Consider the following 72,089-nt stretch of genomic DNA (forward strand, 5'->3'; position numbering starts at 1 on the left):
TAAAGGTGTAAGGACTTATTGACATTGTGCTTCCTCTCTGTTGACACCATTAGCCTGAGAACTGAGGACAATGGATAGCTGTATATAAGTTCAAATTCTGCATCTACTTCTTAGTTTACCTTTCCATCCTTCAGTTATGTTTTTTTTTTTTTTGAAATCTGTAAAGTAGGAATAAAAATAAAGTTACTATTCCTTGTAGGGTTTTGAAGGATTTTCTTGAGATAATGTAAAGTACCAGGCATATAATTAGCCTGAATATAACTCAACCATGTTTTTTTATTTTAATATACATGTGACTACCCATCTCTAGTGCACAGAATCACCAGAATACAAATGATTTTGAAGATTCATGTAATATTCACACATTGCAAAATCTTGTTTTTGGAGCTCTCATTGTAGCCTGCATGATTCTAACGATGCCACATAGTCCTTTAAACATTTCCAGATATTAAGGAATTTTACACTGTTGTGTCACTTTTTAAATGTCTGCATTTTTCTGTCTCTCTCTCTCAATCCCTCTGAATTTGTTTATCCAGTGGATAAAATTAAGAAGTGGATGCTGTAGGAATATTTATGTGTTTAAAGGTTGTGGTTGCCCCATTATAGTTACTCATCAGCAGCTTCAGCATGCAGTCAGAGACTGTAGAAAAAAGAATCATTCTTTTCTCTGATTTCAGGATGCATCTCCAGAGTGTTTCTGGGGTAATGGATCTAAAATCAAAATTTTAAATGCTAGTTTTTAAGTGTGAACTTTTCTTCAGCACTTTTATTCTCTCCTCATAACCTTTTATTTCACTGAGTTCCAGAGAGCAGACAGCTTAGGTTGCTTGATTTGGCAGATCAATGAGGAAGGATAACTAAAGAAAGTTTAAAGGTATATTTTATACCAAAATACCTCACTTCTCTTCCATTGCAGGTGTAGTTGAAAGCACTAATGCCATACCCTAGTTTTCTAACCTCTATTCTTATTATACTTGCTTTCTATACTTAAGATGGCAATTAACTTAAATACCTGAGTTCATGTAGTTTGTCTAGTAGATAAACAGTATCAGTGCTACCTGGATGTATTTTTGCATCACTTATTTGCATGATAGTGTTCAAAAATTTTTGTGAATTTCAATCACAGAAAAGACACAATAGGGCAATTCTCAAAGGAAAATATAGAAATGACCCAGTACAAGAACAGTAAAATATCTTTCCACCTGCTAATTTGGTAAAGATCAGAATGTGTGTATTATGGTTTGAATGTCTATGACCCTCCAAAATTCATATATTGGAACTTAAACCCCAAGGTGATGATATTAAATGGTGTGGTCTTTGGGAAGTGATTAGGCCGTGAGGGCTTTGCCCTCATAAATGGAATTAATGTGGGTATAAAAGAGAAATCAGAGAGCTGCCTGGCTTTTCCGTCTCTTCTGCCATGTGAGGGCATAGTGTTTGTCTCTTTCCCTTTCTGCCATGTGAGGACACAGCAAGAAGTCGCCATCTTGAAAACAGAGAGCAGCCATCACCAGACACCAAATCTGCCGGTGCCTTGATCTTGGACTGCTCAACCTCTATAACTGTAAGAAATAAATTTCATTATTTATAAATTACCCAGTCTGGGTATGTTTTTAATAGCAGCAGGGATGGACAAAGACAGTGTGTAACACTCAGTATCAGCAAACTCCAAGGAAATGGGCACCCTGATACTCTATTGTGTAGTGTAAATTCACACAAATTTTGGAGAGCAATTTGGCAATATATATCAAAATCTTAAAAAAGTTCTAGGCACAAGAACTCTGTTTTAGAAATTAAGTCTATTGGAGTAGTCTGCAGGAAGTTGTATCCATAAATTTATCACAGTTCTGTTTATACTGGAAGATAACCCTCAAGAAATGTTATATATCTAATAATAGAGGATTACAATTACATGATGAAATGTTGTATATACATCAAAATTATATTATATATATTATATATTATAGAAAAATAAAAATGTTTATGAAATGTGAAGGAAAAAATATCATAGGTTATAAAACAGTTTTTCACTTCAATCCCATTTCGGTTAAATTTATGTATTTATGTTATATTCTGTAAATATTTATATTGAAATTTCCACAGTAACTGTATATAATGGAAGTTGCAGTAATGCCAACAGGTTTTCCTGACTTATCTATATATTTTTCAATTTACTACAATAAATATGTTTTTTTCTAGATGGATAAACAAAGTTGCTTTTTTATTTTAGACAAAAGAGATCGGTAAGATTATTTTATTTTTCAATCAGATTCTAAGCTGTCTGGGGCAAGATTCAGCTTATGAAGTATCAGATAACAAACATAATAGATAAATCTAATCATCATAGCAGCTAATTTGTTTTTCAGCTATGTGGATTATTTTTCTAAAGCAGTCTGGATAAATTTTTTAGGGAAAGATCAACCCTTGAAAAAATTTACGTTTTTCTTTTGTTGAATAAGACCAATAGCATTGATGCTATTATAAAAGATAAATAAAAACCACAGAAAAATAAACTTGGTTGAGCCTGTTGGGAAAACATTTATGGACAAACTATATTTTCAAAGAGCTTTGACTAACATAGCTTTAAATCTTAAATCTTTCTTGTCCTTCTGGGTGTTCTTTCATAAATGAAAAAAACAGAAAGGCTTAAAAAAGAAATTCCTGCTCACCATCTCCCTAAATCACCATCTCCCTTGCTGCTTTTGGTTGACTCTCATCAGTTCCTGAGTTTTAGCTAAAAGGTGCTTCTTGAATATTTGTCAAATTTTTAATATTCCTGAAATAAGATAATAGGGATGCAAATGATTTTCTCAACAGGTGTTACCTAGAAGTCTACTTTCTAAGTAAAATGTTTGGGTTAGTTGCCTGAGAACAGGATGGTGTTTTCTATGACCTGGGCATAGGAATTTTATCAATGAGAGAATCTGGCTGATTAGCTTGAGCTTATTAATATTGGCGAGCCTTTTTAGGTTTGGGGTAGCTTATTTTATGGTTCTTTTGGAAGGAAATTGCAGAATTACATAACTTTTTGTTTATTGTGTCTCTGGCTCTTCTTGCAGCTGGGACTTCACATCATTGGAAGGTGAATAGAAAAGTATGTCTTAAGAATTGCACCATGTTTTGGAAGAATTGCAGCAAGAAAAAAAGAACTCCTTTGTTTCCACGTCATTTCTTTTAAGGAAAACCTGGAATATCTGAGGGTGCAAGCTGAGAAAGGTCTGCTTATCTATTCCCTACTCTGGCAATCAAAAAGGATCCAAGTCTACTGTTCTCTTCTCCTGGCACTCTTAACTTGCACACATTGCAACCTTTTATGGCAAAGTAATGGTCAAGCTATCCTAACAAGGACGAGCCATTATTAAATAATTCACTGTGGTTGGGAAATGGTGAGGGAGCCATCTTCTTTTGTCTTCTTTTCTCTGAAAATAAAATTTTGTCTAATTTTGTATTAAGGATATTTGGGCTTCACTTTATTACATTCTCTACTTTCTTTAATAGCTTGAAGCTCATGATAGTACATGTCTGGTCTTGCAAAACAAGATGAATTTGTTAAACTAAACTTTTAAAAAAATCAGCATAACTGACCATCTTTCATTATAAAATATTTTTTTCTCAATTCAAGCCAATGTGTGGGGTATGTGGTGTGTGTGTGTGTGTGTGTGTGTGTGTGTGTCTGCCTGTATGTGCTGCCTGAAAGCCATATGTCCTTCCTCAGGATAGAAAGAATTTTTAATTCTAGGTAATAAATCTCAAACTTTCGAGAACTAAACTGGAAATGCCACCTCTGACTTATCAATTGTTTCTGGCCTGTGCTTCTACAAAACACACAGCACATATTTTCTAACCATAATTGAAACCATTTTAAAATAGTGTTTTTGGAGGAGTGAATCTGTGTGAAACTTCTGTAAGCTATTTGTAGGACAGCCATGAAAATCCTCCATGTCCTATGCATTGGATTTTTTTTCCTCCTTACTCACAAGGATCATCTTCAGGTTAATGTCACAGAAATTGGGACAACTTAGTGTTTGGGAAATAGAGAAATAGCTCAAGGAGCTATTAGATACCAACCCATACCATGTTGTTTTCTGAGGGTGGGAGAAACTAGAAGAAAGTTTGACATTACTCTCATTCCATGAGACAACCCCAAGAACACAAATCGAAACTATCCAGGTAGGCCTTTTAGTTTAGGGAGACCACCAAAAGAACTGGAGCCCACTTCCTCTGGTGATTCAACAAGATTAACAGCCCCTCCTGAAGTTTTTGTCCGGTGGCCCAGAATCTAAATATGTGCTCATACCCAGTTCTTTGTTTTCAATTCCCGAGTCTTCTGTGTGACTCATTCTGAAAGTCCAGGTGTGGAAGGGAGAGGCACATGGAGGAAAAAACCAGGCTCAGAATTTATATTTGTCTAATGCCACATGTTCCCAAACTATTTCTGGGCTGTTTCAAAAACTGGTCTGCACAGATATTAATCTCTGTGACCATATGTCTGAAACATTTCATCGCTGGGAAACAGCTGAAAGTAGTTGGTGGGGCTCTGTGGGATCCATGTTAGGTATTGTAAGTATGGTCAGAAGAAGCCCCTGTATCTGGGGCTTATGGGAAAATAATGAGAAATGCCTGTACCTCCTCTTTCTTATTGTTGAGGTTGGCTGCATGACTACAGTTGTTAGGCCCAGGTAAGTTTATTCCCAAAGAGTAAGGGTTGGGGTGGATGGTATGTGTGGATTATCTCAGGCAGGAGATGAGGTCAAATGAAGTTTTCATGGAATCATCTTGTTAACCAGGTGTATTTTTTTTTAACCCAAGTCATCACAACAACAACAACAACTTTTTTTCATATCATGTTTTCCCAAATGTATATTATGCAAATAAAAATCTAAAACAAGAGAAATACACCGTACCTAAGACCACCTCTTATTCCATATAAGTAGGACTAGTTTTTAATTGGCTCTTCCAAATGTTTAATTTTGGGAGGGTGGTCATAAAAATGATACATACATAACTTTAACATTTTCATTTAACATAAGGCATGAAACTATTCAATTATTTTCCAATCTTTTGATGTAAGGCCAACATTTACTTTAAATGGGTGGTAGCTGATTGAAGTTCTACTTTGTGTTTCTTGCAAAAACCACACCAATAATATATCTTCTGCAATTTCCAGTTTGGGTTTCTCTAAAGCAAAGCAAGAATTGAAAGCTGTGTGCAAAGACATCAGAGTGCAGAGTCTTCTTGTATTTTGTACAATATGTATACCACCCCAACTTTAATTGTTTCTGGCATAACTAATTCAAGTTATTTTGACAGTTCAACTTTAGTCTCTTCAAAACATTCAATTGTTCATAGATAAAATGCTCATTTTCTTTTCCCACTCAAATTTCATGCCATATTTAATTAAACTTAATAATGACTACAATAGTATAAACTACTTGGAAATAAGCACAACCAATACTTGTGAGATGGATGTAGGGGGCCTCGGGTATTAGAGAGTAGTTGTTTAAATCTCTGCATTCTGAACCTATGGGCATCAGTCAGTATGTTAGAGAGGATGGGAGGAATTTTTAACTTCATGAATCCCTAAAGCAAGCATCAATTAAGATGATGTATCCTGTAGGATGCACTAAATAATGCTGCATCAAGGAATACTTCCCAAATTGTCATGGCTTGTGATAAGTCTTATGTTTTTCTCATGTTTTATGTCCATTATGGATCTTGCCCTGTTACCCAGCCTGATGCAGCAGCTGCTCTCTGGAGCATGCGTCATCGCTATGGCAGAGATGATTGCAAATGAGTGATTCTACCTGGGAGTGACACATAACTCCACTCACAATTCATTGTCCAAAATAAGTCAATGATCACACCTAACTTCAGTGGGACAAAGAAACGCTATCCTACTCTGTGCTTAGAAGGAAGAAAGATGAAAATATTTGGTGATAGCTCTATGACTACCATGGATAGCTTTTATTTTAATATTGTACATTAATGGCTCTTTCTTTCAATATACTTACAATCAGTATGCTAAGTGATTGCTTTATAGCATAACCTCAGTGAATCCCCTAAGACAACCTTGCGAAGTTGGTACTATCATGCCTATTCTACAGATGTGGAAATGAAACACACAGAAGATAAATACTTGCCAAAGATGGATCAGCACTAATCACAACTTGAGCTCAGTAGTTTGATGCCAGGGTGGACGTTCTGAGCACCTATGCTTCAGCTTTCTCTCATAAGGGAGGAGAATGACAGCCGGACCCCAGTAGACACGTGTTTGAGGTGATGATAAAGTCAGCTGCAATGCTAGGCTCAGCTTTGTCACAAACCATCCCAGGATTTTCTCTGTAAGATGAGGCTAGCATTACTTTGCTCTACTATTTGCCCCACAGATAATTTAAGAGTCATTTTCTCTCTGCCATACCAGCCTTAAATCCCAGACCTGCACTGTCCAGTACAGCAGACACAAGCCTCATGTGACCACTGAGCACTTGAAATATGGCTACTTTGAATTGAGATATGTTATAAAATATACTCAGGATTTCAAAGAATTAATATGAAAAAAGCAGTATATCTCACTAGTAATTTTTCGTATTGCTTATATGAATGACAAGTGTACATATATTGGATTAAGTAAAATGTATTATTAATATTAACTTTAGCTGTTTTTTAAAAACTTTTTGAATGTGTATAAATATTTCAAAATTACATATGTAACACATTATATTTCTTCTTTTTTTCTTGAGACAGAGTCTCGCTCTGTCGCCCAGGCTGGGTGCAGTGGCACAGTCTTGGCTAACTGCAACCTCCACCTCTCTGGTTCAAGCAATTCCCTGCCTCAGCCTCCTGAGTAGCTGGGATTACAGGCACATGCCACCACACCACTATATTTTTTTATAAAAAAATTTTTAAAAAATATTTTATATAAACAAATATAATTTTTAAAATATTTTTAGTTTCATCATGTTGGCCAGACTGGCCTCGAACTCCTGACCTCAGGCAATCTGTCCACCTCGGCCTCCCAAAGTGCTGGGATTACAGGCATGAGCCACCGTGCCCGGCCTTAATTTTTTACTTCAATAGTTTTTTGGGAAAAGGTGGTTTTTGGTTACATAAAGAAGTTATTTAGTGGTAATTCTGAGATTCTGGTGCACCCATCATCTGAGCAGTGTACACTGTACCCAGTGTGTAGTCTTTTATCCCTCGCCCTCCTCCCATCCTTCCCACTGAGTTGCTAAAATTCATTATATAATTCTTATGTCTTTTCATCCTCATAACTTAGCTTCCATTTAAAAGTGAGATCGTATGGTATTTGGTTTTCCACTCCTGAGTTACTTCACTTAGAATAATGATCTCCAATTCCATCCAGGTCACTGCAAATGTCATTATTTCAATCTTTTTTATGGCTGAGTAATATTCCACAGTGTATATATACCACATTTTCTTCATCTAGTTGTTGATTGATGGGCATGTAGGCTGGTTCTATATTTTTGCAGTTGAGAATTGTGCTGCTATATACTGCATGCACAAGTGTCTTTTTCATATAATGACTTATTTTCCTCTGGGTAGATACCCAATAGGGGGATTGCTGGATCAAATAGTAGTTCTACTTTTAGCTGTTTAAGGAATCTCCATACTGTTTTTCATAGTGGTTGTACTGGTTTACATTTCCACCAGCAGTTTAAAAGTGTTCCCTTTTCACCACATCCATGCCAGCATCTATTTTTTTTAATTTTAAAATTATGTCCATTGTTGCAGGAGTAAGGTGGTGTCTCATTGTGGTTTCAATTTGCGTTTTACTGATAATTAGTGATGTTGAGCACTTTTTCATATGCTCCATGGCCATTTGTATATCTGCTTTTGAGAACTGTCTATTCATGTGCTTTGCCCACTTTTTGATGGTATTGTTTATTTTTTCTTGCTGATTTTTTGAGTTCTCTGTAGATTCTGGATATTAGTCTTCTGTCGGATTTATAGATTGTGAAGATTCTCTCCCACTCTGTGCATTGTCTGTTAACTCTGCTGATTATTTCTTTTGCTATGCAAGAGCTTTTTAGTTTAATTAAGTCATTCTATTTGTCTTTGTTTTTACGGCATTTGCTTTTGGGTTCTTGGACATGAAGTCTTTGCCTAAGCCAGTGTCTAGAAGGGTTTTTCCAATGTTATCTTCTAGAATTTTTATGGATTCAGGTATTAGATTTAAGTCTTTGATCCATCTTGAGTTGAGTTGATTTTTGTATAAGGTGAGAGATGAAAATTAAGTTTCATTCTTCCACATGTGGCTAGCCAACTATCCCAGCACCATTTGTTGAATAGGTTGTCCTTTCCTCACTTTATGTTTTTGTTTGCATTGCCAAAGATCAGTTCACTGCAAGTATTAATATTTGGCTTTATTTCTCAGTTCTTTATTCTGTTCCATTGTTCTATGTGCCTCTTTTTACACCAGTACCATACTGTTTTGGTAACTATAGCCTTGTAGTATAGTTTGAAGTTGGGTAATGTGATGCCTCCAGGTTTGTTCATTTGCTTAGTATTGCTTTGGCTATGTGGGCTCTTTTTTGTTGCATATGAATTTCAGGATTGTTTTTTCTAGGCCTGTGAAGAATGATGATGGTAGATGGGAATTGCATTTAATTCATAGATTGCTTTTGGCAGTATAATCATTTTCACAATATTGATTCTACCTATTCATGAGCGTGAGATGTGTTTCCATTTGCTTGTGTTGTCTATGATTACTTTCAGCAGTGTTTTGTAGTTTTCCTTGTATAGATTTTTCGCCTCCTTGGTTAGGTGTATTTCTAAGTATTTGATATTTTTGCAGCTGTTATAAAAGGGATTGAGTTCTTGATTTGTTTCTCACCTTGGTGGTTGTTGGTGCACAGTAGTGCTACTGATTTGTGTACATTGATTTTGTATCCTGAAACTTTGCTGAATTCATTTATCAGATCTAGGAGCTTTATGGATGAGTCTTTAGGGCTTTCTAGGTATATGACCATATTATTGGTGAACAGTGATGGTTTGTCTTCCTCTTTACCAGATTGGATGCCCTTTATTTCTTTCTCTTGTCTGATTGCTCTGGCTAGGACTTCCCATACTGCATAAGTGGTGAAAGTGGGTCTCCTTGTCTTGTTCCATTTCTTAGGGAGAATGCTTTCAACTTTTCCCCATTTAGTATAATGTTGGCTGTGGGTTTGTCACAAATGGCTTTTGAGGTATGTCCATTCTACACCAATTTTGTGGAGGGTTTTAATCATAAAGGGATGTTGAATTTTGTCCAGTGCTTTTCTGGCATCTATTGAGATGATCATCTGATTTTTGTTTTTAATTCTGTTTATCTGATGTATCATATTTACTGACTTGTGTGTGTTAAATTATTCCTGCAGCCCTCGTAAAACACCTACCTGATCATGGTGTTTTATCTTTTTGGTATGCTCTTGGATTTGGCTAGCTAGTATTTTGTTGAGGATTTTTGCATCTATGTTCATCAGGGATATTGGTCTGTAACTTTCTTTTTTTGTTATGTCCTTTCCTGGTTTTGGTATTAAGGTGACACTTACTTCATAGAATGATTCAGGGATGATTCCCTTTTTCTCTATCTTTTGGAATAATTTCAGTAAGATTGGTGCCAATTCTTCTTTGAATGTCTGATAGAATTCAGCTGTGAATCCATCTGGTCCTGGACTTCTTTTTGTTGGCAATTTTATAATTATTATTTCAATGTCAATATTTGTTATTGGTCAGTTCACAGTTTTTATTTCTTCTTGATTTATGCTAGGAGGGTTTTATATTTCCAGGAATTTATCCACCTTCTCTTGGTTTTCTAGTTTGTGTGCATAAAGGTATTCACAGGAACCTTGAATGATCTTTTGTATTTCTATGGTATCGGTTCTAACATCTCCAGTTTCATTTTTAATTGAGCTTATTTGGATCTTCTCTCTTCTTTTATTGGTTAATCTCACTAATGGTCTATCAACTTTATCTTTTCAAAGAACCAGCTTTTTGTTCTTTTTTTTTTGTATATTTTTTGTTTCAATTTTATTTAGTTCTGCTCTGGTCTTTGTTATTTCTTTTCTTCTGCTGGGTTTGGGTTTGGTTTGTTCTTGTTTCTCTGGTTCCTTTTCAGTAGTTAGCGGTTAAATTAAACTCAGAAATCAGAGTCCACGCATACCCTGACCTCAGAGATGATGCTGTTCCACCACACCTTTGCTGGGCTTGCATTCTACTTTGGAATTCCACATCTTGAGAATTATCTCTTTAATGGCAAAAGTGCCAATAAGCCTTTCCCAATTTTCTCCGTTGTGAAAGTAATATCTCTTAGATCATAATGCATATAATATCCATGTCAATGTATTTTGGGTGTAAAGGGTGAAAGTTAGGAAGTATCCAGTTGGAATTCTGTGTAAAGTGTACTGAATCTGGGGAGGCAGAGAATGCTCTACTTACAATAGCTTTCTCCTCCCCCGAATTATTTGCCTTCCATTTAATTCCTCAGCACCTTCTCTCTTTATCCCAGGCTTTTGCTCAAATCTGCCATCTTTTCAATTAGGTAAAGAAATCTGGACAAATATTTCCAATCTGTCAGTTCCGGACCCTCTGGATGGTCAGTCAGGGAGTTGACTGCAATGATCTAGTTGCCCAGGGGCCTGCTCTGCCCTTCTTGTCTTCACAGTTGCAAATGAAGTACCCCTGTGGGCCCCTAGCATGTGACAAAAGGACCTCATCTTTACCTTGGTGACACATTGCCTTATAAGGATGTCTAGAGTCTCCGTTTGCTGACAGCCTACACAATGGGGGAAAATTGCTTTTCAGAACATGACTGGCCCCTACAAAACCAAATGGCAACTCTGGCCCTTGTTTGGGTTTTGTGTTTTGAGCTGTATGTTGGATTAGCCAGCTGCTTCTTCAACTCTGCTCCCTCTGTCCATCTTTTGGATAAATCTGTTAGTCCTTCAGACCACACAAGTGAAAAGGGTACTTGCAAATAACTCCTCTGCCCTCTGACTTCACTTTAACAGCCCTCCAAGGAGATAAGGTCGCAAGTTCACTGATGGCAGGAAAGGCTCGCTGCAGGCCTGAGCGATCCCACACATTTACTGTGCCATTCCCAATTCATAAAGAAGCCACAGTACCTTAAGAGCCCAATGACTTTTCCAGGTGTTTGGTATTTTTAGTTCTAAGCACTGTCTTCAGTGTGTCTCCAACATGTGTTTGAGAATGACCCAGTGGTCCCATATTAAGATAATTATTTTAACTGCTGTTTTGAAACACCATAGCACTGTACCAAGAAACTTCCTACCCAGCAACCTGCACAGTTGGTTAAGCAAAAATTGATCCCTAGTTAATCAAATGAATCTAATAAGTTGTAGATAAACACATGATTTCATCACCTACAGTATGAGCACCCAAAGGGAAATAAGTGACCTCACTAAAGGTGTTGATTCTTCCCATAATAAATGGTGCAGCCATATGCGTGTGCTCAGCAACCCATGATCTCACAAGGCATGCTGCTATAATAAACTGAAACAATATGAGTATGCAGGAGGGAAAATGCTACCTATAGCGAGCATGACTACCTGCAATATGTCTTAACAGACTAAAACATAAATTAACCTCTATAAATCTCATTGCTTGTTGCTTCACTGACATACATGTCCTGCCAAAATATTACATTCTTGAAAGAGCTGTATAAGTAGATTAAATGGTTTTTGTCCTTGGGAATGTGGAAACTTTTATTTGTTTTGTTAAGAGACTTTTAAATATCCTTAGGTTATGCGTCAAACAGATGTCCAGGGTAAATGCTCCTGACCCATTTAAACATTTCTTAGCTTGAACTAAGGTCCAGTTTCTGCAGCTTGCGTATAGTTCGACTCACTGGGCAGCACCTGACAAAACTGTGAGGCTGGTAATGCTAGGCTTGATGGCTCTATGGTGTGACTTTTAATGGCAGGACTGAGGAAACTAAGATAAATTAAAACCTAATTGGGTACGTTAACAGTTTTAGCAGTCCTCACATATGGATCCCATGAGGACACTTTAAAAGATGTTACAGTTTAGCTCCTGTTGCAAGGCTTAGCTGCAGAATGAGACCTGAAAAGTTGTCTTTCCAATCCATTTCACAGGGTTGAGTTTCTTTTGATATTAGACGTTGTATTTACTGAGTACAAAGTCACATTTGCTCTTCATCCCCAACTGTTTCAGTATATAATGAGGGGGCTTAGGATGTAAATGTCCCAATATGAAAGCCATAGAACATTCATCAGAGGGGGGGATTCCTATGGTGATGGCTCCATGCTAGAAAGTGCTCTTCAGGCAGAGATTTCAAGGAGTCTCAGTTGCCTTAAAGTAAGGGCCTCCATTGCTCACTTGAAGTCAGAGTGGCTCTAATCTGCAGACTCTGTTCTGTAACTTGAGCTCACATCGCAAAGAAAAGGTCTCTGTGTGCCTCACAATGAAACCAAAATTAATGTTATTTGAGTATTCAACCAACTCTAGACCCTATGGTCTTTCTGTCATTGCTAGAGTCCATTCCACTGACTTGGAGTAAGCTGAAGAAGGCAAATGATGTAGCCAAAGCTTTTTTTCAGGGTCTTCAAAACAGATTCCTTCAAACTTCAAGTAAGAGTTCAGTGTCAACAGAGCACTGATGCCTATGTGAAGGGACTGAGGAAGGATCTGAAGAGGCCCTTTGTTCTTGCAATTAAGAAAGAGCCTGGGAAATGACTTATTGGTGTGTTTGGTGACATTCCCTAAATGTAGGTTAGAATTAACTCACTGATAGAATTAACTCACAAATCTTGTTTCTTATAGAAGACTCCTTGAGGGTGGCTGATGCAGGTTTTCACTATTTTTTCTATCAATGAATTAAAAGCTCTCTGAGTTTCTCCTCTGATTTACCTGAAGAACGTGAGGACTATAGAAGTGAAATGATTTCTTAACCAGCTTGAATTCACTTAGGGCTCTGTAAGTAGCAGAGCAATAATAACATCCACTAATAGAGATTCCAAAAGTTCTTTTAGAAAGTACCAACTAAGGACAAATTTATACAATTGACTTGAGTTAGCTGGAGATATCTAATATTGTGAATAATGTTCCTATAACCATTTTGCATTACCAAGTTTTTTGGCAAAATTGAAATTCTCTAGTTGGGTAGGTGGGTATAAGGTTTTTCAGAACTGCTATATATTTGATTTTTAGAGTCAACTTTCACATTTGTCTCAAGAGATGAGAAAATATTAGATTAAGCTAATGAAAGTTTTTATTTCAAATATGAATATTTTGCATAGATTTATTGCACATCATTGCATCAAATATTAACTTAGACATTGCTGAAAAATACCCCTTCCTTCCTCCTTCCTAATACATCCTTAAACAGTATGCATTAAAACATGAAAGGAAATAGAGTATGCAAGCACATGCATGTGTGTACTTCGCACACTGTTATCTATTTTAGGCTCAAATACATGTATCTATGGTTGAGAAATTCCCATTAAATATTGGGGTGAGGTTCAGATGCTGTAGACATTTGTTTACATTTTATCAAAGGCCTTCTTTCATGTGAACCCCTCAATCTCTGAGAAATCACCTAAGGGAAGCCATTGATCTGCCTCCTCCAGGTTTCATTATTGCATGGAATGTGAGGGGATTTCTGTCTTAATTAATGTATAAGCCAGCTCTTCTGAGTTTGGGTGGATATCCTTGAGGAGAAAGATAGCTAAAATTAGCAGCCTCTACTCTCTTCTGTGTTCCTTATAAAAGAAAGAGAAACTGTCTCACCTTTAAGAATGGACCAATTATGAACTTCCAACCTTTCCATTAATGCTTTGAAGCAATGATGGTGCTGGCTGATGTGCTTAAGTAGGACCATTAAATTTGGGAAATAATGAGAGGAAATAAACAGAGAGAGTAACCTGAAACTGGATGATCCTGGCTTAGAAGATATGACTTGTTCTTAGGTTTATTTACCTTTTCTAGGATTTCGGGAAAAGAGAAGGGCTTTGCAGAGCCCCTCTTATTAATAACCCCTGTGCACCCCCAGCTACTTTTCCAGATCCTTTCCCTTTCTAAGGAGAGGCCCTGCAGGACGCCTACCAGAGCCATGCATCAGACAGTGGCTTCTGCCCAGTCACGGCTGGGTGGGTGTGGCCAGCTTATGAGAAATTTCACTTAAGAGGTTGATTTAATCTATCCGGTTTTAAAATGTGGAATGGTATGGTCTGAATGGCTCTGAATTAGAATAAGGTCTAAACTAATTTGAGAGCAAGGCCTGGATTTGAAAGGGAGAGTGCTGAAATCAAAGAATGTCAGAGCCAAGTAATGTTAGAGATTTAACAAGAACTGCATTTATTCCCTGTTATGTGCATGTAGGTATGAGTGTATGTGTGTTATGAGTGTGTATGTGTGTATATGTATGTGTGTGTTTGTGTTTGTTGGGGAGAGAAATGGGATAAAAGGGATCAGAATCTCATGTAGACTTTTCCTAAGGCATTTTCCCCCCAAAGTCTCATTTGTCCACCTCTATGAACCTTACTTGGCTGAGAACTGCTGCCAAATGAGCCATTTTCTAATGTGTTAGTAATCACTACATGAATCCTCTTGAGGAAGAGCTGGGCCCAGAGAACTTAATGACTTCCAAGGTCACACAGCAAATCCAGGGCCGAGCCTGGTTCCCCGCTCCTGTTCCAGGCTCCTCCCATGCCACCACATCATCAGGCTTGCCATATGTCGCCTTTTCTCCTTTGGATCTCAGCTCACAGGGACATCCACAGCCAGATACGAATTATCACCTGAAGGCATTAATTTTTTATTATTAACTTGATACCAAAGGAAACACATGTAAAAAAGTGCTTTTTTCCTAAGTGCATTTCTCCCCGTAATTTCAGTGAGTTCTGTGTGGGTGACAGTTTTTAATAAAATTCCTTTCCAGCTGCTCATATGAGAAAGTCTAGAAACATTGACCTTTAGTCACTGGATGACTGAGCTGTTTACTCTGGCTGTGGATGAGGTTTGGGTGTAGAGTCCTCTGTCTTCCTGCCTGTGCTGGAGTGGGATAATTTGGAGGCAGTGACTCAGGCTTCTGTGGGGACTTACTTAGTATAACAACTTTTCTGGGGCTAGGAAGACCACTTATAATATTTTCCAAAGAGGACAAGAAAACAAAAGTTTCATGGGAAATTTTAAGAATGAAAGTTTTGTGCATGCGAGCCTTGGAAAACCATGCACAAATAGTACCCATTAATTTCTGTCTTCTTTGTGTAATTGAGAATTCATGTAACAACTTACTAGCTACACATTTGGTGACCCCTTATGTTAATAGCTGCTTTTCTGTTCTTTTGGAATGAAGATCACATTCCACCTGCTCTTGGACTGGGTCGTTCCATGATGTCTCAATAGATGATCTGTTTCCCACTTCCCTGCACCACAGCACTGGCCTCCTCTTCACCTACCTACCTTTTATTTTGCCTTCTCCAATCCACTCTTACCCTGGAAGCTAGGATCGTCTTTCTGAAATAAGGATATGAGCAGCTCCCCATTGGTTTTAGAATCTAGCCTAAACTCATCATGACTCATGGGGCCTGTGGGATCCAGCCACCGTCATCACCTCTGGCCTCATCTAGCCCTGCTGTCTCCTTACCCTCTGTAAGCTTCTGTCTTTCTAGACAACTCTCTGTTTCTTGGACTTGCCACCTTCTGTTGGAATGTTGCCTGTAGCTCTCTTTCCTCTCTGAGCCTAGCCACAGCAGATTGCTTTGCTGGTCCAGTTCTTCATCCCTTCCTTTGTTCATATGTGGGCAATGGCATCAGCATGAGCAGAGTATATTTCTCTGACTCTTGGCTTTGGTCATGAACAGGTGAGTTGCTTTTGTCAATTGTATGTGGGTGGAAGTGATAGTGTCCAAGCCAAGGCCTTCAGAGGTTTTGAAGGTTTCTACCTGCACTCCTGAGCCTCTGCCATCACTCCAAGCAGAATTTCTCCTGGGAAGCTGCTGCCCCCTCACTCTGCGACCCAGAATGAACCCATGTGCAGAAGAGGAGCCCCGACCTTAGTAGGGTGACAGCATCAGTTGGATCCATAGCTTAAAGCAGAGCTGCCAAGCAGAACCCAGCCTACGTCAGCCAACTAGCTGACACCCAGCCAACCTGAGGACACATGAGCAATAATAAATGTTATCTTAGGCCACTGAGTTTTGAGGTAGTTCATTATGTAGTCAAAGTCAATGAATATGTTGGCCAATGCTGACTTTGCAGATTGCAGTTTGACCACCTCATTTTTGCTAGGAAACCTTGGATCTACCTGCACGCCCCTCTTAAGTCTGTGATGATTGCCAATTGTATGTGCCCCCATAGAGAACTTATCCAACTCTATTGTGTCTTTCCTCCAGACAAAGGCACAGATCTCACCTGTCTTATGCGACTGCATCTCTAAACAGTTTCTTCATTCACTCTGCAAATCTCTCCTGAGTATTTGCCAAATTCCAGGCATTGTCTTAGGAAGTGATGTACAAAGCTCCTGCTTGAAGGAAGCTCACATTCTTCTGGGAGGAACAGGGAAAACCACACATCGACACACACACGCACACCCCACAGTAGTAAAAAAGGAAAACAAAGTAAAGAGGAAAAGAGCTCTGGAGAAATGCTGCTTTTTTGTTTTGGACGGGGCAGGAAGGAAGACTGACTATGTGAACACTGATACAGACATGTTGCTAATTTGATGGCTGCGAATACAAGCAATTTCTTTCCCCATTGCCCCTACTTTCTCACTGAAATAAGAAAGCACAATCAACAGTGCTCTGCCTGATGAGCAATGCATCGAATGAATGAGTAAATGGGTTTCAAGCTCAGTGCAAAGCGTATCCATGCAGGTTGAGAAAATATGAATGTGGGCATAATGACAGAGAGGGGAGTGCACTGATTCTTGAGGGGGCATTAAAAATAGCCATGCACTTGTAGCTAATGAAGAAATTCATTAAAAAGCTCCTTAGGTGGTGAAAGAAGAGATAAGGAGTGAATAAAGCTAAAATAGTTGTGGGATTTGCTTTATAGATATTTTGGAACCAGCTTATTTGAATCTAAAATGTCTTGGTTGCAAGAAAGAGAAACACTGTTGGATTAAGTCAGGAATATCAGGAGGGAGATGGTTAAAATGCTATCCAGAAAACTCATGGAAACAGCCAGACCTGGAGAAAGCAGGGACAGAGGAGCCATCAGAAACCAAGGCTGATACTGTCTCCTCATTGTACTATTGCAATCAATTTCCTTTGCTCACTTGTAAAGCCCAACAGAAGAACTAAACCCAAAGTCCACAGGGCTCTTGACCTCAGGCACCCACCACTGACTAGCCTGTTGTCAAGGTCTCTTACTTCTTGAGGGACAGAGAAGTGCTCTTTGGCTCAACTCAGTCTTCGATGCTCTATTAACCATATAGGTCACTGCCATGAGCTATTGCAAAGGACTAGGGTGGTATCCTGCCATCTATAGAGTGCTCCTTCCTGAAGCTACAGGTAGGATGAGTAGAGCTCAGATCCATATGTCGTGGAAGCCACAGGCTCCAGACATCCTTAGTTGGGTAGGATCTCACAGATCTCATGAAGTTGTAGAGAATATTAATTTTATAAGTTAAAACTAGATTGTGTCCATTTTATTTCTTCAATAGAAATACAACTTAGGCTGGGCGTGGTGGCTCACGTCTGTAATTGCAACACGTCGGCAGGCCGAGGCGGGTGGATCACCTGAGGTCAGGAGTTTGAGACCAGCCTGACCAACATGGAGAAACCGTGTCTCTACTAAAAATTCAAAATTAACTGGGCGTGGTGGCTCATGCCTGTAACCCCAGCTACTCTGGAGGCAGAGGCAGGACAATCTCTTGAAGCCGGGAGGCGGAGGTAGCGGTGGGCTGAGATTGTACCATTATATTCCAGCCTGGGCAATAAGAGCAAAACTCCATCTCAAAAAAAAAAAAAAAAAAAAAAAAAAAAGAAAAGAAAAGAAAAGAAATAAGTCTTATACACTTTTTTTTTTTTTTTTGAGACGGAGTCTCGCTCTGTCGCCCAGGCTGGAGTGCAGTGGTGCGATCTTGGCTCACTGCAAGCTCTGCCTCCCGGGTTCATGCCGTTCTCCTGCCTCAGACTCCCGAGTAGCTGACCGCCACCAAGCCCCGCTAATTTTTTTGTAGTTTTAGTAGAGATGGGGTTTCACCGTGTTAGCCAGGATGGTCTCGATCTCCTGACCTCGTGATCCACCCGCCTTGGCCTCCCAAAGTGTTGGGATTACAGGCGTAAGCCACCGTGCCCGGCCCTTATACACTTTTTAAAACAAGTGGCCCATATTTTTTCCACATGCCATTTATATGCATAAGCTGATTGAATGAAAAATAAAATCTTTTTATCCATTGCTGACCTGAAATAAGTACATACCAGGTGTCACGATCTGTCCAGGTACAGAGTGAAGGCGAACTCTACCATCATTAGTTTAAAAAAAAATTTTCCAAGCTCTCAAGTGAAAATATAATGAAAATACAATGAAATTCTAATTCCAAAGACTTGTATTCAAATTTTGGCAATTAGAAATATTGGTATAATGGCAAGGCTTATATCTTCTCCAAGCCTCAGTTTCTATATTAATAAAAAAGCAAACAATGTCAGGTAGAATAGTTCTAAGAATTAAATGAATGAATACACAACAAATGCTAATGTGTTGGTAAACTCTAAAGTACAATATAAATGTTATTCTATTGCAAATAAGAACATACCTCCGCTAACCAGTGTGTTTTTGTTCAAAAGTCAACAGGAATTGTATTGTATTTGGCTGGATAAAGCTTATCATGAGATGGATGTATTCCAGACATAGGAATATGCCTTTACTTTCTCTTAACATTTTATTTTTGTGAATACATCAGAATCCACATAGAAATAATCAGCACTGTATTATAGTAAAATGTTGAACAACCAAGTGAAGATTCTACAATATTTGAAGAAATGTTTTCAGCAGCTTGAAAATGATGATGCTTATTAGGATTGCACAGATTTTTGACTCTAAGTTTTCTGTGCTCAATAGCAAATTTTTTTTCTATATATGTTGGAGAATGTGGAGTTCCCGGGAAAAGAAAAAAATTATCCACATCTACATTTGGACATTCGGTTTTGAAAGTGGAAAGGTTGTGAGCCAAGGAATGTGGGCAGCTATATTCACACATCAGATCAATGAAAAAGGAGGCCTTACACAAGCAAATCTTATGATGGAATGGCAAGAGCTTTGAAAGGAAATTACCCACTAGGGAGGAGCTTGACAAGTTCAGCCAGACTCAGCTATAGGATGTGGTGTCAAAGCACCATATCTGTTCCAAAATAGGCAAAATAAGGGCCCCTCAGAAATGTCCATGTCCTAATTTCTGGAACTTGTGAATATGTCATATTAGATGGTAAGGGGAAATTGAGTTGCAGATGGAGTTAAGGTTGCTAATCAGTTGACTTTAAGATAAGAAAATTATTTGGGATTATCTTCACAGACCCAAGGCAATCATAAGTCTTTGCAAGTAGAAGAAGAATCAGTGTCAAAGTAAGGCAGGGTGAGAAAAACTTGACCTGCTATTAACAGTTTTGTAGAAGGAAGGGGGTCGTAAGCCAATGAATGTGGGCAGCGTCTGGGAGCTGGAAAAGGCAAAAAAAAAAAAAGAAAGAAAAGAAAAGAAAAGAGTCTCTCCCAGAGACTCCAGAGAGAACACAGCCCTACTGACAGTTTTTGTTGAATGAGACCCATTTTGGGCTTCTAGCCTCCAGAGCTATAGGACTATGAATTAGTATGGTTTTAAGTTACCAGGTTTGTACTAATTTGTCACAGCAGCAATAGGAAACTAAAGCAAACACCAGACCCCAGCTTCCTCCTGCCTCAGGTAGGATAACTCAAGCATGATGTGCATGGTTTCAGGGCTCCAGTGCGTTGGAGCCTCTGCTGCCCACTGCAGTACACTGCTTCACAGCGTACCCTGTACCCTCTTTCCCTTTCTCACTTCACCTTTTTCCTACAATTTTTCCTGGGGTAACTACTTAATTCCAGATAAATGACTTGCCTCACATTTCTACCTTGGGATATTCTTCTAGGGGAACCCAAAATCATGGAAGGGGAAGAACATGAGTCTTAAATTCTGGGTTGTGATCTGCTTAAAAGGATGCAAGAGTTTGTGTTGCTTCCTCAAGACCTTTGGTGTAGTTGAGAGTTGTTTCTGCCTGCCTTCATTCCTCTTTCTTCTGATAAAGCATCTCGCCTTTGTTCAAGGCACCCCCTTGTCAAACAACAGTGTGAGCCCCTGTCTCCAGGTGAAGACACCTACCCCAGCCGGCCTGGGGCATATGCATTCTTTTGGCGTCCATAAATGTTTTTGGTCTGGGTAAGTGCAATCTGCTTCAATAACTTTCTCTTTCTCTTGGGCTGCCTCTTTGTGTGGATCTGGGCCAGAGATTTCCTGCAGCCATTTTTAGTCATCTTGCAGATTCTCAAGGGGAGAGGCTACTTGAGAATAAAGCTGGCAGGGAGGAAAGCAGAGCAAGAGAGCAAGAGTGAGAAGGAGAAGACAGACTATAGGACATCTTAGGGGCCAGGGATTCAGCACATCTGATGCAAGCTCTACCTTGGGACTTTCCATAAGACTCTAAATTTGTTTTCATTTGCATTGAAACTAGTTTGAGTTTGTTTTCCATCTCTTACACCCCCAAATATCCTAACTAATACAGACTTGATCATATTGCTGGTCTTCACTGGTCACCTGTATCTATTGGCAAAATGTGTTTCAGAAAGTGGCGGGATGGGGCTTACTTGTTGAAGTAAACAGGCTGTGCACTGAAGAATGGCCCTAGGTGGGTCCAACCCAGCAAGTGGTGTGAGGAGCTTACCTCCTGTAATGAGGAAGTGAGGGGTGGAAAGCTTGGGAGACAGCTCACTAGGTAAGGTGACATTTGGGGCTTGGCATCCAGGACCAATGGTTTAGGCTAAGTTTGAGACCAGCCTGTCTAGTCTCCTCTGAGGATGGCTGTCTTGGTAGAGCAATGTTAAAGGAGTAGAAGGCAGGTGTGAGCTCTGGTCTGCCACAGGAGACCACAGTTTGCAGAGTGATTAAGAGAAAGTGGCACATTCCCAAACTTCCAAGTTCCACTTCTGCATCCCCAGGAGTCTCACTGGGAATCCAGGCCAGCCCCAAGGCCAGGCTCAAAGCCTTCATTGTTTCCAACAGTGACTTAAATCCATTTCATTGCCAATTTCCAGAACCTGAGCTGAATTTTAGTTATCATCCTTCCATTAAACTCCTACTGTGTGTCAGCAAGGAGTTATTAAATATACTCTCAATTTGCCTGCAGTCTAGGGGTAACATATGGCAATAGGGATAGCTTGAATCACATGATATTAAGGATGGAACAATAATTCAATAAGGGGAACAATAATTCAAGTGACCACTGACTTAGCATCAGAAATAATGGAGAACAGAAGAACCTGTGAAACATCTCTAAAAAGAAAAGAAAAATTATCAAAGTAAATTTTTTTAAAAAAAATCCAGCAAATACATGCTTCAGGAATTAAGGTGAAATAAAGACATTTTTAGATTAAAGAAAACCAAAAGAATCAACCACCAGCAGACCTATACTAAAAGGCCATCTTCAGGCTGAAGAGAAATGATACCAGACAGAGGCTTACATTTTCAGGATGACAGGAAGAGCTCTAGAAATAATACATTTGTGGGTATATATAAAAGTTGTTTTCTCTTAATTTATTCAAAATATATATTACTATTTAAGGAGTCGGTTGTAAAAGTACAATCTGTGGGTGAAATCCAGCCCACTGCTTATTTTAGTAAATACAGTTTTATTGGAACCACAGCCACATTCATTCCTTTAAGTATTGTCCATGGCAATACATTCTGTCTCTCTCTGTCTCTCTCTCTTTCTTATTACAAGAGCATATTTGACTAGTGACAAACTGTATGACCCCAAGAGTCTATAATATTTATGATTTGGCCCTTTACACAAAAGGCTTGCCAATTTTTGGCTTAAAGCAGAAATTATAACGTTGAGGGTTTAACATATGTAGATATAATACATACAACAATATGAAACTCTATGTTGCAAGGTTCTTACATTCTAAGCATAGTACAATGCTAACTCTAGTAGACAGAGAGAAGTTAAAGATGCATATTTTAATCTCTAGTGCAACCACAAAATAGTAATGCAAAAACGTATGGCTATAAAGGAAATAAATAAATTAAAATGGGATCTCAGTATTAAAGAAAGGAACTCCAAAGCCATTTTCTTCAAACATTGGCCACATGTCAATCGTGCCTCTTATGTCTTCATAAATGGGATCCAGCTTCTGCCTGAACCACCTGTGAATGGCCTGATACCCCTGAGATAATTAGATATAAAAGAAAGAGTGTGCTTGGTAATAAATATAAAATGTTTTAATAGAAAATTGATACATTTAGAGAACTGATCTCTTGGTGTTCAAGCGAGGTTGTTTCTCCTTCCTTGACATTTGGCAAATCTGATAAAGACATTGAGTATCTGCTGGTGTGATTTACTATCTTCATGTTTGTTTTGAGTTCAGTCCCCAGATGACCCATAAAAAGTTGTCGCTCTCCTGGGAGAATGAAATAATAACGTACAGACTTCTGGAAGGTTTTTACTTATTTTTCAAACATGCTTTAGTTATTTGTTATCACCTAATGCATAAAATATTTTTTAAAATCCGTGTTCTAATTTTTATAAAGTTGGAAGACTTTTCTTCTTTTTTTCTGTAAGAATATTCTAGGGCAAATGCTGTTTGCACTTTTTTAGTCAATTGATATTTTTAAATATCTTGTAAATTCAGAAGCAAATGATTGAAATAATCTTAGATTCCTCTTTAATAGCTATTCTTACTAGATTTTCATAAAATAAGTCAGTAGAGCATGTGCAAGACTGCTCAATGATAGAAACTTATAAAAAGTTTTAAATTTCTTACATAAAGAGCTATTATAAGAACCATAGAGTTTTAAAAGTTTTTCCTTTGCTCAGGTGAGATGACATTCAAGTGAAAACCCTAGTAGACTTATTTCACTGGACACATTTCTTCTTTATTCTTAAGGTTCAATTTCTCCTCCATTGAAAACATTTTTAAAATAAAAGCTAGTATAACAAAGTGTCCAATTACTGTTTGGAGGTCAGCTGGCTGTAAAAATTCCTCCTGAAGCCACATCACATCTATGGGCAGGTTAGAGAAGTACTTTTACCTTTCACTGATGTGTGACTGGGGATGCCCTGGCCCTCCTAGTGACAACTCAGCACAATGACATTGTAAGATACACAGCTCATGCCTGACTGCTCCATCAGAGCTTAGTTAATCGTTCTCAGAATTCATTCTGTCATTTTATTCACAGAACTTTTTGCCTTATAAATAAAATTTCCAACTTCCTGCCTCACTAGAAATTATATGCTTTCCGAAAACACTGTATTGCTTTGTATAATTTTCCATTCTGTTTCTTGATAATGGGAAACACTCCACAAGACTGAGATGACTAATTTAGTTAAATCAGTATAGAATTTGAGATTGAGTATTAGGTAGAAGTACTTTAGCGGATGACTGATACCAGTGTTGGAATAAGTGGGTTGGGCTTTTCATTATAATTTAGTCATTTGGTAGCTGAGAGTCTGAGCTTTAGACAAAGCTGAAATGAACACCTTAAGAGGAATATCTCTTTACTTTTAAACCATGGTCTGCAACATCGCTGAACTCCCCTCAGTGCCACGCATAGTGCAGACAGGCTCAGCAGAAGAAACTCAGTGCCTGCAATCCTAGGAAAACACAGTCTCTCTGGAAAATGCTGTGCATGGGATATTCGCTTTGCTGTCACATGGAATTCAGTCATAAGATTTGAAGACGTTCAACTGTGCTTCTCTAAGATCAAACCAGACATGCTGCATGGTTGATTTTAACCAGTGTGCAAGCAGCTGTAGTTTACCTTTCTTTAAAATAACTTTGAAAGGTTTCTCAAAACTTCCAATAATATTTTATGTTAACGTGAACTAAACTGCTTCAGACTTTGCCATATATTTCTAAGCCTTAATAATATAATATGACTATTAGCAAATAAACTAGGTACTTTTTAGGCATTATCTCACATTTAATTTTTACAAGCGTATAATAGATATACTAATATTATCCTTATTTTAAACTGAGGCACAGACTAATTAAGGAATTTTTCCAACATCACAGTTTGCAACAATGGTGGGATTTAAACCCAGAAGTCTGACTCCAAAGTCTACTTTCTTACCCATTATGTAGTTAGCTTCAGTTATGAAGCTCTCCATAAGTTTATGGCCAAACAATATTCACTTGCAATAGATGAAAAATTATTATGCAACCACTAGAGAAGATCAGATGAGATTCTAGTAAAAGGAAACTTCTGTGCATCATCAACTTCTCAATGTCCATCATGATCATAACAGTATTTTTTGTTTTTTTTGAAATGGAGTCTTTCTCTGTCACCCAGGCTGGAGTGCAGTGACAAAATCTCGGCTCACTGCAACCTCTGCTTCCTGGGCTCAAGCGATTTTCCCACCTCAGCCTCCCGAGTAACTGGGATTACAGGCATGCGCCACCATGCCCGGCTAATTTAGTATTTTTAGTAGACATGGGGTTTCGCCATGTTGGTGAGGCTGGTCTCGAACTCCTGACCTCAGGTGATTCGCCTGCCTTGGCCTCCCAAAGTGCTGGATTACAGGCGTGAGTCACCATGCCTGGCCAATCGTAACAGTCTTAATTGCAATTTGTTAAATAATAATTTAAACTGAAATTATATTTCCCTGTAGAGACCCCAGGATCCACAGTTATGTCTGTTTCCCAACATCAGAGACTTTCTCTTATGGGGCTTGCAGGAATTCTAGCAATATTTACTGAGTACTTCTGATGAATCAGACATTGGGCTAAGAACTGTAAGAGACTGAAACATCAATAAGAAAAATCCCTATCCTTTAGACAATTGGGCTCTAGCAGGGAGGCAAGAGAAGCTTACTCAAGTAACCACTGAGTTTTAAGCAAAATACAAGTGGAATAGAAGAGAATGAGATCAGAGTTTCCATGGCAATCTGGGAAGACTACATTAGAGAAGGTGAGATTTGAACAAGGCTTTAAACAATGAAACCACTAGGACTTCGAAAGGCAGATAATGGCCATGCAGAGTTGGTAAAATAAGGAAAATATTGGACTGGGAGTAAAAATAGAGATTTTTTTTAAACTCCAGGCTTATTTCAAGGTCTTCCAATTACCGTCTGACTACCTTGGTCAAACCATTCATTTTTTTGTGCCTTAGTTTCTGCAGTTGTAAAATAGCGACTGCATTCTGGGGCTCTAGTAAGAATTAAATAATATACACTATTGAGAACAGTTAATAAAGAGGCTATGAAATACTGACTATTTTAATTTATTATTTAGTAGTAGTAGAAATAGTGTTTAAGGAAAGAACCAGCAAAAGCAAAGACATACAACAGGCACCTCTCTAATTAATGAATGAAAATATTTATTTATTTGATACCTATTATTTGCTGCTGGGTGCTTTGCACATATTGCCCCATTTAATGCTGACAGTGATGAAGCAGCATTTGAATGATTTATTTAGTCTCTCTCATTTTTCTCATCTATAAACAGTGGTTAATATCTCAAATTTTTGTATGGCTATAATAAGGATTATATGAGATAATATGTGGAAAGGATATGGTACATGGCAGGCATTTGAGAAATGCTTGCTTTTATCATTTAAAAGCAAGCATTTTTCCTCCATCTACCTATTTCCTGATGAACATTTCACCTAGTCCCTGGCTTATACCCTTGATCTTGCCATTACTAATAATTACATAATTGACTGTCCTTCTGGTTTACTGACTGGAGTCCAGTGTAGGGAAGACCTTACTTTGGTCTAAATACCCACTCCATCACATCCTCATGTGACCTTGGTCGTATTATTAACCTCTTTGTCTCAGCTTCTTCATCTGTGAATGAGCATCACAATAGATGCCTGTCATTGTGGCTGTCATGAGAAGTAAGCAGCATAATATAAGTGGAATGTACTTAGTTCAGTGCTTGGTACAAATTGATTACTTCATAAATGGTTAAATGGTTATCCATGTTAGTCACTGTCACTTTAGTCCAAGATACCCAGGTTTCTCATCATCATGTGATTCTGTGGTCAGGTCTACCTTCATACTGTCTCCCTTCCTACACACTTGCCCTTCCAAATCCCTTCCAAATTCCTTTCTCTACCAGAAGTCAAGGCAATCCTTTAAGAAATGGAAGTCAGAGCATGCCTTTCTCCAGATTAAAACTCAACAATATTTCCCCATGTTTTTCACCTATTCTACAAGGCTCTTCTTGACCTAGCCTACTCTTCCCACCTGACTTTATTTCCTTCTTCTAGGTTACCAGTCATCCTGGACTTCTTTCCATTCCTCAAACATGTCAAGCTCTTTCCTACCTCACAGACTTTGTACTTGCAATTTCCTCTGCCTGGAATGTTCTTCCCCACCCAGATCTTGGCATGACTGACTGTTTTTTTTTTTTTTGTTGTTGTTGTTGTTGTTGTTTTTTTTTTGAGACAAAGTCTTGCTCTATCACCTAGGCTGGAGTGCAATGGCGAGATCTCTGCTCAGTGCAACCTCTGCCTCCTGGGTTCAAGCAATTCTGCCTCAGCCTCCCTAGTAGCTGGGATTACAGGTGCCCACCACCACTCCCAGCTAATTTTTTATATTTTAGTAGAGATGGGGTTTCACCATGTTGGCCTTGAACTCCTGATCTCAAGTGATCGGCCCCCCCCTTGGCCTCCCAAAGTGCTGGGATTACAGGCATGAGCCACCATGCCTTTAAATAGATAATCTAATGCTATGCTCTTATTGTATTCCCCTCATAACAGTTACTAGTGTCTTGATATTTTATTTCTATTTGTTTTTTTTGTTTGTTTGTTTCCCATCTGAGGAGAATAAAAGTCTGGTGAAAGCAGAGACCATATTTATTTTATTCATCATTCTGAGAATTGGGTGTGACAATCAGAGCTCAGTAAATATTTGTAATGAATCTGTAAACCAAGGACAACGGTAGGATCCCTCTCACAGGGCTTTATGAGTGTTAACCAAGATAATGCATGTAAACACCTTTGTACAGTGCCTGGAACACAGTCAGGTCTCAATGGATGCCAAATCATTAGGTTCAGGTAATAAAATGGTATATGGAGCTCCATTCTTGCCCTCAAGTGCCTCAAAGGCCAGAGTGAAGAAGGAGATGGCTCACAAATAAATATGTCATTTACTACCATTACTTTCAATGGCAAAAATCGCAGTTACCTTGGCACCAACCTAATAGTAAGTGGTCTGATGGAAATATATACCAGGGGCCTCTAGTGCAGAGAGGAGAAGGTAATTAAAGCTTCTAAGAGTGGATAGAAAGCTGAATGGAGGACAGGGCTCTCCAGGTGAAGGTATTTTCAGACAGAGGGGCTTGCCTATGAAAAGGCACTTAGGAGATGGTGAGCATTTTGAGGTCTTACGGGAACTGAGGGTGTATGTGGGGAGTGATAGGGATGATGCTGGAGAGGCAGGTTGTGGCCAGACTCTGGAGGCCTAAGTTTTTCAGGAGTTTTAGCCTTGTATCCAGAATAGATTATGCACAGCAGCACGAAGAGAAACAATACGAAGTGAATCTACAAGACAAGGGTTCTCAGGCTTTTTCTTTAATAAATATATAATGAAATAGCTATTACCTGTATACAAGCTATTAATGTTTTTAGCTACCCTGAAAAACTGTTAGCATAGCTTTTAATGTGTCCCCCTTTTTTTTGAGACGGAGTCTTGCTCTGTCACCCAGGCTGGAGTGCAGTGGCATGATCTCAGCTCACTGCAACCTCTACCCCCCGAGTTCAAGCAATTCTCCTGCCTCAGCCTCCTGAGTAGCTAGGACTACAGGCGCATGCCACCACACCCAGCTAATTTTTTTTTTGTATTTTAGTAGAGACGGGGCTTCACCGTGTTGTCCAAGCTGGTCATTTACTCCTGAGCTTAGGCAGTCCGCCCGCCTGGGCCTCCCAAAGTGCTGGGATTACAGGCGTGAGCCACAGCACCTGGCCTATTGTGCCCTTTTTACAGGTGAAAATGATGAGGCTCAATCTCTTGACTCCAAATCTGGTGCATTTGCTATACTACAGTGCTTTACTGGACAACTTTTGGGGGTGGGGTTGAAAATCAAAGACTAAAAAAGTGACCCTTGCAAGGGCTGAGGTGGAAGCCATTGGCAATAACCTTGCTGCCCCATCAGAGAGGCAGCTGTTCATTTTCACATGCCCCGAAGAAAAATTCCACTGCCTGCAATCACCACTTCCACTGTGGGCTGCTGCAGCATGAGCAAAAGCATGAGCAAAGTTCATGTCTCCAGCTGCCTGCCTATGGCTGCTCCTAAAGAAAGCAACTCTGCCCTCCCAGTAGCAGGGCCACAGCACAGCCACTGCCCCACCCATCTGAGCATTCTATGGGCAGCTGGGGTATTTCCCCAACCATGCCTATCACAGATAGTGCCTGCATTTACCACTGGGGAGCCTGAAAGCAGGTCTACCTGGCCTGACTCTACTTCCCAGTCCCAGACCAGAGCACACTGTCCATGGGCCTGGGGATCACCCAGCCCAGTCTACCATGGGTGGCACCTGAGCAATTCTCCTGGGGTCTGAGATCAAGCCCATGCAACTAGCCACTACCACTGCAGCTGACCACCTAATTGCTTCACCTGTTGGTCTTGGGACCAGTTCATCCAACCCATCACAGCCACTGTCTATATCAGCACAGAGTGCTTGGGTCCCAGAAGGTTGTCCCACCACTGCCACTGCCACTGGCTATGTCACACCAGCTGCCCAAGGGATCAAGAACCTGCCCAACTGCCCAACCAACTGCTGATATTCCCAGCACACAAACAAGCCACCTGGAGGCTGAATAATTGGTGTGTCTGGACTCAGTAACACCAGTGTCAGCATATGCCACTCTGGTGCCCAAGGACAGTTCACTGATGACACCACTGGTGCTTGAGGACTGGCCTATGTGGCATCCCAGTTCCCCACAAAACTTCACCACAACCTCTACTAACAACTGCACCCTAAGCTGCCAAGAAATTATAGACACTGCTGATGCTGTTTGCAGCTGAAGAAGCCACACACAAACTACACTACTGCACATGTCCAGAATCAAAGCCAAGATGCCGTACGCAACCAACGTTATAGATACATCTCCAGCAAAGTGTTTTCTTTTACAAAAGCAACTGGAAAAAATTGGAAGAAGTGACCATTACACCAGGTGCAAAGATATCAGTGTAAGGATAGAGGATACATGAAAAAGCAAGGAAATATGACACCTCCAAATAAACACAATAATTGTCCAGCAATAGAACCTAATCAGAAGAAATTTAAAAATCCTCAAAAAAGGAATTAAAAAATATTGATAGTAAAGAAGCTCAATGTGAACTTTTTTTTAGATTAATTCAATTCAATTTTTAGAATTCAATTCAATTCAATTTTTAGAATTCAATTCAATTCAATTTTTAGAATTCAGCAGAATTCTAAAACATAAGCCAAACAAATTAAAAAAACAATTCAGGGCACAAATAAGAAATTTACCAAAGAGATAGATATCATTAAAAATAAAAAATTAAAACGATGGGACTGGAGAGCTTAGCAAATGAAAAAAACATTTAGAAGCTTCAACAGCAGTCTTGATCAAACTGAAGAAAGAATTTGAGAACTTGAAGATAGCTCCTTTGAAATAGCCCTGCCAGAGAAAAAATAAAGAAAAAATAATAAAAAGGATATGGGGGTACCATAAAGTAACCAAATATTATAATTTGCAGTCTTCTAAAAGATGAAGGGAAAACAAAAGGGTGAAAATACCAATTTAACAAAATAATAGATGAAAACCTCTGAAGTCTAATAAGAGAACATATCAAATCCAAAATTAGTAGAAGGAAAAAAATAACAAAGATCAGAGCAGGACTACACAAAATAAAGATTTGAAAGAGTACAAAGCTTCAACAAAACAAAAGAGTAGCTTTTCAAAAAAGATGAACAAAATCAATAAACCACTTGCTAGGCTAATAAAAAGAAAGAGAGAAGATCCAAGTAAACAAAATGAGAAATTAAAAAGGAAACATAACTGATACTACAGAAATACAAAAGATTATCAGAGACTATTATGAACAAGCATACATTAACAAACTAGAACTCCTAGAAGAAATGAACATATTCCTGTACACATCCAACATACCAAGATTGAATCAGGAAAATGGAATAGCTAAACAGAACAATAATGAGTAATAAGATTAAATCAGTAATAAAGCATTTTCCAACAAAAAAATAATTCAGGACCAGGTGGCTTCATGGCTGAATTCTACCGTACTTTAAAAGAACACCTAACTCTAATTCTCCTGAAACTATTCCAAAAATTGAAGAGGAGGAAATTCTTCCTAATTCATTCTGTGAGGGCAGTATTGCCCTGATATTAAAGCCAGACAATGATGCAACAAAAAAGAAAACTGATGAACATAGATACAAAAATTCTCAACAAAATACTAGCAAACTGAATCCAAGGGCACATAAAAAAATACATCACGCTCAAGTGGGATTTATCCCATGGATGCAAAGATGATTAAACGTATGCAAATCAATAAATGTGATACATCTTATCAACGTAATAAATACAAAAACCATGTGATCATCTCAATAGCTGTGGAAAATTCAACACCCCTATATTACGAAAACTCTCAAGAAACTAGGCACAGAATGAACACGCCTCATCATAGTAAAGGCCACATATGACAGACACACAGCTAAAAGAGGAAAAGCTGAAAGCCTTCCCCTTAAGAATTGGAGTAAGACAAGGATGCCTGCTTTCACCTCCCCTATTCAACATAGTACTGGAAGTCTTAGCCATGGAAATCTGGCAAAAGAAAATCATTCAGATTAAAAAAGAATAAATTAAATTATCTCTCTTTGATGATGACATAATCTTACAGCTAGAAAAACATAACGACTCCATCAAAAAACTCTTGGCTCTGATAAATAAATTCAGTACATTTGCAGGATACAACATACAAAAATCCATACATTTCTATACACCAATAATAAACTAGCTAAGAAAGGAATCAAGAAGGCAATTTCATTTACAGTAGCAACAAAGAAAACAAAATACCTAGGAATAAATTAACCAAGGTGATGAAAATCTCTAAAAGTAAAACATAACACATGGATAAAAGTAACCAAAGAGCACATCAACAAATCAAAAGTCACCGCACGCTCATGGATCAGAAGTATTCATATCATTAATGTTTCTATACTGGAACCATAATGCCCAAAGCAGTCTATAGATTCAATACAATCACTACCAAATACCAATGCTATTTTTTACAAAAATAGAAAAAAATTATAAAATTTGTATAGGATCAAAAAGCCCAAATAGCCTGAGCAATCCTGAGCAAAAAGCAGAAAGCTGGAGGCATTACACTACCTGTTTTCAAAATGTATTACAAGGCCATAGGAATCTAAACAGCATGATATTGTTATAAAAACAGACACAAGGATCAAAGTAGAGAATCCGGAAAGAAATTAACGTATTTAAAATCAACTGATTTTTGACAAAAGTGCCAAGAGCATATGTTATGGGACAGACACCCTCTTCAATAAATGGAACTGTAAAAATTGGATATCTATAAGTAGAAGAATGAAACTGGATCCCTATCTCTTATGACACATAAAAATCAACTCAAGATGAATTAAAGACTTTAACACAAGACCCCAAACTATAAAACTACAGGAAGAAAACATCGGATAAAACACTCAGGACATTCATCTAGGCAAATATTTTATGGCTAAGACCTTAAAAGCACATACAACAAAAAGAAAGATAGACAAAAGGGACTATATTAAGCTAATAAGATTCTTCACAGCAAAGGAAACAGTCAATAGAGTGGAGACAAACTGTTGAGTGGAGAAAATATTTACAAATTATTCATCTGACAAAAGACTAATATTCAGAATATACTAGAAACTTGAAAAACTCAACAGTAAAAAAACAACAACAACAAATAATTCCATTAAAAAGTGGGCAAAGGACATGAATAGATATTTCTCAGAAGAAGACACACAAATGGCCAACAAGTACATGAAAAACTGCTTAACATTACTAATCAACTGGGCAATACAAATCAAAAGCACAATGAGATATCATCTCACCCCAATTAAAATGGCTACTATTAAAAAGACAAAATATAAAAGCTTCTAGTGATTTTGTGGAGAAAAGGGAATTCTTATACACTGTTAGTGGGAACGTAAATTACTGCTGCCACTATGGAAAACTACGGAGATTTTGCAAAGAACTGAAAATAGAACTACCATATGATCCAGCAATCCTACTACTGGGTATTTATCCAAAAGACAGAGAATAAGTATACCAAAGGGATACCTGCACTGCTGTGTTTATTGTAACATTATTCACAATAGTCAAGATATGAAATCAACCTAAGTGTCCATCAATGAACAATGGGTAAAGAAAACATAGTATAGATACACAATGAAATACTATTCGGTTATTTTTAAAAAAGAATGAAATCAAGTCATTTGCAGCAACAGGAATGGAACTAGAGGTCATTATGTTAAGTGAAATAAGCTGGACATGAAAAGACAGATACCGTACATTCCACTCATTTGTGGGAGCTAAAAATGTTGATCTCATGGAGGTAGAGAGTAGAATGATGGATACCAAATGCTGGAAAGGGTGCGTGGGTGGGAGGTGGTGATGAAGAGGGGTTGGTCAATAGGTGCAAACATGCAATTATATAGAAGGAATAAGTTCCAATGTTCAATAGCAAAGCAGGGTGACTATGGTTATCAACAATGTGTTATATATTTCAAAGTAGCCAGAAGAGAGAACTTGAAATGTTCTCAACACATAGAAATGATAAATACTCAATGTGATGAGCACCCCAATAGACTGACTTGATCATTATACATTCTATGCATGCAACAAAATATCGCATGTACCCCATGTGATAACTGTAAAATATTATATATCAATAAAAAAGAAATGCATAGAAGTACATAATTTGAGAAATAGCTTTACTGTATTATCTATGGTTGTTTGCATAATTTGCATGATCTCTTCTTTTCTCCTAAGGCTGATGCTTAGCACAGGTGAAACCACGGAAGGAAACAGCATTTTCTTTGTGAGAATGATTTAACTATCAGTGGGAAAATATCATACGGTAAATTTGCTATGAATTACTTTCTTCACATTGGTGAATTGTTTGCTTGTTTTTCCTTTGGATAAAAGGATTTTTATGAAAGTGAGATAAAATGACAATTTCCAGAAAAGTATTGGATGACTTTCCATTTTCATTATGAAATAAGATAACCTGCCCCACAGTACTCCCCACTCTCATTCTTTGTCATGACCAGGCGAGATAGGTTTGACTGCAAACGCTCCTTTTTTATTTATTTATTTTTAATTTTTTTTTGAGACAAAGTCTCCCTCTTGTCCCCTAGGCTGGAGTGCAATGGCACAATCTCAGCTTGACGCAATCTCGGCTCACAGCAACCTCCGCCTCCTGGGTTCAAGCGATTCTCCTGCCTCAGCCTTCTGAGTAGCTGGGATTACAGGCATGTGCCACCATGCCCGACTAACTTTGTACTTTTAGTAGAGATGGGGTTTCTCCATGTTGGTCAGGCTGGTCTCGAACTCCCAACCTCAGGTGATCCTCCCACCTCGGCCTCCCAAAGTGTTGGGATTACAGGCGTGAGCCACCGCACCCAGCCACGCTCCTTTATTATTAGTAAAAAATAGTCCTCATACCATGGTCACATGAGAGGGAAGTATTTCTTTCAGAATTATAAAATTCCTTCAAAGTATTTTCTGTTAATTAATTTTAAGATGCACACTTGGCAATCTTGGATAGTTCACTTCCCCTCTAGGGACCTGTATGCTCAGCTGCAAAACAATGTGAGTGGGTGAGATGATTTTAAAGATGTCCTCAATCAATGCAACTCTTTGCTAAACATCCAAGTGTTTGTACAGTACAAACACTATGTGGTATGCAATGTAATCTAGAATACTTCTTTGTGAGAGTAATGGGCCATAAAATCATTGCTTTGTGCTGAATAAATGATGCCTTGACTATCACCTCAATACAAATATAGATGAATTTCATTGAATGTGCTGCAGCTTTCCCCTATCTCTGAGGGTGCAAAGAACATGTTTTTTATTTTTATATATTCCATAGCCTCTAAAAATGCTTGGTACATAAGTGCTCACATACTCACAATCAAACCCTCGCATTATGTGGCACATACTAGGTGTTTTATGGAACTTGAGATGTTTCAAATGAATAGAAATAGGGGATAGATGGATGGGTGGATAGAAATGACCTCCACTCCAGCTTCAAAGAGAAATAAAGCTTAGAGACACTGTATTCCTTGATGCACTAGAATCCTCTTTTTTGCCTCTTTTGAAGTTTGCATTTCTTGATGTGTCTTGCATGTTGACAGTGATGTGCCTTGGTTTGTTCCCTACTGCTACAGGCATCAGTGCACCAGGCTCACTGCAGCTGCAATCCCTAGTCAAACATTTCTGTTTCCTCTCTGAAGTCCCTTTTTCTGATGCTTTAATTGCTTTTTCCCCAGGCTGGTGCAACTATGAGTCACCAGATTGCGCAGGTGAGCTCACATCTTCTTCAGACATTCTGGCTGGCTTTTCTTTCCAAAGCTATAGTTGCAGCAGTGTGAGTAAGAAAGCCTGGATGGGGTGTTTCCTCACTCATGATAGTGTTGCTTCATCCTAGGAAGCTAGAAACATGAGAGCGGCATTTGAGGGTCAGACCAACTCAGCAAAGCTGTGATTCTAGCTTTCCCATGCCCTTTGTGAGGGGGAAGGCAACAATATTAATTAATAATAAATAACAAAACAACAAGGGAGAAAAGTAACAAGTCAACCTCTGAGATCGTTCTGTGTTGCAAGACGAGCAAAGATAAAAGACTTCTAATACCACAAACTGACATAAATTTGACAAATAAGATTAAAGCTAACCTAAAGCAGCTGAGCCTTATGGGTTTACAGGGAATTAAAAGGGTGTTAGTATTTACTTGTCCTTTTTCCCAGGATGGTGGATGTCCCCACATTGAAGTAGCACATTGTCTGCCACCAAACTGATGGGATGGAAATGAATCACCAGGTTTTTCTGCTAAATAGAAATGTGTCATTTCATACTCACCATGCTATGCTTTAGATATGATTTGGTTGTTCTCACCACAACTCATGTTGAAGTTTGATTTCTCATTGTGGCAGTGTTGAAAGGTGGAACCTGATGGGAGGTGTTTGGGTCATAAGGGCTCTGTCCTCATTGATGGATTGGTGCCATTCTCACAGTAGTGACTTCTCCCTCTGGGAAGACTAGGTGAGTTCCTACAGGAATAGATTAGTTTCTGAAAGAGTGTGTCGTTATAAAGGCAGCATGCTCCTCAGGTTTTCTCTCTTAGCATGTGTCCATTTCCCTTTTGACCTTCTCTGCTATATTAGAGGCAACATGGAAACCCTCACCAGAAGTCAGGGCTTTGCCCTTGAACTTTCCACCCTGCAGAACCACGAGCTAAATAAACCCATTTTCTTTATAAATCACTCAGTTCTGGTATTCTGTTATAGCAACCCAATATGGAATAAGACATATTGCTATGGAAGCAGCAGACATAAATGTTTGATGAAAATTACCCTACGGCTGGGCACGGTGGCTCTTGCCTGTAATTGCAGCACTTTGGGAGGCCGAGGCAGGTGGATCACCTGAGGTCGGGTGTTCGAGACCAGTCTGACCAATATGGAGAAACCCCGTCTCTATTAAAAATACAAAATCAGCCACACGTGGTGGCGCGTGCCTATAATCTCAGCTACTCAGGAGGCTGAGGCAGGAGAATCGATTGAACCAGGAAGGTGGAGGTTGCAGTGAGCCGAGATCGTGCCATTGCACTCCAGCTTGGGCAACAAGAGTGAAACTCCATCTCAAACAACAACAACAACAACAACAACAACAACAAAAACCCTAAAAGAGAGAAATGCAATAACCAAATAAAGGCCACTTAAGTGCTTAAGTGGGACATCGCCTCATGGTTTCAGTGTAACCAAGTTTACACATTTACTATACCAGAACAAAAATTTTCTGTTCTATTCTTGCTTGTGCAAATCATGCAACTTTCTTAATTTCTTTAAATATACATTTTGGAGTTTATTTATTGGAAATGAAGTTGCTTATTCACAAAATCTTTCCAAATATGTCAGAGTATCCACCTTAAATGGATAAAAATGCGTGCTTCTTTGCAGCCAGCTATTATAGCTCTCAAATGTAATGACACTGAACTCTGGTCACCACCACATTTTCAAATGTGTATTTAAACATAGCTATGAGGCTAAGTGGTCTCTTGGCTAAAAAATTAGTAGGCATTATTTCTAAAACATGTAATATTTATAATCAATCTACATGTTTGGCTTATATCAAGATGCTGACAGGGCAGAAATATTGTTGCGTTTATGATGATTTTAAATTTGTGACTGATGTTTCTAAAGTACTGGCCTTATAGCTGGTCTAGGAGAAGAACTGTTGCCCAAATCTCTCTCTTGTACCTGCAGAGGTAGCTGATTTTTAAACACCAGCATGTTTTTCCACACCCTGTGTCCTCAGTCTCAGTGGGCTGGCCTGACTGATTTGGCCATTCTGCTAATTCAGTTAAATGTCACAGATTCACTTCCCCCATTGACTCATCAGTAGTGCACAGAGTGAAAGTCGTTGCCATAAGTACCTTCCACATCCCTGTCCCTGCCTGAAGAAGTATGTCGTTGCTCACAACAATCAGAAAAGCCTGAGAGTACAGATTGTTGTAAACTCAACACTGCTTCTGAAAGACCAGCACAATTTGCTATTTTTGCTGCTGGGGGTCAGGGACATTTGCTGCAGTCTTAACAAACAACTTCTACAGAATGCATTTATCTTTTCCTGGATGGGTTGTTAAAGGCATTTGTTTATTATCTATCTGTGTGAATATGAAGATCAGATATAGGAACCCAAGCATGGCTATGTCACTTGCCAACCTGTATCTATCACCCTGCTGTGGCCATTCTTTGGAATTTCTCCCCCTTGGAATAAGCAGGGATTGCTTTACTATGAATTTTACAACACAGACTCCATTCATGTTACCCATAAGGGCTTTCTCTGATGTTCACTGCCAGGCATAAGGAATTAGAAGGAATGTGAGAATGCTCAAACAATAAATAATGAAAATAAAAAAATTATCCCAATTGTTTTCTAGCAATGAAAGGAATCATGTAAAACCACACTAGTTGCCTTAATCCCAGTTAGAAAACACTAGAGGAATTCGTTATGAAACCCAAAGACATGATGACCTTCACAATTCTCCAGGCAAGTTCTTCATGTACCATGACAAGTGGGACTGAGAGTTTTGGGAAATGCAGAAGAAATGTGTCATTTTGAAGAATTCTATGTGGAAGATTGTTTGGGATTCTAGTGGCTTAAAATGATGTGGAGTGAAATTGTTTTCAATGAAAATATTTATCAAAGTTATATCATGAGTATATCTAACCATATGTTTATTGTATTTGTGCTATCATATGAATATATTTTGATTTAGTATTTGATCAGTCTTTACTGATTGTTGAGAATCTACTTACTCAGTGCTTCTCAAAGTGGTAAAGGGCTAGTTTTTCAAAATTTCTTATCTCTCCTGAATTGATGCATGGTCTTACCGCATATGACTCATCTCCAGCTTGTACCGCATGCTAGTCACCATGTAAGTTTGGCAGCATCTAAACAAATCTGTCTTCATTTCAAGGAAGAGAACGCTGATAATGCACATGGATGTTGCAACAATGTCAAATTGCTATGAAAATTTCTAAATGCATTTTCTGCTCAATTGCCTACCTTGTTGCAAATTAATAACAGGCAGTTAACATAACTGGTAGTGTTCTGCAGACCACATTCTGGGTAGCACTATACAATTTACTGCCTGCTATGTCCTAGAGGGGATGGGGGAAGAAATAGGCTAAATCCTAAAATCCCATGATGCCATATTCAAATAGTGTTTTACGAAGAATTGTTCATTTGGCATTCGGCACTGGGCAGTGATTGAACTTGAGGGAGGCAAGGAGATTTAGAACCTGTAATATACCAGGTAAGAATTTATAAAAAGCTAACAGAACAGGTTTTCATAAAAGTGGGACTGAGAGTTTTAGGGACATGCAGAAAAAATGGGGATATTATTAATTATCCCTTATCCTTATTTATTACCCTGATCATTAGTTATTATAATTAATTATTAGTTATCCTTAATTAATCTTAAATATTTTATGATTATTTAAATAATCATATGAATTTTATGAATATTTAAATAATTTTGTAAATATCATAAAATATTTTATGATATTTATCAATTCAGTTATTTCAGATAAAAGCACTGAGTTAGTAGATTCTGAACAATCAGTTAAGACTGATCAAATACTAAATCAAAAGGGGAGCAGTGGACAGGGGTTCTTCTGTTCACTGTCTTTTCAGGGTGTTTTGTAATTAGCCAGCTGAATGAATGCCAAGACTGATGTAAATTAGGGTTTATAAACCCAGTGGTTTCTAAGGAATCACAGACAGTTATGTGGCAATAGGGTATGGTGGAGACTGTGGTGAACTAGAGAACAAATGCCCATTAAAAGGAGATAACACTGATTCTATTCCAGGGTAAGTCTTCTGATTTTCCAGAAAACAAACAAAACAAAATAAGACAAACAAACAAAACCAAACAGAAATTCTAGCTTTTTACACAAAGGCTCCAAATTGCTCAATTGTTATCATCTAATTTAAGTCATTTAAAAATTCTGTGTCAGCCCCAAAGACAGAGAAACAGAGAACATGATTAGGCCGCTTGTGTGTAATCCCTGAAAACTCTGTTGAGGTTTCTAGAGATGAAACAGATTCTAGCAAGTTTCATGGAATGTTGGAATGTCAACTTCTTTAAAGGTAATGCAAAACATAATTTTATATTAACATGAATAGGGAAATGTATAATGAAGTAAATAGTGAAATTTGCAGGTATCCTTAAGAGCCATTAGATTCAAATCAATGTCAATGTTTTAGCTGAGTAGGTAGCTTCAGTCTGGGCACCAAAAATCTTGAAAAATTATTCTTCTTTCCTCGCAGGGGTTTCTTAGAGGAACATTCTGTGAAGCACTATGTTAGTTTCTATGAAAACATCTCCAAAGTGCCGAGCCCATCCACTGAAATGCAGTTTTTTTTTAAAGTTAAAAACACCTAAATGGCCTTTAATAGGTGGATTATTTAAGATATTCATGTTAGAATTAAAGTGAGAGTACATAATTTCAAAGAATCCCTAGGGGAAATAAATAGTTGTTGAATCAATCCAGTTATTTCAGATATAAAATAGTTAGGCATATATATTCACATGTGTTACATTGTTCTGAGAGACAATGGTACCTGGCTTACCAAGGGAACTTAATTCCACCACAAATTAGTACAGAAACTCCTAGCAGATGTGCTTACATTTCTCTCTTGAACTTAATTAAAAGCAGGCATCACCCATGCCTCTGTGACTGCCAGTCAGCTAATTTAAAGATGACAAATCTGTGACAGGCAAGCACTGGACTAAATGGCTGTGGATCTTGTAAGTACACATGCTGCATATCCTTCCTAATGCACCACTTGTGGGCATGCCACCAGTCCATCCTGGCCCCCTGAGCTCAGTACAAAGACTTTGTTGGGTCTGAAATAGAAATGAAAGTAAATATTGGAGGGGCCAAGAGCCATCCGGGGAATGTGAACTAAGTGTCCCTGAGTGGTGAACACCCCTGGTAGGCAGCTGGCGGATAACATCAGCCAGGAGTAAAAGAACGTGGTGGAGTTTGGCTTCCTCAGCCAGAGAGGGCCTACACCAGTGTTAACCCAAAAGGCTGCAGATGGAGCAAGGGGTGTCCACAAAGATCAGGGTGGGCTCATAATTTGTCTTAGTTTGGAATCCCCCAGAAGCAAACCCTGTGACAAGAATTTGAGTGCAAATAGTTTATTTGGGTTGTGAAGAAAGTTCCATCAGGGGGCCGGCAAGTGAGCCGGGAAGAAAAGAGAGCCCATCGGAGGTGCCTAGGGAAGCTGCTTACAACAGCGAGCAGCTGGAGATCAACCCGTCTGGGGAGCTCCACGGGCCTCAGGGTTAACCCCTCTGTGGGGTTATCTCAATTGATGCCTGCAAAGCCTTCAGGCAAGGAATGAATGCAGGTCCTGGCAGAGGCTGGAAGTCAGGCTAGGAAGCTTGGAAGGAAGGGCAAGGGAACAAGTGTAGCCACCAATAGCATCAGTCACAAGACCTTCCTAAAGCTATCAGTGCCCCTAAGGCATATGCAAATCCAACAAACAATGGTCAGTGTGTGCACTTTTGGGAACTGAAGTATCTTCTCTCTGTATTTTCTAGTTGCCAATTTTTGGATATGCTAATTGAAATTAAACTTTCTTCCACCTCCCCCTCCATTTAAAAAAAAATTTGGTGCCCCTTATTTTTGGGTGCCCTAGGTACATTCTTAGCCTGCCTTTTATATAGTTAGGTGATCACTGTTTGAAAAGTAAAGTGGAAGTAGTCATAAAGATGACACTGCAGGTCTCAATTGGAGATTCAAAGTCAGTCATTTCCCCAGTTAGGCTCTAACACAATGTAACATGATGAGGGGAGGGATTTGCTAATCACAACCAGAGTCACCACTGAGTGAAGGCATGTTCTATGCCAGGCTCCCAAATTAACTACCCCCATTAATTTCCCAATCTTGCTTTTGGGGAGCCGCACCCCACATCCCTTGTTCACACTAGACTGTAGCAAAGACAGATGATAACAATAATGGTTAATATTTACTGAGAGCACATGAATGCCAGGCACTGCTCTAAGCCTTCTGTGTGTTTTAACTCATTTTATTCCCTACAGTGACCTTCTGAGGAAGGACCTATTATGATCTTTATTTTGCAGACAAGGAAGCTTGGGCTTAGAAGGAAGGTGCTTACTCATGTTACACAAAGCTAACACATGTTGGAGTCTAGATTTGAACTCATGCCTTCTGTCTTTAGAGATGACCCCCAATTCCATCCTGACCCCAAGCACTGCACCACTATGCTGCAAGCCATTCACGATTCAGCTGAATCACTAGATGATGAGGAGAGAAATTGCAAATATGATTTTGTTGGCTACGAGGCACAAAGGTCTCCTGGCAACAGCAACTTGTTTATGTCACCGCAATCTCCCCATTTAATAACAGAGAGAACATCAATTTACAGACATATCCTCAGCAGGCAATTTGCCCAGAAAATAGGGAGCAGATTTCTGGATCTGGGGGAAGGAATGGGAAAGAATCACTCTGCTGTGGAAGGTGAGAGTCTTAGGGAGCAGACCCAGAGCAGTGAGAGGCAGAGCACCTTCCAACACTCGGAAATTTCCTTGAACTAGCGTCCCAGGATGGAAGGCCAAGAAGGGCAGGTGAGGGCCTTGATCATTATTTATTTATTTTTTTATTTCACACAAAGAGTGGTTCAGTCATAGGAAGTCTGGATGCGTCGGAGTTTAGAGGAACTTGGGCAGCATTTAAGTGAAAGGGTTGTAGGAGCCCTGATGGGAAGGGATCTTGGGCCTGTCAATGAACTGGTCTCCTTCAAGTCTCCGCTACACAGTGAAGACATCTGCACATTTTTGCCATCAAATTCTAGAGATTGAGTACAGTGGTGTGATCAGGCTAGAGTGCAATGGTGTTATCACAGCTCACTTGCAGCCTCAAACTCCTGGCTTCAAGCGAGCCTCTCACCTCAGCCTCTGGAGTAACTGGGACTACAGGCATGTGCCCCTATGCCTGGCTAATTTTTAATTTTTTTGTAGAGGCGGAGTCTTTCTATGTTGCCCAGGCTGGTCTTGAACTCCTGGCCTAAAGTCATTCTTCTGCCTTGGCCTCCCAAAGTGGTAGGATTACAGGTGTGAACCATGGCACCTGGCCTAAAGACTGGTTTTAAGAAAAAGACATATGATGGACACGGGTTCATTATGCTCGAAGGTTCACATTGCAGGTGAGAGCTTTCTTTTCTAGGCAGAAATTTCCAACCATGGTCAGGTTTACCCTCTAACCCTTGAAGTATTCCCTTCCCAAACATTCCTCCTAGACTCCTAAGCACTGTCATTGCCAATCTTGTCTGCTTTTTTTTTTTTTTTTTTTTTTTTCATTTCCCCCACTGGCCTCTCTTCTTCAGTCTCCAGCTTCATTTCTGAGTGACATTCTGAGAAGTAGACTTGGGGGAATCCTTTCCATGCTTTTATCTTTAACTGACCTCAGGCAAAATGTTTGTCCTGGATGCACAATACTTAAAGAGTTGATTTAAAATTTCCTGAAAATAAGTTCATCTCAGCTTTTGTGTGAGAAAGGAACTTCTATGTTGGCTGGTGACCATTTCAAAGCTACCCTCAGTCTCACAATTAGTGTGCTTGACAATGCTATTGGACATTGGAATGCAAATGTTCATATCCCACCTTGAGCTTGCAGGATTTTGATGCATTTCGTTTTTGTTGGACAAAATAGTGAGTATTCCTTAAGAATTACTTCCAGTTGCAACCTGAATAAAGGGAAATGCAGCTAAATATCCTGCTCCAAAGCCTTTGAACTTCACCAGTGCATAACTCATGGGACACACCCTTATCAGTTTGTATAAATGCTCACAGTATGGTGTTTCTTTGGATGGGAGTGTTTTCAGACTAAGATAACTTACCACCTCAAGTCAATACTATACAGAGGTTGTATTTGAGAAGTTTGTTCTAAATTCATTATCATTAACATGCAAGGCAGCTGCAGGAAATTATACAACTTGCAAAGCATTTCAAAACATGTTTACATACTGATATCTGGGCTGTTTGATCCAGAAACAAAGGGAAATCATGATCTTTCTGGCTACAGCCTTACCAACAAAGAGTTTTGCTTTTCTTAATAATCATTTTTAGTCCAAGTTATTTTTTATTCCAGTGACACTGATGCTCGCCAGTGATTTTAGATTGATAATAAGAACCATGTTCGTGGGTTGGAAGTACACCGCCAGGATCAGTATAGATTTCATAACTGCATCCCTTCACGTTTGAAATGAGTTCTGAGAATATGAGTGTCCTGAAAGCCAGGATGGAATAACTAAGAAAAAAGAAATCTTCTCATCTATAGAATGGGGTGAAACATAAATGCGTGAAATGCATTGGGACTTCGTTATTCCAAACAACAAAAGTTACATGATCTTTGATGTAAAACAATGACCAGAAACTCTTGTACAGCTCAGCATATTTGGCAATTAAGTCAAAGGACCTTTCTGGAGGAATGTGTGTTTTGTAAAGTTCAGAACTCAGTCCAATTTCATGGGTTTTGAAGTTTTTTTAACCAATCTTAAACTTTGCATGGTGCCAGTTTTGAATCTATGTGTTTCAAAAATTCTTGACGAAAGGACAGTTAGTTTCTGGGAAAAGAAACAGCAGAAGATCAGATAAGCAAGGCTGGGCCACCGGGACACTGGGCTTCTGGAGGGCCTGTTTTTCTCTCATTTTTCCTTCTCTGCTTTCTCTCCACGCTCCCCAAATGTGCACCAGATGTATAATTCCAGTGTGCAAGATTTGTTCTGATTTGGGGTTTTTGCTCATCTTATCTCTACTTTCTAATCAAAAGGCACCTAAAGTAACAGGAATCAGGTTAACTGCCCCATCTTAACGTGCTACTCAGGGGACACTCAGGAGCTCTGAAAAGCCATGCCTTGGAGCGCCTGAAATGCCCTGCACTAATCACTCCTTTGTGTTAAGGGCTCTGTAAAATGAATAATATCCCAACTGAACAGGGTAAAGGAGGGTTATCTGGGTCGATAAGTGCAGAGAGGAGACCTTTCCTACCCATTAAGGAGTAAACTCCACATCCAGAAGCTCTGAGGGTCTGAGGGTATTGGACAAAGAAGAGCACATTCTAGCAGCAGAGGGAGGAGAAGGGATATGGAACATGGAAGAGCCTGGGAAGGCTGTGGCGTGAGGATGTCACCAGTGGGAACCTGGGCAGGTGGGGACAGCACAAGGACATCGAAAACCTGGAATTCAGAAACTAATCAGGGGCTGGACAGGTGGGCTGTTTCGTTTTTTTTTGAGACAGAGTCTTGCTCTGTCGCCCAGGCTGGAGTGCAGTGGTGCGATCTTGGCTCACTGCAGACTCCGACTCCCAGGTTCATGCCATTCTTGTGCCTCAGCCTCCCGAGTAGCTGGGACTACAGGCGCCTGCCACCACGCCCGGTTAATTTTTTGTATTTTTAGTAGAGACAGGGTTTCACTGTGTTAGCTAGGATGGTCTCGATCTCCTGACCTTGTGATCCGCAGGTGGGCTGTTTCTAAGACTGATGTGGCTTAACAAGGAATTTTCCCAGACCATCTCTACTCTCTACGATTTTCAAACAGGATTATTACTTTGTCTTTCACCTCAGTGCCCATGTGTTCATGGATCCTCTAGATACTTGCTTTGCTATTTCTTACATCTCTAATGTGAAGAATTAATGTCCCAGTTATAAGAACTTTATGTCCTGTACGTAGATGTTCTCTAGTCACACCCCTGACATGTGTGAGGCCTGGGAAGAGGCCCACATCCCATGGGCACAATATTTAAAAGTTGTAAATCAAGTTGGAAAGCTGTTAAATAAAACAGATTCTATTCTTCTACATTGGCAGATATTCTACGTTCATCATGATAAAATAGAAAAATACGTGCAAACAGGTTTTTATGTGATGGAAAATCAGCAAAATATCAAATATGACTGAATTTAATTATTATTGTGCACATACCAGTGATGTTTAGAATATCAAAATGCATTTATTGATATGTTTTGATATTTGATATCATATGCTTCTTTGATTTTTTTTTTGGTGTGTGTGACAGAGTCTCGCTCTGTTGCCTGGGCTGGAGTGCAGTGGTATGATCTTGGCTCACTGCAACCTCCGCCTCCCTGGTTCAAGCGATTCTCCTGCCTCAGCCTCTTGAGTAGCTGAGATTTCAGGTGCCTGCCACCACACCTGGCTAGTTTTTGTATTTTTAGTAGAGACATGGTTTCACCATGTTAGCCAGGCTGGTCTCGAACTCCTGACCTCAAGTGATCCGCTTGGCTTGGCCTCCCAAAGTGCTGGGATTACAGGCGTGAGCCACTGTACTCGGCCTGATATCATATGTTTGGATATTTGATCTTTAGAATATCAAAACATATGAATAATAACACATGCACAATTCATAAATTATTATTTTTCCTAAAATTTTCTTGCCTTCATTTCAGCAATATCACAAATTCTATTTTTTAAGAGTCAAGATTTTTATATCATTTGTGTTTTATAGAAAATGATGCTAACTTGGTAAACTTGCTCCAGTCACTGTTCTTCAACAGGATCCTAAAATTAATTTTGATTTTGAGAGATTTTCCTCTGCTAAGGCCAAGCGAATGAATTTTCAATACAATTCTTTAAGTGAAATTTAGAAGAGAAATGAAGGGTGAAATTTGCATGTCATGTTCAAATGTTGCAATTCTGTCATACCTGATATGCTATTATCATAGAAATTATAAAAATATTTTAACTGTATTATATAGATTGTTATGACACATACAAATTATCACTTCTTTTACAATAATATCAGGATCCATGCAGGGAAGATATATAGTTCTTGGATTCTTCTTTCAAATTTTTCTGTGCTAGGATATTATCAAGAAAACACAAAATATCATGTCTTGTTTAATTTATTTAAATCTCTCTTCATGCAGCCCTATAGTATCCATAAAATACTCTCTGTATTTATTTTAGAATTATTTGTATTTGAATTTTCCCCTTTGTAATAGAAATGATTTGTGTTGTTCTAATTTTTTTTTCTCCTGGAAGATTTCTTTGTTACATAGTTCACATGCACTTTTGATTTTAAAAAACCCCCACATTTTATCTAAAGTTAAAAAATTAATCCTTTATAGAGTAAAATAGCCAAACTTGGATCTGTTTCTGAAAGCTATTGCTAACATTAATAGCAACCATAATTCCTACAAAATAATGTGAATAGTGCAAATTCAAAATTAATTTGATTTTCTTCCAAAGAGTATGATTCACTATTTATTTGAGCATCTTAACATTTCACTTCACTTTTCTGATACATTTTGTATCTTGTCTAAATTAAATCTGATTTCTTTATCAGCATTCAGCCAGGATTCCCTGTGTGACCAAGAGAAGTCGTAAAGGCAAAATTGATAGTGTTTCATCAAGATGTTCCAATTTGGGGCAAGTCCAGAAAATGTCATATACAATTTTGAATCATTCCGAAGACTGTCATTGCTATTGGCCCAGCTCAGGCCATGTCTCATAGTAACAAATTCAAAACATGTGCCATGCGGGGCTCAAGGAATGCTTCTGGTTTCCAGCCAAATTTATGGCCTCACATCTTTTTCTTTACCAACCGTGTCAACACCATTATCATAGATTTGCCCTGTACAATCTTGTAAACTCTTTTAAAAAAGCTGACATTTAAAATTTAATTTTATAAAAATGTAGTCAGTTCCTTTGAAGATATTTTTATAAACAGTAAGTAGTCACAATTATAGCATCTAATACAAGGTCCATCTAATAGCATTCTTTTGGATGTACAACTTTAAGGGTCACGTGATTTTTTTTTAAATTTTATTATTATTATACTTTAAGTTTTAGGGTACATGTGCACAACATGCAGGTTTGTTACGTATGTATACATGTGCCATGTTGGTTTGCTAAACCCATTAACTTGTCATTTACATTAGGTATATCTCCTAATGCTATCCCTCCCCCCTCCCCCCACCCCACAACAGTCCCTGGTGTGTGATGTTCCCCTTCCTGTGTCCATGTGATCTTGTTGTTCAATTCCCACCTATGAGTGAGAACATGCAGTGTTTGGTTTTTTGTCCTTGTGATAGTTTGCTGAGAATGATGGTTTCCAGCTTCATCCATGTCCCTACAAAGGACATGAACTCATCATTTTTTATGGCTGCATAGTATTCCATGGTGTATATGTGCCACATTTTCTTAATCCAGTCTATCATTGTTGGACATTTGGGTTGGTTCCAAGTCTTTGCTATTGTGAATAGTGCCACGATAAACATACGTGTGCATGTGTCTTTATAGCAGCATGATTTATAATCCTTTGGGTATATACCCAGTAATGGGATGGCTGGGTCAAATGGTATTTCTAGTTCTAGATCCCTGAGGAATCGCCACACTGACTCCCACAATGGTTGAACTAGTTTACAGTCCCACCAACAGTGTAAAAGTGTTCCTATTTCTCCACATCCGCTCCAGCACCTGTTGTTTCCTGACTTTTTAATGATCGCCATTCTAACTGGTGTGAGATGGTATCTCATTGTGGTTTTGATTTGCATTTCTCTGATGGCCAGTGATGGCGAGCATTTTTTCCTGTGTCTCTTGGCTGCATAAATGTCTTCTTTTGAGAAGTGTCTGTTCATATCCTTCGCCCACTTTTTGATGGGGTTGTTTGTTTTTTTCTTGTAAATTTGTTTGAGTTAGTTGTAGATTCCGGATATTAGCCCTTTGTCAGATGAGTAGGGTCATGTGATTTTTTTTAACACTTGCAAAATTTTCCTCAGCTGCCACACAACTGTTGTGAAGACATAACTGTTGTGAAGGGTTAATTTGTGCACACCTCTGCAAGCAGTGCTTGGACCACAAAGAAAGCAAGAAAATGGATGCTCACACTACCTCATTCTATCTGAGGAAGGGTTCCACAGATTAATTGATTGATGTTTTTTCTCTAGTCAAGTGCTTCTGCTACTCAAATTCTCTTCACTTCTGAGCAGTGTATGTTTCTGACTTTGGCAGTCATAAGATCCAAAAGACTTCATATGGCATTTTGGGGCAGCCTCCTTTTGTTTCAAGTACTTAGGACAAGAGATGCTAGGTCTCTGATTGTACTATCTGGATCCAATCTGATTGCCAGAATTGTTCTGCCTGGGCCAGCTGGCTAGACTGATGGCCCATGAGTTTCTCTGCTGATTTACAAATTTAGTCCAAAATGTAACTTTCTCAGAAAGAGGTCCTCAGGTTATTCCTATAGACCATATGTTGAAATCTTGTGATAATGTGTGTGTGTGTTTGTGTGCGTGTGTTTACTTTTCCTTGTTGTATTTACAGGGAATTGTGCTCGATACATACTAGGTACTTCATAAGTACTTGTTGAAGAGATAATAATAATTTTAGTAAGAATGTCTACTTCCAGATATTTTTTGTAGGAGTGTTTGGCAGCTGACATCAGAATGTATTGGCTGAACGGCGTAGAAAAAACGTTTTGATAAAACAAGTGATAATGGAAGATAAATATATTTTATTTATAGAATGATGATTTAATGGTAAATTATAGACCTGTATCCCCTAAGCAGTGTCTTCTATTTGATTGCAAATAGCATAGGTGAAAATGCCTGCCACTGTAATTACTGTTGATTATGATGTGCACAGCCATGGATTCATATTTAAGTTCTCTCAACTTTCCTCTTTCATACTGCAACATTAGACTATGTCCATGAATTTTAGCTGCCATTCATGGATGTAATGATGAAGGGCAGTGAGAGACTCTTATAAGCCCGAGGGAAATGAAACACAATGACTAGGACGGGGGAAAAGAGAAAGAGCAGAATCCTATAATAGATGCTGGAGCAAGACGGTTGACTTGGCTAAGATAAGGATGTCCTATGGTGTCTGGGTTGGATGCTACAGAACACCTAGAAAATAAAATGTTAAGAAAAAAAGCATTTGGATAAGAGTGACCTTTGTCACTGCTCATGAAAGCTGTGTATGTCAGACAGTCTTGCTTAAGATCTTGCCAAAAGGATGTGCTAAAAGAAACTTATGTTTCTGTTTCAAAGGTGCTTGAGTAGCAGCAGCAGTAGCTAAAACAGCAGCAACAACAAAAATTAATAGAGCTTGGATAGAACTTTGCCAAGGGTGTTGACTTCTTTCTTTTTATATCTGCTGTCAATTTTTAAAAATTTTTTATTTCCACAATTTTTGGGGAACAGGTGGCATTTGGTTACATGAGTAAGCTCTTTAGCAGTGATTTGTGAGATTTTGGTGCACCCAGCACCCGAGAAGTATACACTGAACACAATTTGTTGTCTTTTATCACTCAGCACCTCCTACCCTTTCCCAAAAGTCCATTGTATAATTCTTATGCCTTTGCATCCTCATAGCTTAACTCCCACTTATGAGTGAGAACATATGATGTTTGGTTTTCCATTCCCGAGTTACTTCACTTATGTGAAACCATCCCTGCATCCCTAGTATGAAACCCACTTGATTATGGTGGATTATCTTTTTGATAGGCTATTGGATTTGGTTAGCTAGTATTTTGTTAAGGATATTTGCATCTATGTTCATCAGGGATATTGGTTTGAAGTTTTCTGTTTTTGTTACATCCTTTCCTGGTTTTGGTATTAGGGTGATACTGACTTCATAGAATGATTTGGGGAGGATTCTCTCTTTCTCTATCTTGTGGAATAGTCTCAATAAGATTGGTTCCAATTCTTTGAATGCCTGATAGAATTCAGCTGTGAAGTTGTCTGGTTCTGGATATTTTTGTTGGTAATTTTTTTATTACTATTTCAGTCTCGCTGCTAGTTATTGGTCTGTTCAGAGTTTCTAATTTTTTCTGATTTAAGCTAGGAGGGTTGTGTATTCTTAGGAATTTATCTATCTCCTCTAGGTTTTCTAGTTTATGCATGTAAAGTTGTTCATAGCAGTCTTGAATGATCTTTTGTATTTCTATGGTATCAGTTTTAATATTTCCCATTTCATTTCTGTTTGACCTTATTTGGATCTTCTCTATTCTTTTCTTGGTTAATCTTACTAATGGTCTATCAATTTTATTTACCTTTTCAAAGAACCAGCTTTTTGTTTCATTTATCTTTTGTATTTTTTTGTTTCAATTTTAGTTTCTGATCTGATCCTGGTTATTTATTTTCTTCTGCTGGATTTGATTTGTCCTTGTTTCTCTAGTCCCTTGAGGTGTGACCTTTGAATGTCTATTTGTGCTTTTTCAGACTTTTTGATGTAGGTGTTTAAGGCTATGAACTATACCTTTAGCACCACCTTTGCTGTATCCCAGAGGTTTTGACAGGTTGTGTCATTATTATTGTTCAGTTCAAAGAATTTTAAAATGTCCATCCTGATTTCATTGTTGACCCAATGATCATTCAGGAACAGGTTATTTAATTACCATGTATTTGTATGTTTTTGAGGGTTCCTTTGGGAGTTAATTTTCAATTTTATTCCACTCTGGTCTGAGAGAGTATTTGATATAATTTCAATATTCGTAAATTTATTGAGACTTGTTTTGTGGCCTATCATATGGTCCATCTTGGAGAAAGTTCCATATACTGACGAATAGAATGTATATTCTGCAGTTGTTGGGTAGGATGTTCTGTATATATCTGTGAAGACCATTTGCTCTAGGGTATAGTTTAAATCCATTGTTTCTTCGTTGACGTTTTGTCTTGATGACCTGTCTAGTGCTGTCAGTGGAGTACGGAAGTCCCCCACTGTTGTTGCGTTTCTGTCTATCTCATTTCTTAGGCCTATTAGTAATTGTTTTATAAATTTGCAAGTTCCAGTGTTAGGTGCATCTAAGTTTAGGATTGTGATATTTTCCTGTTGGGCAAGGCTTTTTATGAATATATAATGTCCCTCTTTGTCTTTTTTAACTGCTGTTGCTTTAAAGTTTGTTTTGTCTGATGTACTCCTGCTTGCTTTTGGTGTCCATTTGCATGAATGTCTTTTTTCAACCCTTTATCTTAAGTTTATGTGAGTCCTTATGTGTTAGGTGAGTCTCTTGAAGGCAGTAGATACTTGGTTGGTAAATTCTTATTCATTCTGCCATTCTGTATCTTTTAAGTGAAGCATTTAGGCCATTTGCATTCAACGTTAGTATTGAGATGTGAGGTACTATTCCATTCATTGAGCTATTTGTTGCCCAAATACCTTGGGTTATTTATTTATCGTATTTTTGTTTTATAGGTCTTGTGTGATTTACGCTTTAAAGAGGTTCTGTTTTGATGTGTTTCCAGGATTTGTTTCAAGATTTAGGGCTCCTTTTAGCAGTTCTTGTAGTGCTGGTTTGGTAGTGGTGGATTCTCTCTGCATTTGTTTGTCTGAAAAAGACTGTGTCTTTCCTTTATTTATGAAGCTTAGTTTCGCTGGATATGAAATTCTTGGCTAATAATTGCTTTGTTTAAGGAGGCTGAAGATAGGGCCCCAATCCTTTTCAGCTTGTAGGGTTTCTGTGAGAAATCTGCTATTAACCTGATAGATTTTCTTTTATAGGTTACCTGGTGCTTTTGTCTCACAGCTCTTAAGATTCTTTTCTTTGCCTTGACTTTAGATAAGTTGATGACCATATGCCTAGGCAATGATTATTTTGTGATAAATTTCCTAGTTGTTCATTGAGCTTCTTGTATTTGGATGTCTAGATATCTAGCAAGACCAGGGAAGATTTCCTTGCTTATTTCCCCAAATACGTTTTCCCAACTTTTGGATTTCTCTTCTTTCTCAGGAATGCCAATTATTATTGTTTGGTTATTTAACATAACCCCAAACTTCTTGGAGCCTTTGTTCATTTTTTAAAAATTATTTTTTGTTTGTCTTTGTTGGATTGGGTTATTTTGAAAACCTTGTCTTTGAGCTCTGAAGTTCTTTCTGCTGCTTTTTCATTTCTATTGCTGAGACTTTCCAGTACATTTTACATTTCTCTAAAGGTGTCCTTTATTTCCTTAAGTTGTGATTGTTTTTGATTTATGCTATCTATTTCACTGAAGATTTTTCCCCTCATATCTTAAAAAAATTTCTTAAGTTGAACTTCGCCTTTCTCTGGTGCCTGCCTGATTAGCTTAATAATTGATTTTTTTGAATTCTTTTTCTGGCAATTCAGGAATTTCTTCTTGGTTTGGATCCATTGTTGGTGAGATAGTGTGATTTTTGGGGGATGTTAAAGAACCTTGTTTTGTCAAATTACCATAATTGTTTCCTGGTTCCTTCTTATTTGGGTAGACTATGTGGGAGGGAAGATCTGGGGCTCAAGGCTGCTGTTCAGATTCTTTTGTTCCACAGAGTGCTGCTTTGATGTTTCACTCTCCCCGTTTTACTAGGGATGTGGCTTCCTGAGAGCTGACTATAGTGATTGTTATTTCTCTTCTGGATCTAGCCACCCCACACAGCTACCAGGCTTTGGGCTGGTACTGGGGGTGTCTGCATAGAGTCCTGTGATGTGGACCGTCTTCAGGTCTCAGCCATGAATTCCAGCACCTGCTCCAGTGGAAGAGGCAGGGGAGTGAAATGGACTCTGTAAGAGTCCTTAGTTGTAGTTGTTTAATGCAGTAGTTTTGTGCTAGTTGGTCTCCTGCCAGGAGATGACACTTTCAAGAGAGTGTCAGCTGTGGCAGTATAGGGAAGATCAGGCAGTGGGCAGGGCCCTAGAATTCCCAAGAGAATACGACCTTTGTCTTCAGCTACCAGGGGTGGGTAGGGAAGGACCATCAGGTTGGTGTAGGGTTAGGTGAGTCTGAGCTCAGACTCTCCATGGGTGGGGCTTGCTGTGGCTGCTGTGGGGAACGGGGTTGTGGTTCCTAGGTCAATGGAGTTATGTTACCAGGAGGATATGGCTGCCTCTTCTCTGTCATGCAGGTTGTCAGGGAAGTGGGGGAAAGCTAGCAGTTACAGACCTCAACCAGCTCCCATACAACTAAAAAGGCCAGTCTCACTCCCACTGTGCATCTGCCAACAGCACCAAGTTTATTTCCAGGCAGTGGGTAAGCAGTGCTGAGAACTTGCCCCAGGCTACCAGCCTCCCAGCTGAGAGAGCTGGCAAGGCTTTTGCACCTCCCTGCCTGTTGAGTCTGCCCACAAGATTCATGCCATCCCCTGAGTTCTGGTCAGGAAACTTCATGTTTGGTTGGAATTATTACCAAGTTTGTCTAGAGATTTCCTTCTCCCTGTGGTCTTTTCCAAGTTCCCCTGGTAGCCCTCCCCAAGGACCCCTATGAAACAAGTCAGAAATGGCTTCCCTGGGGACCCAGAAAGCCCACAGGGCTTTTCCTGCTGCTTCCTCTACCCCTGTATTTTCTCAGCTCTCTAAATTGTCTCAGCTCCAGGTAAGGTCAAATCCTTCACCTGTGATCTGGCCTTTCAGGTTTCCCTGTGAGGGTGTGTGTTTGGGGGTGGACAATCTCCCTTTCCCACTTTCACAGTTTGGGCACTCACAGTATTTGGGCTGTCTCTCAGATACCTCAGAAGTAATCTGCTTTCTTCAGAGGGTTTGTGGATTTTCTTGGCTTTCCTGGTATATTCTTGCAGTAGTTCTTGGAGCAAAACTTCATGATGTGAGTCTCCACACTCTGCTCTGCAATTTAGGGAGCTGCAATTTAGTCCTGCCTCCTATCCACCATATTTTCCTCTGCTGTCCAAGAATGTGGATTTTACCACTTTCAATGCCCCATCAATTTTGTCTGACTAGCGTTTGACTGATAGCTGCATAAATTTCATCCTGTCTCCACGACACCAACAGAAAAATGGTGGTGAAAACTGCAGAGTAGACAAAAACAAAAACAAAACAAAACAAAAAACTATTGTAAAGCCATTAAATCATTTATAAAGCTTGCAGTAGTTTTACTCCTATAGATTTTTCTAACACCAAAAAGACTACATGCTTATTTCTTTGTTGGGTTGTTGCTTTGACACTTCTGGTAGCTTATTAGGTGGGGATGGAATATAGTCAAAGATCAAGACCACAGTGTTGACAGTCATGAAGGCTGGTGAGCAATGCTCTGTGGCTGGGTCAGTCAAACAGTGCAGCAAACAGAGAAAACCAGGTTAACCCTGGGGCCATGATACCAGAGGCCCATCAGTGAAATTTTTAAATAGAATTTTTAAAGGAAAAGTGCACAAATCACTAGTTTACAGCTCAATGCATTTTCACAGGTTGAATACTCTTGCATAACCAGCACCTAAATTAAGAGACAGAATCTCATCAGCCCCCAGAAGCACCCTCACCTCGGTGCCTTCCAGACAGAGCCCTCCAAATAGTAACCACTATCTTGACTTCTAATAAGTGGATTAGCTTTGCTATTTATACAGTATATATCCTTCGTATAAGGCTCTTCTTACGCAACAGGATGTGAGTTTCATCCACTTTGTTGTAGGTAGCTGGAGTTCATTCATGCTCATGGCCGTATAGTATTCAATTTTATTACTATAGCACAATAACTTTATTCATTTTACTATTGATCAACTTTTGGGTATTTTCTAGTTTGCAGTCATTTCAAATAATCCTGAAATAAGTCCTCTTGTGGTTTTTTTTTTTGTTAGAACATACATATTTTGTTGTGCTGAGATACAGGGTACGTGTATGTTTTGCTTTAATTAATACTGACAAATAGTTTAGTTTTTCAAAATGTTTTGGATCCATTTTTACTCCCACATTTGGCAAATAATTTATTCATGAACAATGCAAATGAAAATTTTTTATCAGTTGAGCTGTTGTGAAATTATTACACCAAACATTTTGAAGGTTATCAATTGTAATGTGAGAGCCAAAACCACGTGTGTGCAGGCCCATCTTTCTGGTTGGGGATTATACTATTTGATATAAATCACCTCAAGAAATAGCCGCAGATGAGAGAAATAAACATTTCAACAATTCTTATAATGAATGATAAGTGAAGGGAACTATAACCTCAATTGCAAATGTTAACATTTACAAGATGACCTGTTTATAAACTTAGCTCTGCCTTATACATGTGCTCACATCCATTTTGAAGTATCCAACGAGAGCGCTGATAGATTAGTAGTTTCGTGAGCTCTAGCTGACAATCCCTGAGCGAATCTGGTGAATTTATCAGCAGCCTTGCAGGATAGAAAGAAGGAAAAAGGGTAACAGATGACTGTGCTAAACAGACATAATCCATACCAAGGGTGGTAGTCTCTTGGGCAGACATCTTTGTGATTACCTACCATGTCCACTTCCATCACAAAGTTCTGTCATCCAGATATAGTTGGAAACAACCTCCTCTGTGGCTACAGAGTAGCTGTCCTTCTCTTGTGTATAATGAAGTGGTGGTTGATAACAGTAACATTACATTTAGTGGGTGCTTACCAGGTGCCTGTCTTTTTTTATTTATTTATTTATTTATTTATTTATTTTTTTCTTTTATTGTAATTATTATTATTATTATTATTATACTTTAGGTTTTATGGTACATGTGCCCAATGTGCAGTAAGTTACATATGTATACATGTGCCATGCTGGTGCACTGCACCCACCAACTCGTCATCTAGCATTAGGTATATCTCCCAATGTTATCCCTCCCCAATCATCATTCTCAGTAAACTATCGCAAGAACAAAAAACCAAACACCGCATATTCTCACTCATAGGTGGGAATTGAACAATGAGAACACATGGACACAGGAAGGGGAACATCACACTTCAGGGACTGTTGTGGGTTGGGGGCAGGTGCCTGTCTTGTGCTACGTGCCTTACCTATGTGTGCTTAGGAACTAGCATTATCCTCATTGTGCAGAGAAGCAAGTAGTGGGCTAATAGTGAAGTTCGGCAAATTTTCTGAAGATCCTGCAGTCATTTAAAAGAAAGATGATACCAGAAACAAGGCCAGTGTAACTCCACAGTTCAAGTTTTACGGCCACAGACTCTATGTGGATGCAGGAGGGCTTGGGGGTAGACTGAGAGGTGGAGGGAGGAGTGCAGCCTGGACATTATTTCAGAAAGCAAGCTAACATTGAAAGGTTAAAAACAAAATTTTGATTGAGTACATTATGAAATGGAAAAACTTTTGGGATTCTTAAAGTTTGACAAAGCTTCATAAAAAAGATATTAACAAAGAGCTTTGATACAATAATTTGATAAAGAATTTATATCTTATAAGTAAAATATAAAAGTGAATTTGGGGCCGGGTGCAGTGGCCCATGCCTGTAATCCCAGCACTTTGGGAGGCTGAGGCGGGCGGATCACTTGAGGTCAGGAGCTCGAGACCAGCCTGAACAACATGGAGAAACCCCATCTCTACTAAAAAATACAAAATTAGCCGAGTGTGATGGCGCATGCCTGTAATCCCAGCTGTTCGGGAGACTGAGGTAGGAGAATCACTTGAACCTGGGAGGCAGAGATTGCGGTGAGCCAAGATTGCACCACTGCACTCCAGCCTGGGAGACAGAGTGAGACTCTGTCTCAAAAAACAAAACAAAACAAAACAAAAACAAAACAAAACAAATTTGAGAGAAGCACATTCATAGAACTTGCCTTGACATTGTCCTGTCATAAATAACAAATAAGGCAAGCCCAAGGGAGGCAGCAAATGGAGATGACACTGCCAAGAAGGCCTCTTATTTTCAATCCTCAGTTACAGCAATCACCTATTCAGTTTTGCAACATTATATTATTGAATAATTACCCTTTTTCCTCCTCTTATTCTGCCTCAAAAAAGTTAAATATTTCCAGTTTTACTTAGCAAACTCCATATATATATATATGGACATACTTTTTGCAATTACTTTTAATTGCAAAAACTGCAATTACTTTTGCACCAACATAATACACACATATGTATATATGTACATTTGTGTATATATGTATGTGTTTATATACATATACATGTATACATACATATGTATATGTATATCTGTGAATATATCTACAAATTCTCTCTATAAAACAAATTCTATCTAAAAAACACATATATGAATTAAAACATACATACATATGTGTGTGTGTGTGTATATATATATATATATATATATATATATATATATATGTTTGTTTTTTATAAAGATGGTGTTTTGCTATGTTGCCCAGGCTGGAGTGCAGTGGCTATTCACAGGCATGATCATAGCGCACTACAGCGTCAAGCTTCTGGGCTCAAGCAATCCTCTCACCTCAGCCTCCTGAGTAGCTGGAACTACAGGGAGGCACCATGTGATTGGCTTATATTATTTAAACTATTCACTTCCAAGTTTCTAAGAGCCACATATTTTATCAAATTTTATTCAAGGATGAGGAGTGAAGAAGTCTGTGTCTGTACCAGCTCGATAGTTCTATTAGATCTTTGATAACTCAAAGTGCACTCTGTGGATCAGCAGCTTCAGCACCCCTGGGAGCTGGTTACAAACACAGAACTTTAAGACCCATCCCAGACCTACCAGTGGATTAAGTTGCAAATTTCATTGTTAAAAAAACATTTCTTTTTTAGAGTTTTCGTTCATAGCAAAATTGAAAGGAAGATACAGAGATTTCCCCCACACACTGCTCCCACGCATGCACAGCCTCCACCTTATCAACATCCCCCAACCTGGGTGGTTTATTTGTTGTAGTTGATGAGTTTACATTGACACCTCATTGTCACCCAATCATCCACAGTTTACATTAGGATTCATTCTTGGTGTTGCACATTCTATGGGTCTGGACAAATGTATAGTGATATGTATCCATCACTATAGTATCATGAAGTGAATTGCATTTTGAAAAGCTCTATATTAGCTATACCATTCCAGAGATTGGGGACCTCCTCTTTGTGCCTTTGAAGTTTTCCACACAAATCATAATGGCATCAATAATCAATAATCAATTATCAACCTGGAACAAGGTGAGGAAGCAGTCCGTAAAAGGCAGGTGGTACCCCTGCTTTCAGAAGTTTCCACTGAACTAGGTATTGCCCATCAAAGAGTAATCTTCATTCAGGCTAATGGCTTGTCATAATAAAATTCCATTCAGTTACTGAGGAAAGATTTCTTCTGGGCACCAATTTCCCATTTGAAAGTATTACAAGAAAGCTGTGTGTGCTTATCCTGAAACGGGGAGCACTGTTACTCAGGCCCCAGTGGTATAGTAATGGGTGACTGTGGCTGACTCCTCGAGGATATGCCCTGCCCAAGCTTCTGGGGGATTAATTTGGTCCATCTGGGCTGAGCCATATCTGGTTTGTATTACCTGAATATAACTCAGATCTTTGAAAGCAAAGGAATTAATTTAGAAGGACCGTTGCGATACTGTAGCTGAACTTTACTTATTAATTTATGTAATTATATCACTAGTTACAATATTTAGCTATGATTTTATTTGATCTCTTGTCTTCTCCCATTGAAGCACTGATTCTCAAGCCTCAACAGGCACGAGAGCTCCTGGGGGGCTTGTTAGCATGCAAATTCCTGTGCTTCATCCCCAGAGTTTCTGTTCAGTAGGTCTGGGCTGGAACCCAAGAATGTGCATTTTGAAGAAGCCCCCAGATGGGGCTGATGCTGCTGGGTCAGGACTACTGCCCTAAAGAATTTGCAAACAAGGGACCAATCATGGTAGTGAGTAACTTCTTCGTCTCTTGCTCCTTTTGTACAAAATATCTGATTTTTCTCCTGCACTCGTTTGTATCTGACTCATTGGTTACCTTCTTCTTTAGTTTAAGGCCTCTGGAAGCCCAGAGATAGGAGGCAGGGATGAGTGGAGGGCAGTTTTCTCTCGACGCTTTCTGCAGTTATTTAACTTCTGTTTCTAATTTATAAGGCTTTCTTGGCATATGTAAGCCTATGCAGTCAAACTGAGGTGTGGTCCAGGAGAGGTCATGGACCAGTGTCAGTCATGTGCCACATCACAGAGTGACGTGAGACTCGGAGATGAGAAAAATGCAAAAAGGCCCTACTTTTTTTCCTGGCCTATCCCAATAAAATACTTCTGCTCTTAAAGCCTGGTCTCATGAATATTTATTTGGTTTGGCCCCCTACTTTGTGTTTACTCCTAAAACGGTTTGGGTTTTCCAGTGAGCCTGCTGCCTAGACTGGGACTCTAGGCTAAGTCAAGGCATGACAACATGGTTAACTGAGCAGAATCCCATGCTGAAACTCTGGGAAGTGTTTGAAATTTATTCTCTCTCCAGGTGAGGGAGCTGAGGTGATGGGCCACATCCCTGAAGGTCAACCTGAAACCAGGACCACACTGTAACACTGCCACCTCTGCAACATACATATTAGTGCAAATTGGGGTAAAGGGTGGGGCTGATAGAATGTAGAGTGTAATTTAGGAACCAGCCTATGGTGAGATCTTGCAACTGCTGGCAAAGTCCGAGCCACTATCCTTTGAGTAATCCATTCACAATGGAACCAGAAAAACAATGTCTATTTATTCAGAAAAAATTTGAATGGACAAGAGTGATGTCTCTGTACCAATACAAGAGAGAAAAGATTACTAGGAATAGAAGAGTTACATGGTTTCTCTGACTGCCTTCACAAAGTTCAGGGTGGCTGGAGGTCTCTGAAGAAAAACCTGGACATCAGTGATGAATCAATCTCTCAAAGCCTTCTGTAGCAAACACTGCCAAGGGCCTACTGGTAACCTGTCAGCATTGACCTTTTCAGTGCACTCAGTTGCAATCTAAAACTGCCAGCAGCTCCTTGCTTCGCCTGGAGCTTTCTCTCACTGCCAGATCCAGATGTGGCGAGCTGGAAGTGCTGGGATGTAGCAGCTCCACTCCCGTTCCCACTCACAGCAGCCTCAGTCATGAGAGAAAGGGGCTGAGGTATACACACCTCAGCTCCCTCAGCTGGAGAGAGAATAAATTTCAAACACTTCCCAGAGTTTCAGCATGGGATTCAGCTCAGTTGACCACTGGGTGTCCTATCTTTCCTATTTCACTTCCTCACACCATTATCAGCATCCGAGATCCCTCTCTTTCTGCTCTCTATTCCCAGCTATGCTGAGCTAAGATTGTTGCTGCTGCCACATGATTATTACTGTTTTCTGTCTTGATGGGGAGACAACAAGGTAGGAGCGGCCATGAATCTAAGGTCAGATGACCTTTCTGGAACTCAGAGTTGTTCCAGCAGTAAGCTCTTCACAAAGCCAATGCTTACGAAATTTGCATGGCTCAGGATTGTCTGCTGCTGGTGATCTAGAACACAGCATTTAAAGACAAAGAAGCAGGGGGCATCGTAATGCTTCCTCCCAGTGACTTGCTGGATAGCTCACTTATGCTTGAAGTTTTCTATCAGTTACAAAAAACAAGTTAACATCTACCCAGTAATCACGATGCATTTTAAAGGTATTGAGTGAAAAAAGTGATGAGACATTTTCAAAAATTTTAAAATCCAATTACTTTTTCAATAAATATCTTCTAAAATGAAATCTTTATCATTTCTAATATTTTTCTTAAGAGAATGTGAATCTTTTTTTACCAAAGATCAAAACTCTCAAAACATTTTCAGAGGCTTCATAAAATCGTTATTTGCATTGGAATTTTATATACCACCCAAAGCTGGATGAAATCAAAGAGCCAATGGCTAGGCTTGGAGGTCATTTTAAAAACTGAATTTTTTTTCACCATTATAATATTTATTGCAATGGGCTAGGCCCTATGCATCAGATTGGTGATATTATTAAGGCATCAGAAGGCCAAGAAGATCTGAAAATAAAATGGTTTCCCAGGTAAAGCCATGGTAACGGTAGGCAAAATTGGCATCAGGCCAACCGTTTCAAACGATGCATCAAACTTTTGAGGTCAGGCAAAATTGAAAACACATTTGGAGAAGTTAATTCTCCTTAATTTTGAAACCCATGTGTATTTCAAGGGAAATTTAATCCGTGTGTTTCTAATTCATTTACACTCAATTCATCAAAATGTTATTTTGAAAGACTTATTTCATTTTTTTATCTAGGAAATATTATGACTCTCTTTAACAAGATTCTCGAAGATTTGAATAAAATGCCTTTAAGAAATTGTGTTTGGCTATCCCTAAACAAGACTAATTAACAGAGGTTAAGGGAAAGCAGTCCAGTTCTAAAACTTGGCCACCCAAGATTCAAGGGGTTGTGCTTTTTGTGGTGTTAACACGATTGAAATGGTGGTGTCACTCTCTTCAGTGCTAGGTACGTAGTGATTCCATCCACTCATCCACCACTTTAATAATTAATTCTTCAGTGAATGGTTATACTCAATGTAGATTGAGCTGACCCTTCACTTTCTTCAGGGCATGGAGATCTATCTAATCTAATCCAATCTAATCTAATCTCTCTATCTAATCTATCATCTATCTATCTAGTCTATCATCTATCTATCTATGTATCTATCTAATCTATCATCTATATCTATGTATTTCTCAAGTGTTTACATGAAGACAGATATTATGGGTTGGAATTAATGGGACAGCTGAGACTATGGTTTGAGTCTTTCAATCAGAAGAGCTTGGATGCTAAATATTTCTAGGTAAGAGAAACCCTGAGAAAGAAGGGTAAATAAAAGGAAGTGGGCAAAGTTACATAATTTATTTAATTTGTAATGAAACATAGTGGATAGTATTAATTATAATTTTACATACAATTTCTGGGATAAGAAACAAAAGCAGTTTTATTAGGTAAAATATTAGTCTGAAACATGGAAGGAAGAAAAATAGATTAGTTTTCAATGTTTGTATTTCTAATATGACAATAATAGGACTCAAAATCAAAATACATATGCAACTCTTGATGAGGTCAGTGTGTGGTGAGAAAAGTTTCTTCAGTTTCCGAAAGTGAAGGAATAAAGCCCAGCCTTGCTGGAGTTTCTGATTTATAACCAGCAGGGGAAAATAAATTTGCTGAGCTTCTCTTTTTGGGCAGCTTCCATGTGAGGGTGGGGACTGCCAAACAATAGCAGTCAATTCAATTATCATGAGGAATTACCTATTGTAGAGCTAGCCACTGCACCAGCCATCTTTTACTAGTGATTTTATTTTATTATTTTCATAGATTTAGGAGGTACAAGGGCAGTTTTGTTACATGGATATGTTGCATAGTGGTGAAGTCTGGGCTTTTATTGTAAACACCACCCAGATAGTGTATATCACACCCATTAGGTGGTTTCTCATCCCTCACTATGCTCCCACTTTTCTCAGTCTCCAGTGTCTATTATTTAACTCTCTATGTTCATGTGTACACATTGTTTAGGTCTCAGTTCCAAGTGAGAATATGCGGTATTTAGTTTTTGGCTTCTGAATTAGTTAACTTAAGATAAGGCCCTTCAGTTCCATCCATGTTGCTGCAAAAAACACAATTTCATTTCTTTTTGTGGCTGAGTAGTATTCCATGGTGTATATATACCATATTTTCTTTATCCACTCATCTGTTGATGGGCACTTAGATTGATTCAATATCTTTGCTGTTGTGAATAGTATTAGTAATTTTAAATAGTGGTGGGACAAAGCCCATTAGGAAGAGTTCCTTTGAGGGGTTTCCAGAGTCAATTAACAGGACAGAGAATAGCAGGCACTTCATTTGCAACAGGAGAAGGTATCACTGGGTCTTACAGAGCTTGTAACAGAAACGACACTGCCAGCTACTTTAGGGCAGGTGGTAGGAGATGACAGCCAGGTTCTTGCCATAGGCCACAAAATGACAGTTGCTGTCTCTAAAATGGCCAACTTGAGTAGACTCTTCTCCCTCATTCCTCATAGTAAGTGAAAACTTCATTTCTTTTTTTTTTTTTTTTTCTCGTGGTAGTGGTGGTGGTAGGACCTCTGAGGGGGCAATTCTTTTTTTTTCTTTTCTTTTCTTTTTTTCTTATGAGAAGGAGTCTTGCTCTGTCGCCCAGGCTGGAGTGCAGTGGCGTGATCTTGGCTCAGGGCAACCTCTGTCTCCCAGGTTCAAATGATTCTCCTGCCTCAGCCTCCCAAATAGCTGGAATTACAAGCGTGCACAACAATGCCTAGCTAATTTTTGTATTTTTAGTAGAGACAGGGTTTCACCATGTTGGCCAGGCTGGTCATGAACTCCTGACCTCAAGGGTTCCACTCGTCTCAGCCTTCCATAGTGCTGGGATTATAGGCATGAACCACCACGCCTGGCCTCTTTTTCAGAGGTTAGTGAAAGTGCTTATCTGACACTTGCCTTATTAGCTATGTATGTTAAGTATTAGGCAAACTTGCCAAGTCCACGTGGATAGCCATATTAATTCTAAAGACTTAACACAGATCTAGGTGCAGAGAAGTACATGTAGGGCAGAGAACTAGACCTGGAAGAACCCACACAGGCACATTCCTTTGCCTCGAGGCTGCTTGGAGAAGTATCAGCCTAGTCTAGGAAACCTGAAAACCTAAAAAACACAACTGTAAGACTTTTCTCTGTTTTTAATGTTTTTCTGATTAGAATGGAGAAGTTATCCAAATATCACATTCCAGTAAGTTCTAATGATCCCTAGTTTATCCTTGGAGATGGCATTAATTATTGGCATATTAAGACAATGTGTGAGTTTGAAAATCATTCAGTGAGTATCTGTGGCAATTCCCGTAGAAATAAATATGAGGAAAATCTGACCTTAAAATTTTACAAACCTTAAAATTTTAGAGTTACTTTATCCACAGAAACTTTTTTTTTTTTTTTTTTTTGAGATGGGGTCTTGTTCTGTCACCCAAGCTGGAGTGCAGTGGCGCGATCTTGGCTCACTGCAACCTCTGCCTCCTGGGTTCAAGCAATTCTCTGCCTCAGCCTCCCAGGTAGCTGGGATTACAGGTGCCCACCACCATGCCTGGCTAATTTTTTTGTATTTTTAGTAGAGATGGGGTTTCACCATCTTGGCCAGCTGGTCTTGAACTTCTGACCTCGTGATCCACCCGCCTGGGCCTCCCAAAGTGCTGGGATTATAGGCGTGAGCCGCCACGCCTGGCCAACATTTTTCTTTTGGTCTTATTTTCTTTAAACTATAGAAGGTGCATGTTGATCTGGGCTTGAATTTCAAATGGCCCTCTTTCTATATAAACCCAATTTTCTTACAAAAAACAAACAAACAAACAAACAAAAACCTCTAATTTCACATGGTCAAACCAATACTTACCTTCAGATATGATGAAATATGAAAGTTAAGCAAGGTAGTATCTATAAAGACCGATGCAAGGCCTGGAGCCCAGTAGGTACTTAGGTCCATCTCACCTCTATGAATATACATTTTTGGAGGCTCTGTGGTTAGGATAGTCTTATGTTTCATGTTATTATATGATACTTTTGAGAGGTAATTTTGTGTTAATGATTTGCTACTCAATTCAGTCGCCAAAATACCTTAATTCCCAATTCAAATTTAATTGTAAACATATGGTTTGCTTTTTACTTAACATTATACAGGAATGAGTGTATGATCATAGGTTTATATTTTTGGAACATGCTCTGGTGACCATTACAATCAGAATAATTTCTGAGTCTTTGTTCAGTGCATCCACTTCTGCAGAATTGATTGGAAGTAATAAAATGCTCTTGTAGATCTTTATTTTATATATATTTGATGACCTTATTAAAATTGAGAATGTGATTTTTATTCTCTCCATGATCAGCTATACAAGTGTGCTTCATAAAATGCAGAGTTAGCCCTAAGTCAGGTCTTGCTGCCCCATAGCTTCTGCAAGCACCAGTTCCCACTAAGCTCGTGATGCTCTAGGTAAATGGATATTGAATGTAGGAACAGCGGTTCCATTTTGCTGTAGTGGCCAGTCTGAAAATCTGCGGCTGAATGAATGTGTCAATATGACATGTGTTAAAGTCACCGACCAATTAATACTTGATGAAGGGAAGGGAGCTAACCTGGTTGGGGCCTTAGATCTGCTGTCAGAATACTGCTCTGGGTATCATTCACTTTCTCCCCATTCTCCCTGGGCTTCCTCCCTCTGCCATTCTCCTTCTTCATATCAGGACCCACCCACTCACAGGCTCTCTTCTCTCTCTGTTTCTCACAGTATTGTGCTGGGAACTCTCAATTGGATAGAAACTTCCGACCACAGCCTCTCTCCTCAATCCCAGACCCACATTTCCAGTGCCCATTTCCTCTTATTGCTAAGCATGTGTTGGTTTGTATGATTGCCACAGTGGGTACCAGTTATGGTCATAGCCCCTTACCAGCACACATGAGAATGGTCCATGACCCACACCAGTGAGGACCCTTACATCTTTGCAAAGTCTTATGCCTGAGTCTTACCTTCAGGGACTACAATCTAACAGATCCAAGAGTGTGGCCTGGGCATCTGGCCATGTGCTCCTCAGTTGAGTATCTGGGACTGTATGGCCCACAAAGTCTAAAATATGTACTGTTTGTTCCTTCATAAAAAACATTTGCTGACCCACGTTGTATAGCCCAAAAGCCAACCTCCCATTGCCTGTGTATACTCTGCTGTCATTCTCACAGTACGTTCACTACGTTCTCCACACGTTTGCTGTTCTTTCCAGCTCTTCTTATTCATTCTCGAGCTTTGGACCATAATATTCTAAACACAACCTTCTATCTTTCCCCAGATGATTACTAATACTGCTCCAGCCTTCACTTTCAACTTCTTGATGACTCTTCAGTGAAGGAAGTAGTATGAGAAGCCTGCAGTTCCAACCCTACCCCCCCACACTGGCTGTATTCTCTAGTTCAGAATATAGAAATATATTTTTGAGCATATACATGTCTTGGAATGTGTTTTCTAGATTAATGCACCCTTTACTTGTTATCTCATAAATCGATTTTCCCATCTTACTGTGTGCTGGATGCATTGTTGGGTGCTTTACACTCTAAACATAGTTTACCATCAATGTCTCAATAGCACTCATAAGTTGGTATTATTAAGCCCACTCTATAGATGCACAACAGGGGTACAGAGAGGTTATTTGCTGGAGTTTACAAAGCTAGTAAATGTTAGGAACATAATTTAAAGTCAGGTCAACCTTACTCCCAATTGCCTACTAAAGAACTTCATTTACATTACATCACCAGGGAATAATAAAGAATAACTTATTTTAATTATTCTAGTGGAAATTCTTTTGAAACATTATACACACTTCTCTGCCATCTCAATTAGGTCATATTGAACATCAGTTAACCTCTTCAGGACTACTCAATATCACAAATATTAACACGTTTTATGGTAGTATAGAAAAACATGAATTTACAATACGACAATAAATTATTCTTAACACGAAATCTTGGGTTTGAAATCTTGGGTCAATCCTACTCTGATGGGATAAAAAGAAATTAGTTGTACTTTTTTGCTGCTATTTTATTCTTTCCATTCCTTTACTCAGGTGGACGAGCTTGTGTGTAAGGTAGAAGTGAACCAACTAAGTACCGCATTGCCCCATGGTTAAGAAGACAGATTTTGGGGGCAACCTAAAACTAGGTTTTGGTCCTTGTCCTGCTACTAATTACCATGTAAAATTAGGCAACTGACTTAGCCTCTCTGAGCCTCAGCTACCCCATCTGCACGGTGGAGTTAGTAACACACTCACATAGGATAATGTATCAGGCACATTGGAAGCTTCCATTACATGGCCATTATTATTAAATTATTGAGGATGCTTTTTAACTTTGTAACCTGGAGACTTCACTTCTCCCCTAGGAGGCTGTGACTTTCAAGAGGGCAGAGACACTGTCTTTTTACAGGAATATTGTCAGAACTTTCTTGCAGTTGCTATCTCAGTAAACATTTGTTGATGAATGAACGAATGAATGAATGAATGAATGAATGCCACATGAACACAGCCACAAAGATGCTGAGTTCACCATTAAGCTACTCTATTGTTCTATGTCCTGTTTTACAGATTTCGAAGATGTGCTCTTCTTTTATAATAACTCATTGAGTGGAGAGTGTGTGTGTGTGTATGTGTGTGTAGCTCATGGAACAGGCTTGTGAACCTGCCCTACTTCACCCTGAGAAGTTCACCAAATAGATTCTCATCAGCAGTGCCTGGCCAGCCTTCCACATGTGCCTGGAGCCATTGGGGTCAGTTGGAAGGTTGAATGCTGGTCGGGTGCTGTGTGCTGGTGACCTAGGACAGGGTCAGGTGAGGAATGTCAATACTTTTAGGATGGGGCCTTTCCTCCCAGATGTTTCTAGGTGGGGGTTACCTTATGAAATGACGACACCCCAGAGTTGTGACCAAAGGCTCATCACAGTCAGCATGAAGGATGCCCTGTGTCAGCTCCTACTCCCGCCCCACTGTTGGGCTGGCACCTACTTCTTCTGAAAGACACGCCTCGGGTGTCCCCTCTGCGGTGGCACAGAGTGGCTCTCAGTGAACCTTATAATAATAAATTATAAATTAATAAGTAATTGATAGATTGAATAAATGAATGTTTGGAGAGTTCTTCTTAGGTTAGATACATTTTCAATATGGGTTTATCTGTTGATCATTCAGAAATAAAAGCAATATTTAACTCTCTGTGTCTCTTACATAGACCCTTAAAGACTCACTCCAGAGGAAGTTCAACAGAATCCATGTACAAGGTTTTGAGGTCCCCTAGAGTCTCCATGTTGAAGACTGCACTGCCCGACTAACACTGTGGTTAGTTTGACTGAGGAGCTGAATTTGTAAGTTATTTAATTTTAAGTTTTTTTTAAATTGGAATTTAAGAACCAATACTCAATTTAGTCATTGGAAAACTTCTAAGTTTGTTTAGAACAAGTTCATCACATAAATCTACTTTTTCAAATGTAAATTTTATGAAACCTAAATACCAATCAATATTTCTGATGAAACTTCATCCTAATTGAGATGTGCTTTAAGTGTAAAAGACTTACTGTATTTCTAAGACTTAGTATAAAAAAAGATTATAAAAATGTGAAATACCTCAACAATATTTTGGGGGTTGATTACATGTTGAAAAGGTAATAATTTGGGTATATTAGGTTACATTTATTATAAATTAGTTTCATCTTTTTTCTTTATTTAATGTGGCTTCTGGAAAATCTGACATGCCTGTGTGGCTCATGCTATATTTCTAGGTGGTAGTGCTGCTGCACGATTTGCATGAGGCTGCCATGTTGGGATGCTGTGGTAGATATTGATGAATGGCCTTGTCCCAACACCAGGGAATCTTTAGTTAAAATTTCACTCTGGAAGCAGGAAGTTTCCTTGGTGGACTGTATTTCTTTGCTTTTTGTCAGTGTTTAAATGAGAATCAGAAGAGTCTTAAACTTGTATTGTAAAGCAAGATGACATTCATGATCTCAGGAGGGTTGCCACAGATTAAGCATTTACAAAGGGCTGGGCACTTTGCAAGGTATTTTAAATCTTATATAGCATTGTATCTTTTCAGCAATCAACCCTACAAGATAGAGTCCATTATTATTCCATTTTACAGAAAGGGAAAGTGAGGCTCAGGGCAGTTAAGTGATTGGCCCAGGACTCAGCGCATAATCTGAATGTATGTTTGTCTAACTCAAACCCTTCCTTCTCTGCTGCTCCCACTGGAAGAAGGATCCCTTTGAAAGAGGGAGATTAATCAAGCAACCTTATATGGTGCTTTTATCTATTGTGATTCTAGCTATAGAAGCCCAGCTGTTTCTTTTATGTCACTTATACCTTAGCCTTAGATCAGAGGTTTGGGGTGAGACTGATTTGGGTTCAAATTACAGAAAGTTGTTTAGCCTTTTAATTTTCAGCTGTGTCATGTTGTAAAAGGGCTCATCATAGCTACAGCTCCGAGGCAAGAGGGAGTGGATTCATGTGGTCCCTCCATCTCGGTCCTGGCTCATTACTTTATAGACAAAGTTCTGCTGATTGACCTCTCATGAGGTCAAAAGGTAATTCCCAGAATATAAGTGTATTTCTGTACCAGTCCTACTGTTAAATTTTCATCTCTTAGACTTTGAAGTTAATGGCCATGAGTGAATTTAAAAGAATATCTAGTTGCTTCAATGCTTAGGTTTTGGAACTTCTGAAGCCTTAGCTTTACTTCTGCCTTTAGCATTGAAACAATAAGAAAAGCAACTCAGCTACTCAAAACCACACTGAGCAGCACTTCACCAACCCTCCCCACAGCAGATGGAAGGAAGAGAAGACAGAGCTGCAGCTGAAAGGTGGCCGTGTGGTGAGGTCAGGCACCTCCAGCTTTCCTGAACTCTGTTATCAGAGCAATGTGAGAGACTCCTTTCAACAGAAAACCTAAACTCAACTCAACTCTCTTCTCCTCTCCTCCCCTCCCCTCTTTTCTCTTCCCTCCCTTCCTTCCTTCCTTCCTCTCTTTCTGTCTCCTTTCTTTTCTTTCTTTCTCTTTCTTCCTTCCTTCCTTCCTTCCTTCCTTTCTTTCTTTCTTTCTCTTTCTTTCTTTCTTTCTTTCTTTCCTTCTTCCTTTCCTTTCCTTTCCTTTCTCTTTATCCCTTTCTCTCTCTTTCTTTCTTTTCTTTCTCTCTCTCTCTTTCTCCCTTTCTCTTCTTTCTTTCCTTCCTTCCTTCCTTCTTTTTTTTTCTTTCTTTCTTCTCTCTTTCTCTTTCTCTCCCCCCCACCTCTTTGTTTTACCACATAAGCCTCAGTACTCATGAGAGCTCCATGGAGACAGAAATCCATCCTTCTTCTATACACACATTTGGCATGTTTGAGGCAATTTTAGAGGTCACTTCTCCGATCCCACCTTCTACAAGAGGAAAGTGAGGCACCACAAGGTTGATGACTGGCCCTGGTGTAGGCTCATAGGGGAAGTGGGACCAGAACTTGGGTCTCCTGATCCTCCTGTTGGTGCTCCTTCCTCTGCACCCTTCGGCCTGCATGCATGTGCAGGAATGGGTGTGTGTGAGTGTGTGTGCACGTGCATATGTGTGTGTGTGTGTGTTTATGTGAATTTTGAACCATTTGAAAGTGAGCTAAAGATATCATGCCCTCTGCCCCATAAATTCTTTGGTGTATGTTTTCAAAGAACAAAGATATCCCTTTCCATAACCATAATAATTACCAAATCAGCACATTTAACATGGATAAAACACTGTTATTCAATCCACAGACCGTATTTAAATTTTGCCATGTTATTATCCTTTATTGTTATGTTCTGTCTCTTCAGTCTGCTTTAACTTTGGCCACTTCCTCAGTATTTTTTGTCTAACTTAACCTTGGCATTTTTGAGGTGTGCAGACCACTTCATTTTACAGCATATTTGTCCATTTGGCTCTGGTCATTGGAGTATCTAAATAAATAATGAGAAGTCCTGGTTCCAGGTATAATGGAATGAGCACATTTCACTCATCTCTCTCACTGGATGTGGCTATAAAAGCTGAACATAAGGCACAGGGTGACTGTGAGGACTCTGAAAAGCAACTCAAAAAACAGCCAGAATTTAAAGTGCCAAAATTAGTGGTGAATTTACCACTTTTTCCTCTGTTCCTTCCACCCCTTGGCCTTGGATGCATAGTTGCAGAAGTGCATGTCAGAACAGTGTGCAGTTCTGGCTTTGTTGCTGGAAGACCTAAAACAGTACTTGAGGGAACTGGAAAATCATGGGAGATTATGGAGAGAGAGGCGCCCAGGAGAGTGATCCGCACAGTTGACATGGGTCTGATGTAATAAGCGTGGGGGATGCTGAGAGCAGAGCAGGAGACAGATCACTGCCCAGGCCTGGACCAGCTGCTAGGGGCACATGCCTGTGATAGTTGTAAAGAACACTGCCAAGGCTTTTTGTTTCTTTGGGTTAAAAAAATTAATTAGTAGACTTTATTTGTTAGAGTAGTTTAAAGTTTGCAGAAAATTGAGTAGATAATACTGAGTTTCCATATGACCCTGCTTCCCCCATTCATGATTTCCATTTTATTTTTTATTTTTTATTTTTTTTGAGATGGAGTCTTGCTCTTTCGCCCAGGCCGGACTGCAGTGGCACTATCTTGGCTCACTGCAAGCTCCGTCTCCTGGGTTCACGCCATTCTCCTGCCTCAGCCTCCCAAGTAGCTGGGACTACAAGTGCCCGCCACCGTGCCAGGCTAATTTTTTTTTTGTATTTTTTTGTAGAGACGGGGTTTCACCGTGTTAGCCAGGATGGTCTCGATCTCCTGACCTCGTGATCCGCCCGCCGTGGCCTCCCAAAAGTTTCCATTATTATTATCATCTTGTATCGGTGTTGGACATTTGTTACAATTGATGAGCCAATGCTGATACATTATTATAGCTAAGGGCCATGGTTTACATACATTAGGATTCATTTTTTGTGTTGTACATTTTACAGGTTTTGATAAATGCTTGCTACGTATCAAACATTACAGTTCCATAAAGAATACTTACACTGCTCTAAAAATCCCTCTTGCTGCACTACTCATCCCTCCTTGAACCACAGAGTCCTGACAATCACTGATCTTTTTACTGTCTCTATAGTTTTATCTTTTCCAGAATGTTTCATAGTTGGAATCCTATAATATATAGTCTTTTCTTTTTGGCTTATTTTACATAACAACATTCATTTAAGGTTCTTTCTGTCTTTTTGTGGCTTTATAGCTCATTGATTTTAATTCCTGAATAACGTTCCATTATATGGATCTAACACTGTTTGTTTATTCATTCATCAGCTGAGAGACATCTTGCTTGATCCCAGCTTTTGGCAATAATGAATAAAGCTGATATAAACATGAATATGCAGATTTTTATGAATGTAAGTTTTCAACTCACTTTACAAAACAGGAAAGAAATTCCTGGATAGCATGGTAAGAATAAATCTTATTTTATAAGAAATTGCCAAACTGTCTTCCGAAGTAGCTGTGCAATTTTGCATTCCCACTAGGAATGAAGGAGAAAGTTCTTGTTGCTCCACATCATCACCATCGTTTGGTATTGTCGTTTTTTTGTATTTTTTTTGTCATTCTAATTAGTGAATAGTGATATTTCATTGTTGTTCTTATTGTTAATTCCTTAATGTCATGATGTTAAACTTCTTTTCATATATTTACTTGCCATATGTATCTTCCTTGGTGAGCTGCCTATTCAGATCTTTTACCCATTTTTCAATTGGTTGTTCACTTCCTTTCTTTTTTTTTGAATTTTAAGATTTCCTTATATATTTTGAATACAATTCCTTTATTGAGTAAGTGTTTTGCAAGTATTTTCTATAAGTCTATGGCCTGTTTTTTAATTTTTAAATAGCAGAGCAGAAGTTTTAAATTTTAATGAAATTTAACATCAGTTTTTCATGGATTAT

The sequence above is a fragment of the Pongo abelii genome, chromosome 21 (genome assembly GCF_028885655.2).
Source record: "Pongo abelii isolate AG06213 chromosome 21, NHGRI_mPonAbe1-v2.0_pri, whole genome shotgun sequence".
Classification (NCBI taxonomy): Eukaryota; Metazoa; Chordata; class Mammalia; order Primates; family Hominidae; genus Pongo; species Pongo abelii.